General features: G+C 36.4%; 4 protein-coding genes, 1 long non-coding RNA gene and 1 other non-coding gene across 6 annotated transcripts in view; 5 read left to right on the top strand and 1 right to left on the bottom strand.

Annotated features, from left to right (window-relative positions):
- The first annotated feature begins 34,689 nt into the window (after positions 1-34,689).
- TRNAM-CAU (transfer RNA methionine (anticodon CAU)) lies at positions 34,690-34,774 on the top strand. The gene is given in 2 exon segments: positions 34,690-34,727; positions 34,739-34,774. It is a non-coding gene; the product is annotated as a tRNA-Met (tRNA).
- Positions 34,775-34,846: 72 nt separating this feature from the next.
- Positions 34,847-38,381, top strand: LOC107786208 (uncharacterized). Its single transcript, XM_016607658.2, has 5 exons — positions 34,847-35,034; positions 35,222-35,345; positions 36,417-36,657; positions 37,818-37,946; positions 38,051-38,381. Exons 1-5 carry the CDS (start codon positions 34,958-34,960, stop codon positions 38,170-38,172), a joined length of 693 nt encoding a protein of 230 aa, XP_016463144.1. The 5' UTR covers positions 34,847-34,957; the 3' UTR covers positions 38,173-38,381.
- A 628-nt stretch (positions 38,382-39,009) lies between these two features.
- On the bottom strand, positions 39,010-40,885 carry LOC107786207 (uncharacterized). Its single transcript, XR_001648086.2, has 2 exons — positions 40,169-40,885; positions 39,010-39,442 (listed from the first exon to the last, which is right to left on the bottom strand). It is a non-coding gene; the product is annotated as an uncharacterized LOC107786207 (long non-coding RNA).
- Positions 40,886-43,284: 2,399 nt separating this feature from the next.
- On the top strand, positions 43,285-47,673 carry LOC107786206 (F-box/kelch-repeat protein At3g23880). Its single transcript, XM_016607657.2, is given in 2 exon segments — positions 43,285-44,702; positions 47,389-47,673. A coding segment is annotated over 1 exon segment (1,296 nt). The 5' UTR covers positions 43,285-43,361; the 3' UTR covers positions 44,658-44,702; positions 47,389-47,673.
- Positions 47,674-51,050: 3,377 nt separating this feature from the next.
- Positions 51,051-64,813, top strand: LOC107786205 (pleiotropic drug resistance protein 1). The gene is given in 21 exon segments (XM_075240805.1): positions 51,051-51,475; positions 57,297-57,417; positions 57,518-57,691; positions 58,973-59,132; positions 59,228-59,304; positions 59,600-59,653; positions 59,750-60,142; positions 60,230-60,312; positions 60,314-60,440; positions 60,801-61,117; positions 61,213-61,373; positions 61,457-61,560; positions 61,785-61,941; positions 62,022-62,188; positions 62,283-62,615; positions 62,728-63,018; positions 63,110-63,193; positions 63,275-63,636; positions 63,731-63,902; positions 63,986-64,240; positions 64,347-64,813. Coding segments are annotated over 21 exon segments (4,188 nt in total). The 5' UTR covers positions 51,051-51,137; the 3' UTR covers positions 64,605-64,813.
- Positions 64,814-70,572: 5,759 nt separating this feature from the next.
- The window catches only part of LOC107814943 (F-box protein At2g02240), a 3,257-nt gene continuing 1,740 nt past the window's right edge, over positions 70,573-72,089 (top strand). The window contains exon 1 of the mRNA XM_016640445.2: positions 70,573-70,877. Within this exon, the coding sequence (XP_016495931.1) occupies positions 70,617-70,877 (261 nt within the window). The 5' untranslated portion in view covers positions 70,573-70,616. The remainder of the gene's footprint in view (positions 70,878-72,089) is intronic.

The raw sequence follows: 72,089 nt of genomic DNA, 5'->3' as shown, positions 1-72,089 counted from the left end.
GATATTAATTAATATGGTAATAGGGAACAAAAGGGAATGGGGAGATGAAATTAAGGAAAAGTTTTCCTTAGTGGATTTTAAGTGAAAAATTTAAGATTTAGTGGGAGAAAAGGGGTCGGGCAGTAGGTTTGAAAGTAAGGCAGACTTGTATAAGAGGGGGATGAGGTCTGTAGAGAAGAAGAGGACAAAGAGAGGACTGAAAAACATCTTCTGAAAAATACTAAAAAGGAAAAAGAAGGAAGGTTGGAGAGTTGGTTTTCTTTCACTTCTGAAAATCAGAATCAGTTTTGTTAGTGTTTAATAAAAAGTTCAAAGTGTTTCTTTCTTGGAGAGTTTAAAAAATAGAAATCAAAGTTTGTTATTCTATTGCACTTCTGGTTCTACTGTTCTGTTTGTGATTGCTGGTCTGTTTTCTGGAATTTCATTGAAGTTTCAAGTGGTTTTCTGAGTTTGTTATTTCTGGTCTGTACTGGTTATTTGTTGTTGTTTCTGGTATATCTGTGTTGATGCCTTGTATTTCTGAAATTGCAACTGGATTTCTGAATTTATTGCTGGGTTTTAATCTCCTGGTTGCTGGTTTTTGTTGTTGTTGTTGTTGCACTGTTACTGCCCTGCTGATTTCTCATCTCCCTCTTCTTTTATTTCAATACCAGGTACACTTTCGAATCAATACTGATATGGCTGTGAGATGTGAAAGTGAAATGAAATGGTAGGGTGTTTGATGAATTAGTGTTGTATCTATAGTTTAAAAAGATACGTGACAAGTATTTATATAGTTTAGTTTTATAACTCAACTGGAATGCATGACGTAGTCTTGTATTTAACTGGAACTGTTTGGTTTGCAAACTATAGTTTGTAGTTGTCAATTACAAATTCCATGTAGTTAAATATGTAATTTGTAGAATGAACAAATAAGTTAAGGGATTAGTTGCCATATTTCATCTCTAGCTTTCTTTTGTATTTGAGGCAAATTTTAAATAGGCAGTGTTTGATTCCGTTAGGCAGCATATAGGCCAATATTCGAATTCATGTTGATAACATTTCCTAGCCGATAATTCCAATAGTTTAAATCAATTTTAGGAATGTTAGTTTAAATTGATTTGGAGAATGGTTAGTTTGTTTTGAATATCTTGACAATCTTGTATGCATTTTGTAATTTCACCTTTAGTAGTTCACTTATAGAATAAAGGTATGAAACATTTCTCCATTTTTACGAGTTCGAGTGTAAATTACCATTATCATCTACTGTAATCCAATAACTACTTGTCAAGCATGTAATTAATTAAGACTTTTCTTGCTTCTTTTAGAGACAAAACTTAATAGAATTGTAGTCACTTTAGGATTGCCCTTTAAAAATAAATGAGACGAGCCTCGCCAAACAAAACGCAAGTTGCGGGGCCCTCAATAAATGGTTAATAATTAATTAGACTTCGGATGGACCGTTTTAGCAAGATTCACAGCCTTCTCAAAAATAATAATGCGTTAATCGCTTTAGGAGCGCCTTTAATAATTTACTTTCTTAAACGCGGGTGTACATTGATGTGACCCAAATCCAAATCTCAACGGAGTCAAAGTGTGTCGACGACCACGAGTACATTGATTGTGACGTGGTTCGAGATACATTTTTACAACGTTGCAATTCTCTGTAAAATAATAATAATAATAATAAAAGCGGTAAAGAGTTTAAATTTGCACATAAGTTCGTATTTGTATAAAATCAGATAATTAAGCCGAATATAACAGTTGAGCGACTGTGCTAGAACTACAGAACTTGGGAATGCCTAACACTTTCTCCCGGGTTAACAGAATTCCTTATCCGGATTTCTGGTTCGCAGACTGTTAAATAGAGTCATTCTTTTCCTCGATTCGGGATTAAACCGGTGACTTGGGACACCATAAATCTCCCAAGTGGCGACTCTGAAATAAATAAATAAATCTCGTTTCGATTGTCCTTTAATTGGAAAAACTCCCTTCTACGCCCCTTTGCGGGGCTCTAGGTAAAAAGGAGGTGTGACAGCTCTGGCGACTCCGCTGGGGATAAGAAACCAAAATCTCTGGTTCAGGGTTCAGAATTCGAGCTTAGATGAATTGTTATATTTGGCTTTATTTGTTATTTGATCTTATTACATGTTTTGGCCTAAATGTGCAAAATGATGCTTTTTACCGCTTTGATATTATTTGAACTGTACATATAAACTGTGCTGAAACCTTCTCTTCTCACCTCCAGGGATGTGCTTATTGGTTGAGACTCCCTATTCTGTTAGTGTCATACCCTGAAATAAAAGAGGCTCGGAAAGTTTCTGAGCCGGCTAGCCTTTTGGTTCCCGGAAAGGAGCTCCTTCCTCAAATTGAGTTGTCCGCTCGGGTACACTGTCTAGAACATATACCCAGGTTGAACCTAGAATAACTTGACTTCATGTCGGATCCCTAGTAGGAACGTTTATTTGCATCATGTTATATTTGACTTAGGGGACTCAACACAGGGGTTGGGTCCGTCTAGGACAAGTAACCTGAAATGAAAAAAAGACCATCCTGCTGCATCTTGTTTGTTTTGCACATTTATTTGCTTCAGATATGCATGCTGACCGGCTTCTGAAATCGAGAATTTTTGAAAAAAAAATTGTGAAAAAAGAGAAAAAAGAAAAATAGCAGTGTAGGGAGATAACTACTTATTTTTAGAAAAATAAAATCAATGTCCAAGTAGTGTCAAAACCCTGCCGAAATTTTGAAGAAAAAAATGGTCTTTGTTAGTTTGATTTATTTGAAAAAAAAAACAAAATAAAGGAGTCTTGTTTACAAGTTTAGTTTATGTTGGGCGAACTACGCCGGTTTGATTCTCACAGGGCGTGAGATACGTAGGCAACCCTCGTCGGGTCCAACTTCCCATTTTGCAAAAATAGACAAAAAAATGATTTTAATTTTTGTCACAGAGTCGGGCGATGCCGTTTTTGTCAGAAATAGCCGAATGTTCCCAAAAGGGACGCCGGAAGGCTGACTTTGCATAAACGGCCACTTCTGTCATTTTTTGGATTTTTGATCGGTTGACTCATACAACCTTAAAATCTTCGTCCCTGAAGTGCTGAAAGGTCGTGTTCGGAAAATCGGGTCTTTCTTTTATGAAAAATAATCAAATCGTTTTGAGTCAAATAAATTTTCTTTTGTTTAATCACACTAATAAATGTGCAAAATGAGCACGACTCAAAATGAACCTTTTTCAATCATGAATAAAATCCCCCTCCAGTTGCAGCTATGGTGGAATGATTTAGGCAAAGAAGGGCGAGACGAAGTCAAGAAACATCTGAAAGGTCTCACGGGTTTGTTGGGTATTAGGCCTCGAGGGGATATTATAAAGGCACTGGTCACTTACTGGGACTCGGCGCACAATGTCTTCCACTTCTCGGACTTGGAACTCACCCCGACTTTAGAGGAAATAGCCGGGTACATCGGTATTGCTGAGGTTCCATTGAGGCGTAAATACCTGGTTGCTCCAAGAGCCGTAGCGATGCACCAGTTTTTGGACTCGTTAAAGATAGTCAGAACGATCCATAACCCAGACTTGGCGAAAGGTTTTTTCACTCTGAGCTTCATATACCAAAGATACGGCTACGTAGGAGGATTCGACAAGTCAGAAAACAAGTTGTGCAGCAAAAGTAACCGTCGAAAGTGGGATGAACATAGACGGGTTGCTTTCATGATAACCTTCTTAGGGCTTTTAGTGTTCCCAAGAAAAGATGGGAATATTGACATAAAGGTAGCTGGGATCGTCAGTACTTTGCTCACTCAAGATGACAGCACACTTGCGCCTATGATTGTATCTGATATCTTCCGAGCTCTCACGACCTGCAAAGCCGGAGAGAACTTTTTCGAAGGGTGTAACTTGTTATTGCAAATGTGGATGACCGAACACCTATGTCACCGAGCCCAGTTCCTGAGCCATGGATCTTCTGAGAAAACCTACATAGAGGAGTTCTACACCAGAATTAATGAGGTCCTCTTACCTGAAGGAGTCTCGGCATGGACCTCATACCTTCGGACCCTCAACGCCAGTCAAATACAGTGGACACTGGGATGGTTACCGATCGACGAAGTCATATATATGCCAGCATCTAGGCCCCATTTCCTCTTGATAGGGCTTAAGAGAATTAAAAATTATGCGCTGTATCGGGTTTTGAGGCAACTTGGGAGGTGTCAGATAGTGCCGAAAGATGAGGACCTGAGCACCCAAGTGATTGAGATCAGTTCCGATGGATAGTTTCCTAAAGCAAGGATCCGCCAGATTTGGAACCAATGTCAATACTTGGAGGCAAATACTTGTGTACTAAATCGGGCAAGAGGGGAAGTTTCACCCGGATATCAGGCTTGGTACAAAGGGGAAGTGTCGTCTGGAAGGCCGGCTAAAAGACCTCACCTTCAAGAGTTTGCCAAGTCCTCAAAAGAGCATTGGGACTGGTTGGCGAAAGAAGAAGAATATAGGGCCACAATAGGCAAGTTGAAGCAGCAGGTCACAGATCTTCAGTTTGAAAGAGAAATTCAGACCGCAGCCAATGAAGGGGACAGAAAGAAATCAGCCCAAGAAAATGACTCCCTTAGAGCTCAAAACCGACAAGTCATAATGGATGTCGACAACCAACAGAGACGCCGGTCCGATAAAAGGTTGATAGCAGGGTTAAGGAATCAGGTCATTGAAAGCCGAAAGGACTTGGAAAGATCCGAGGCTAGCATAGCAAGAATGCGGGCTAGATGGGTAAAAGGTGCAGCAGCGCGGAAAAACACCTATGGCAAGTGAGAAGGGATTATGAAGGGAGCATTGAAATATTAAGAGAAACAAATTCCACTCTCAGAGATCGGGTCTTTAAACAAGCCTGAGACGCCAGAACGGACAGGGAGCGCTGCTATGATTCAATAGCCCGAATGGAAGAACAAATGGAGAGGTTCCAAGATCGGCTCATTGACAACACTCAAGTATTGGGATTAAAGAATCAACGAATAGAACAGCTGTGTATGGAAAGGGATAGAATCAGGGGTAGGATCAATGAGATTGGGCACTACATCACCACGAGGTGCCTAACTTGTGAGGAAATGCCCCGTGATACCCTTTTTGCCTCAATCATGGGTTATGTCCACCGGATCATGGAGGAATTAAAAAGCTTGCAAAGAGGCCTTGCACCAAAGCCCGCGGAAAAGCTGAACAATGCCTCGCGAGCACCAAAATTCAAGGCCTTAATGTATCCCTAGTTCAAATCTGCATTGTTGTTTTCAAAAGTCTATTGTCTACCCTTCTGTTCTCTTGTCATATCAAACAATGTTAATAGTCTGGAGTCTGTATTTTGTTTGTCCTTTTTCAAATAGGTAGCTTGTAATAGCATATTTTGGTAATAATAAAATAAAAAAAATTGTGTCTTTATTTGTGGCAGAACTACGCCCGGTCTGATTCATGTAGGGACATGATACGTAGGCAATCCACATAAGATTCGACCATCACTAAAAAAAGGGGGGAAAGGCAAAATGAATAAAAGAATGGACATAAGTCGGAATGACGCATGCGGTCGAAGCAAAGACATGTTAGAAATGGTTAAACTGCCTAGGAACATTGCATTCCCCAATGTGAAATTGCAATATATGTTAAACTCTAACGCTAACAAGTTTGTTGTTTATATAATAAAAAGATTTCAAAATAGTTAGCTCGTTAGAACGTTCTGGCAGATTACCATTACCACACAAGATCAAAAGGGCCCATTCCAGAAAGTATGTCTGGTTCGGACAAAAGTGTTGAGGAGGAAAAGACGGAGATGCAAATGATGAAGGAGGAAGTAGACAGGTTGAGACAAGAGATACCTGGGATGCACCTGGCCTGGGCTAAGGGACAAACATCACCAATACTTCCCCCTACTCCTACCCTTTCACCAGCTCGGACTCCGGAACACCCTTCCATTGGTCCATCAACGAGCTTCCCCATTGCCCAATACTATCAAGGGGAAACTTCCTATAATCCCCAAGCTTCACCACCCAAACAAAACCCTCTTCCACCAATTGTTCCTGTTTTTGTGGCACCTCCACCCGCCACATTGCAAAAATCACCCGAGGAACCAGTGTTTCAGGTTCATGACAACCAGTACTGAGTACTATCCTCCTGAACTCACCTTCAAAACACCCGAGCCATACACTTACACCCCTCACCTTCAGCTCCCGACAGAAACTGAGAGGCTAGCTAAGAATCCAGAGTAGGACGAAGTGCTCCGTAAAGTGAAAAGCCTGGAGCAATCCTTCAGGAATATGCATGGATTGGGCAGCCAAGTCAGTGTGTCCTATAAAGATCTGTGTCCCTTCCCCAATGTTCAATTGCCGGAAGGTTTTAAGATGCCAAAGTTTGATCTATATGAGGGATATGGGGATCCCATGGCGCATCTACGAGGTTTCTGTAGTAAGATGAGAGGGGCAGGTGGAAAGGATGAGCTGCTAATAGCTTATTTCGGTCAAAGTTTAAGCGGGTCCGCATTAGAATGGTATACGAGGCAGGATCCTAGCAGGTGGTATACCTGGGACGATCTAGCACAAGCATTTGCAGGTCATTTCCAGTATAACCTTGAGATCGTCCCCGACTGTCTCACGCTGTTAAAACTTGAGAAAAAGCCAGGATAGAGCTTCAGGGAATTCGGATTACGTTGGAGAGAACAAGCAGCAAGAGTCGATCCACCAATGAGGGAAGGTGAAATGGTGGACTACTTCTTACAAACATTGGAGCCAACTTACTTTGGTCACCTGGTGACATCAGTTGGTAAATATTTTAATGAAGTGGTAAAAATGGGCGGTATGGTTGAATAAGGACTCAGGTCCAACAAGATAATGAGTTATTCAGCAATCAAGGCTACAACTCAGGCTATCCAAAGAGGCACGAAATGTGCGCTCGGGAAAAAGAAGAGAGAGGAGGTCGCAACAGTCGAAGCAGGTACTTGGTCCAGATCAAGAGGTCCTTCCCCTCGCTACCAACCCAGACCCCATTACCCAAACTATCCACACACTCCATACGACCCTCCACAACCCTATTATCCACCACAAGAGCCACATTTCTCCATCCATCATGCCCAAACTTACACCCAGCCTCCGGCTCGCCCGCAATGGCGTGCGCCGGCTCCCCAACATACATATCCACCTCCACAAAACACATATCCACCACCAAGGGCCTACAGGAATCCTTCAGGGCCAAGCTTTCATGGGAATTAGACTTTTAGGAATGAAAGGGTGCAGAGGTCGAGAACATTCACTCCGTTGGGAGAAACCTATACTACTCTGTTCCACAAGTTGAGGCAGTTAGGCCTATTAAGTCCTGTTGAACCCAAATTGCCAAATCCCCTTCCCAAAAATCTGGACCACTCAGTAAGCTGTGAATATTGTTCAGGGGCTCCCGGGCATGATACTGAGAAGTGTTGGAAGTTGAAGACTGCCATACAAGATCTTATTGACACAAATAGGATCGAGGTTTAGGCACTAGAGGCGCCCAACATCAATGAGAACCCGTTACCGGTGCACCACGAGGATCACATGATCGAAATAATGCACGAAGGGGGAGAGCCCAAGAAACCCTCACAAACGGTAATGATGATTCGTGCCAGTTCAAACGAAAAGTCGACCAGTGGAAAGGCAGTGGTACAGTTGGGAAAGGTAGATGACAAGCCATTTGTGGTAGTGGGGAAAGGTTCGTCTATTGCTGCGAAGAATACAGAGTCAGTCAGGGTAGTGCTGTAGGGAGTATCAAGCACACCAGTGTTGGTAGTGAAGGGGGCCCGCGTAGAACCGGTTGTTATCAGGACAGTAATGTAGTTGCCGATAACAAGTGAGAAAGTTGTGCCATAGAGCTACAGTCAAGTGACAGTGATGCATAAGGGGAAGGAGGTTGTGGAAGAAGTATGCGAGGCCCAGGGGTTAACTCGTTCGGGAAGGTGTTTTGTTCCCGCAGAATTGAGAAGGGTCAATCCTATAACAATAAAGAAGCCAGTGATAGAGAAAGAAGCATAGGAGTTTTTGAAGAAGATGAAAGCACAGGACTATTCCATTATAGAGCAGTTGAGGAAGACCCCGACCCAGATTTCATTGCTATCCTTGTTGATCCATTCAAGCGATCATTGTCAAGCATTAATGAAGATTCTGAACGAAGCCCATGTCTTGGACAAGCTCTCAGTGAACCATTTGGAGAAAATAGTGCACAAGATCATCGAGGTAAACCGATTGACATTCTCTGACGATGAGTTACCGGTAGAGGGTACAGAACACAACAGAGCACTCTACCTGACGGTGAAATGCGAAGAATCGGTGGTCACTCGAGTACTGATTGATAATGGGTCAAGTGCCAATATCTGTCCTTTGGCCACTCTGAATAAACTGAAGGTTGCTGATAATAGGATCCACAAGAACAGCGTCTACGTCCGAGGTTTTGATGGGGGCGGTACTGACACAGTGGGTGATATCATACTGGAATTGACAATTGGTCCGGTCGAGTTCACCATGGAATTTCAAGTGATAGATGTGGTGGTGTCGTATAATCTTTTGTTGGGACGACCCTGGATCCACGCAGCCAAAGCAGTGCCTTCTACACTGCATCACATGGTCAAATTTGAATGGGATAGACAAGAGATTGTGGTACATGGGGATGACGGCACACATGCCGTCAGTGATGCCATTGTGCCCTTCATAGAAATCGACGATGACAAGGGCCCATGGGTTTATCAGGTTTTTGACGCAGTCTCAGTAGACAAAATTCCTGAGGGTGGGGGCCTTCCAGTTCCCAAAATTGCAGTTGCGACTTTCATGATAGCCTCGGAGATGTTGAACAACGGGTTTGTACCAGGAAAAGGTTTGGGGATTGATCTGCAGGGAATGGTCCAGCCAGTTTCTTTGCCCAAGAACCTGGATACTTTTGGGATAGGATTCAAGCCTACCGCAGCGGATGTAAAGCGGGCCCGCAAGTTGAAGAAAAGAGTCTGGGTCCTTCCTAAGCCAATCCTGCGCCTATCCAGATCATTTGTCGGAGCAGGTACCAGAGAGTTGTCGATACCGAAGGTTCTCGGACCACTGATTGGGCTAGATGGAGATTTGAATGAAGGCTTTGAAAGGCTATTCACTGATGTCAACATGATAGAAGATGGAGAAGGTTCCAGTAAGGCAGACATACAGTTTGTGGGGCCTAGGGCCAATGTCAACAATTGGACAGCTACTCCTCTTCCTACTCGGAGGGAGTCTTGGTAGTAGGCTTTGGATTTTCTTTCTGTGTTTTGGGATTATTCAGAGTTGTAATCCAGTTTTAGTTTTATTTTTGTGTCCGGCAAAAGTGTGAAACTCTGTTACCCGTAGTTTAATAAAGTAAAAATTTTCTCTCTTTATCTTTGTTTCTATTTTAATTCTGTTTCTTCTTTCTCTTTCTGAAAAGTTCTTTTCATACTGGTTCTAATGACATGGCATGCACAACGGATCTTCAACCTAGTCTAAAAGATTAATTTGATTCCGAACTAACTATACCAGAGGTCGATTATGATAATGAATCGGAATACGATGAGGATGAAGCCTTCGAAGAGATAAACAGAGAGTTAAGCCAGTTTGAAGAGAAATCCAAACCCAACTTAAATGACACAGAAGTCATCAATTTAGGGGATGCAGACGATATCAGGGAAACTAAAATAAGCATCCATATTGCACCAAATATCAGGGAAGAGATAATCAAAACACTTATTAAGTTCAAAGATGTTTTTGCATGGTCGTATAATGACATACCGGGGCTAAGCACGGATTTAGTGGTTTATAAATTGCCCACTGACCCGGCATGCCTTCCCGTCAAGAAAAAATTGAGGAAGTTCAAGATGGATATGAGTGTGAAGATTAAAGAGGAAGTAACCAAGCAGATGCAAGCAAAGGTTATTCGTGTCACTCGATATCCTGATTGGTTGGCTAATGTGGTGCCGGTGCCGAAGAAAGATGGGAAGATTAGGGTGTGTATCGATTACCGCAATCTGAACAGGGCAAGCCCAAAGGACAACTTTCCTTTACCCAACATCCATATCTTGATCGACAATTGTGCCGGACGTGAGATCGGATCTTTTGTAGATTGATATGCTGGGTATCATCAGATTCTGATGGATGAAGAAGATGCGGAAAAGACAGCATTTATTACGCCGTGGGGGACTTATTGCTACCGGGTAATGCCATTTGGTTTGAAGAATGCTGGAGCAACATACATGAGAGCAATAACTACTGTGTTCCATGACATGATACATAAAGAGACTGCGGTGTACGTGGACGATGTGATCATAAAGTCCAAGTATCAGGACGACCACGTAGCAGACCTAAGGAAGTTTTTCCAAAGACTTCGAAGGTACGATATTAAGCTCAACCCGGCCAAATGTGCATTTGGAGTTCCATCTGGAAAGTTGTTAGGATTTATCGTCAGTCGGCGAGGTATTGAACTAGACCTGTCGAAGATCAAATCTATCCAAGATTTGCCACCGTCGAAGAACAAGACAGAAGTAATGAGTCTGTTAGGAAGGTTGAATTACATCAGCAGATTTATTGTTCAACTCACAGCAAATTGTGAACCCATTTTTCGGCTACTGAAGAAAGATGCTGCGATAGAATGGATGGTAGAATGTCAGGAGGCATTTGACCAGATCAAAGGATATTTATCAAATCCACCTATGTTGGTTCCACCTGAGCCGGAGAGACCGTTAATTCTTTATCTAACGGTCCTGGAGAATTCGTTTGGCTACGTGTTGAGGCAACACGACATTACAGGAAGGAAGTAGAAAGCCATCTATTATCTCAGCAAGAAGTTTACAGTATATGAGGTTAAGTACACTCAACTCGAGAAGATATGTTGCGCCCTAACTTGGGTGGCCCAGAAATTGAAGCATTATCTGTCATCATTTACTACTTATCTCATTTCACGCTTGGATCCACTAAAGTATATTTTCTAGAAGCCTATGCCCACAGGGAGGTTAGCGAAATGGAAAGTATTACTCACGGAGTTTGACATCTTCTATGTGATGAGGACGGCCATGAAAGCCCAAGCACTAGCCGATCACTTGGCTGAGAATCCTGTTGATGAAGAATACGAGCCATTGAGGACGTATTTTCCTGACGAAGAAGTGATGCATATAGATGAGTTGGAATTACCTGAGGAACCAGGTTGGAAGCTCTTCTTTGATGGAGCCGCAAATGCAAAAGGAGTTGGAATAGGAGCGGTACTTATTTCTGAAACAGGACGTCATTATCCTGTTACGGCTCAGCTGTGTTTCTATTGTACCAACAACATGGCTGAGTATGAGGCATGCTTTTTGGGTCTGCGACTAGCTGCAGACATGGATGTCTAGGACGTCTTGGTCTTAGGAGACTCGGACCTCCTAGTGCATCAGATTCAGGATGAATGGGAAACACGGGATTTGAAGCTCATACCATATCGACAATGTTTGCACGATCTGAGCAAGCGATTCCGATCAGTGGAGTTCAGACACATCCCAAGAGTTCACAATGAGGTTGCTGATGCTTTGGCCACTTTATCATCGATGTTGCACCACCCAGACAAAATTCATGTTGACACGTTGCACATCTAGGTTCGTGATCAACATGCTTATTGCAACATGATAGAGGAAGAAATGGATGGCGAGCCATGGTTTTATGATGTCAAGGAGTACCTCAGGATGGGGATATACCCGGAGCAGGCCACCGGAGATCAAAAGAGAGCCATTCGGCGATTGGCCAATGGATTTTTCCCCAGTGGAGGAGTATTGTACAAAAGAACCCCAGATTTGGGATTGCTGAGATGTATAGATGCCAGTCAAGCCACGACAGTTATGACAGAGGTACATGCTGGAGTTTGTGGGCCACATATGAGCGGATATGTATTGGCAAAGAAGATTCTTCGAGCAGGGTACTATTGGATCCCTATGGAGCGTGATTGTATCAATTTCGTGCGGAAATGCCATCAATGTCAGATACACGGAGATTTGATTCATTCTCCGCCGAAAGAATTGCATACAATGTCAGCGCCATGGCCATTTGTTGCCTGGGGCATGGATGTCATTGGACCTATTGAGCCGGCAGCTACCAACGGTCATAGGTTCATTCTGGTGACCATCGACTATTTCACTAAGTGGGTTGAAGCTAAAACTTTCAAGTCGGTAACCAAGAAGGCAGTGGTGGATTTTGTTCACTCCCATATCATCTGTAGATTTGGGGTCCCAAAAGTGATCATCACGGATAATGGTGCTAATCTTAACAGCAATTTGATGAAAGAGGTATGTCAACAGTTTAAGATTGCACACCGCAATTCCACCCCATATCGTCCCAAGGCGAATGGAGCAGTTGAAGCGGCCAACAAAAACATAAAGAAGATACTTCGGAAAATGGTAGAAGGTTCTAGGCAATGGCATGAAAAATTACCAGTTGCATTGTTGGGTTATTGCACCACTATCCGTACTTCAGTAGGGGCAACTCCTTATTTGTTGGTATACGGAACTGAAGCAGTAATACCGGCGGAAGTTGAAATTTCGTCCCTTCGGATTGTCGCTGAGGCTGAGATTGATGATGACGAGTGGGTCAAAACCCGGTTGGAGCAGTTGAGCCTGATTGATGAAAAGAGATTGGCAGTTGTGTGTCATGGCCAGTTATATCAAAAGAGCATGGCAAGAGCATACAACAAAAAGGTGTGTCCCCGGAAGTTTGAAGTGGGCCAGCAAGTGCTAAAACGCATCCTCCCACATCAGGCTGAGGTAAAGGGCAAGTTCGCCCCGAATTGGCAAGGACCATTCATTATAACCAGAGTGTTGTCCAATGGCGATTTATGCTTAACAGATATCGAAGGGAAATACGTCGACATGGCTATCAATTCTGACGCAGTTAAGAGATATTATGTATGATTTCGTTTAGTTGTAATTGTTGTTTGTTTGTATTTGGCATTTATCGGAGAATGAAATGATGGAGGCAATTCTTTCTTCTATCCAAACACTTTAACCTTTGCTTCCCCTTTTGAGCCTTATTTGTTCTTTCATATCCCTCTTTTGGAATCAGTAATTAAAATGAAAGAAAAAGAAAAAGAGAAAAATAATGATAATAAAGGCAAAAGAAAGTCACAAGAAAATAAAGGAATTGGGAACTACGTTTGACCTGATTCCTCAAAGAAGGATACGTAGGCGCCTCACGACTCGGTCATAGTGTAACATAGTGTAACATAGTGTGCATAGTGTAACGTAGTGTGCATAATAAAAATTCCCATGCGGGAAAAACTGGGGCAGAAGTTTGCGTTTGTAATTTTGGTAAGAAAGTTTGATTCCAAAAGTTGTACTGTTTTACCCATCAAAATTATTTTGAACTTTTGATACCCCTTTTCCTTTTTAACCATACACAAAAACCTATATTGATGTCCAAAAAAGACCTCCCGATCAGTATCTGAGAAGTGTCAAGTCAATGCAAATGGCACTCTACTCCCCAGCAAAGAAGAAGATCATAAGCTGGAAATGAATTGATAGCCGAAAGAATCCCCAGCAAAGAGAGTCATATCGACCGCACTCCAATCCCCAGCTGAAAAATAAAATAAAATGAGAGAGTTTTATCGGTGAAAACCTTCACAGGCACCATAAGACGGCGGGAGTTGAGAGAAATGAGAGAGTCTTATTAGTGAAAATCCCTCGAAGGTCACTATGAGGCGACAAGGCAAGATTGGCGGAAAGGGTCCGCATTTGGCAAAAGTTGAGTATTTGTTTATCCCCAGCAAGATGAAGCTGTTCGAAAGATTGATTGATACAAATAGACTGGGTTGATTAATCCGGAATGCACGACATGATCGTTGAGGATTGGTTATATCATTCAGATAAGTTCTTTTCTTTCTTTTTCCCCAGCATTTGTTCAGAAAGACTTCTTCTTTTTCTATCTTTTGAAATCATCACTTTTTCATTTCTTGGTTTAAAGACTTTACCACCCCAGCAGTTTGTTTTTGAAAAGGATTTTCAGAGCTTACTACCAGTGGCCAAAATGGTGCAAAGAAAAATGCGAATAGGACAGGCCAAGGATAAGGCGACAAAGCGAAAAGAAGTTTGTCACAAGACCAAATGACGAATGGGTCTAGATCCCAAGAGGACCAAATTTCCCGGGGAATTCAGAGAAAAATAGAAAGAACAACAGTTGAAAAGTTATGGATTAAATTCCAAAAGGATCCCCAGCAGATTTGCGAGATACAGGAACAACTCCGATAGATTCTCGACCAAGTTCCATAATGGTCGGACAACACAGAGCGGGGAAGGAAGAGAAAAGAAAAATCATCCCCAGCAAGAATATCAGCCCCAGCAAATAATATCATCCCTAGCAAGTTTTATAGCAAAGCAGGGAAAAGAAAAAGGGAAAAACCATCCCCATCAGGAGTGGCACGACCATTCGCCACGTTTTAAACTAACAAATTTTTCTTTGATTTAAAGCAGGGAAAGGAAATATTATTGACAGCAGGAAGACAGGGTCACAAGGAAGATTATCAAACTGGGGCAGAAAATTTTCTCTCATTACGAAAATTTTCTTGAAATCGGATAGCCATTTAGGAAAGAGAGAAGATAACACAAGTTTTGAAGGAAGTAAAATCCCCAGCAGTATACGAGAAGGGAGATACAAGTTTTAAAAGAAAAGCAATCTTGGAAGAAGCAAGATAACCCAAAGTTTTAAAAGTAATGGCCTTTGAATCAATATCATCCCTACCATGGTTAAAAGGAGGAAGTTAATTCCCCAACAGTGTTATTCCCGGCAGGTTTCAGGGAAGTGAAAGCGCCAGCTTTAAAGGAAGTAGTATTTGAAGAAGGAAAATGACATATTTGTGAATAAAATATCGGTGTTATCCCCAGCAGTTTTTAGAGGAATAAAACACCAATTTTGAGGGAAGCAGTTGAAGAAGTCAGGAGCCCCCCTGTAGAACGGAGGTTGTTATATTTTTTGTTGAAGTCAGGAGCCCGCCTGGAGAATGGAGGCTGAATTATTTTTAAGAAGCTGTTGAAGTCAGGAGCCCGCCTGGAGAATGGAGGCTGAATTATTTTGAAAAAGTTGTTGAAGTCAGGAGCCCGCCTGGAGAATGGAGGCTGATTTATTTTCAAAGTTGTTGTGGAAGTCAGGAGCCCCCCTGGAGAATGAAGGCTGAAATTTTTAAGAAATTGTTGAAGTCAGGAGCCCTCCCGGAGAACGGAGACTGAAATTTTTAAGAAATTGTTGAAGTCAGGAGCCCGCCTGGAGAACAGAGGTGTTACATTTAATAAGTTGTTGAAGTTAGGAGCCCGCCTGGAGAATGGAGGCTGAATTATTTTGAAAAAGTTGTTGAAGTCAGGAGCCCGCCTGGAGAATGGAGGCTGATTTATTTTCAAAGTTGTTGTGGAAGTCAGGAGCCCGCCTGGAGAATGAAGGCTGAATTATTTTGAAAAAGTTGTTGAAGTCAGGAGCCCGCCTAAAGAATAGAGGCTGATTTATTTTCAAAGTTGTTGTGGAAGTCAGGAGCCCGCCTGGAGAACGGAGGCTGAAATTTTTAAGAAATTATTGAAGTCAGGAGCCCGCCTGGAGAACGTAGGAGTTACATTTAAGAAGTTGTTGAAGTCAGGAGCCCGCCTGGAGAATGGAGGCTGAATTATTTTTAAGAGGTTATTGAAGTCAGGAGCCCGCCTGTAGAACGGAGGTTGTTTATTTTAAGTTGGAGAAGTCAGGAGCCCGCCTGCAGAATGGAGGTTGTTAAATTTTAAGTTTGGAGTCAGGAGCCCGCCTGCAAAACAGAGGAATACATTTCAAGATCAAATCAGAAGTCAGTAATGCGGAGGGTTACAACAAAAATCCCCAGCATAACAAGCTTTAATGTAGGAAGCAGTGTCCCCAGCAGACAGAACGAAATGATAAAACTTGTGTTCAGAAAAGCAAAAGGCCAGTGTCAACCCTAGCAGTTTTCAGAAGAAAAAGCACCAGAGGAAACATAAGACGACAAGAAAGCAAGGCAACCATAGCGAGTGGAAGATAGATAAGATTTTGTAATTCCTAGTTTAGTCTAGCCTCTTGTTTTCTTTTGAGCACAATGTGACAAGGAGATCAGTAAGCAGTAGTAACAACATGCAGCAGCAGTAACAACAAAATTGCAGTCCCATGGTAGTCCCAGCTACCAAAATTTCCCGAACTACATTAATCTGATTCCCTTCTAGCCAGGGATATGTAGGAAACCTTTGAAGCAAAGGTTCGGTTAAACCTTTTCAAAAAATGCTTCACACGGAGTATTCCAACAAGCAAAAATCGCTCGAATCCACTCACTTTATCTTTGCACGAAAACTCTTTGTGTTTTCAGAGAAAGAGGGGCAGCTGTGAGCACGTGATTTTTGCTTCACGAAAAAACTACTCCAAAAGAAATCGAAAATTAAAACAAATTTCCTTGGTGTACAATTTTTAGAATTTTGCGTGGCATTTTTGGATAATTATTTGTGTGAATGTTTATCCTGTTTTAATTAATTAAAATACAAAAACAAAATATGTTGCATGCATATTTAGGATTTGATTGTGCATTTAGGAACTAATCGAACCATAATTTGGTTTTAAAAGAAGAAAATCACAAAAATATGCATTTAAAGTATGCCATCGTGTGATTTTATTTTAATTAAATGTTTTAACTTGTGTGATAATTGTTGTTAAGAGTTAATTAATATTTTGTAGTTTAATTTTGGTTTTACATTTTATTTTTAGAATTTTTGTTAAATTGTTAATTAAAAGAAGAAAATGAAAAGAGTTGAAAATATAAGGCAAATCGGACTTGGGCCAAAATTTTAGATCAAAAATAAGGCCCAAACATTCAAAAGACCCGGTCCATTTCAGCCAGTCCCTCAGAAGACTCGAACGACGTTGTTTTTGAGTCTCAAATCTGGGCCGTTGATTTATTTCAATCAAACGGTCCAGTTCAGCCCCTGCATAATTGAAACCACGCCATTTTAGGTGATCAGATCTGAGCCGTTCATCTATCTTGATCCAACGGCCTCAAGGCCTCCTCTATAGCCGACCCATTTGTTTCACCCAAGGTCGGCCCAACTTCGTATAGAGACCAAACGGCGTCGTGCCATCAAATGAAACAATCCAGGCCGTCGATCGTGCTTGATCAAACGACCAGGATCAAACAACCCTCGCCCCTATATAAACTCAACCTCCTACCCTAGCCCCTAACCAAACACCCCCCTCGTCTTCCTGTTCATCATCTCAACTTAGAGACTAAACCAAACACCCCTCACCGAAACCCGAGCCGCCATGACACCCCACCGCCTAAAACCCGGCGGCATCAACGCCGCCGGCCACCACCTTAACACCCTAAGACCATCTGACCACCCCCGTTCCAAATATGTTACTCGTGTGGTTCGAATCTTTCCCCATCTTCTCGAATCTTCATTTGAATATTCGAGCCAAACGGAAACCTACACCAACCAACCCCAAACTCACACCAAGGCACCCCCTAACCACCCTCGTTACGGATCTGTTGGTTTCTCACCTCGAATCAACTTCCAACTTCTCGAATCTTCAATCGAAGATTCGAGCAGGACTTAGATCTACCCCAACTAGTTCCTAACTCATACCAGACATATCATTGACCTCCCTTGTCACTAAACCACTATGGGTTTGGTTCAAATCTGACCAGAACCATTCGAACCCCAAATCAAACCCCCAAGAACCCTAACAAGCCAGAGGGTGCAATCTGTTCCAACTAAAAGAGGGTTTGGGGTCTAACCGACTTTAGTCGAAGTGTTCTCAGTTGAGAACACTCGATTAAGGTCAGTTCGACCTCAAAAAGTTCGAGTTTGAGTTCGATTCAGGGTTGTCCAGGTCCCGAATTTCTTGAGGTATTTTCCATTTCCTATTTGTCCTAGTTTGTGTTTGCTTATTCTGTTTATCTGTTTAGATTAGTTTTATTGATTTTTCCATTCTTTATCAATTCATATTCTCATCCCCAGTGACCTTTTTATTTGGTCGATGTTTTTGTTTGTTGATTAATTGTACCTGTTATAAATTACACATTTGATTTGATTAATGTCGTCGAATAATTAGTTTCATAAGTCCCCTATTTTGTACAAAGCCATGAATCACCCTGTTTGTATGTTTGATTCTGTTTGTTGTTACCAATTATGTATATATAATCAATTAATAAGTTGCGTCGATTAATTAGTTTCCTGTTAGTCCCTGTTTCTGTCAATACCACTGAAATTACCCGTGAATTGCCTGATTCTCTGTTTCTGATTGTTTAGTGTCAATTGTAATATGTAATCGATTAATTAAGCTTCGTTGATTAGGTTGTTCGTATAGTCTGAATCATTTGGTATTCTGTTGTTTATAGTTTTCAATTGTTAGTTGTCTGATTAATTAAGATTCTGTTTGATTATAAGCATTGTTCTGAATCATTGAAACTCTTGTATTTGATGTATTTTTCTATCTTAAAATTACTAGCTGGAATTGGTTTATAGCTGTAGTAATTTAGGTGATCATATGAGAATTAGTTTAGTCAATGCTTAACTTTCCTCCTTAGGTGAGTTGGTACAGCTGATGGGCAGTAATATTAAGGGGTTTCAGGGGTGATTTAGGAATGAAATAGTTAGGATAATATTTTAATGTTAGTGTTTTGTTAGTGGGATATTAATTAATATGGTAATGGGGAACAAAAGGGAATGGGGGGATGAAATTAAGGAAAAGTTTTCCTTAGTGGATTTTAAGTGGAAAAGTTCAGATTTAGTGGAAGAAAAGGGGTCGGGCAGTAGGTTTGAAAGTAATGCAGACTTGTATAAGAGGGGGATGAGGTCTGTAGAGAAGAAGAGGACAGAGAGAGGACTGAAAAACATCTTCTGAAAAATACTAAAAAGGAAAAAGAAGGAAGGTTGGAGAGTTGGTTTTCTTTCACTTCTGAAAATCAGAATCAGTTTTGTTAGTGTTTAATAAAAAGTTCAAAGTGTTTCTTTCTTGGAGAGTTTAAAAAATAGAAATCAAAGTTTGTTGTTCTATTGCACTTCTGGTTCTACTGTTCTGTTTGTGATTGCTGGTCTGTTTTCTAGAATTTCATTGAAGTTTCAAGTGGTTTTCTGAGTTTGTTATTTCTGGTCTGCACTGGTTATTTGTTGTTGTTTCTGGTATATCTGTGTTGCTGCCTTGTATTTCTGAAATTGCAACTGGATTTCTGAGTTTATTGCTGGGTTTTAATCTCCTGGTTGCTGGTTGTTGTTGTTGTTGTTGTTGCACTGTTACTGCCCTGCTGATTTCTCTTCTCCCTCTTCTTTTATTTCAATACGAGGTACACTTTCGAATCAATACTGATGTGGCTGTGAGATGTGTAAGTGAAATGAAATGCTAGGGTGTTTGATGAATTAGTGTTGTATCTATAGTTTAAAAAGATACGTGACAAGTATTTATATAGTTTAGTTTTATAACTCAACTGGAATGCATGACGTAGTCTTGTATTTAACTGGAACTGTTTGGTTTGCAAACTATAGTTTGTAGTTGTCAATTACAAATTCCATGTAGTTAAATATGTAATTTGTAGAATGAACAAATAAGTTAAGGGATTAGTTGTCATATTTCATCTCTAGCTTTCTTTTGTATTTGAGGCAGATTTTAAATAGGCAGTGTTTGATTCTATTAGGCAGCATATAGGCCAATATTCGAATTTGTGTTGATAACATTTCCTAGCCGATAATTCCAATAGTTTAAATCAATTTTAGGAATGTTAGTTTAAATTGATTTGGAGAATGGTTAGTTTGTTTTGAATATCTTGACAATCTTGTATGCATTTTGTAATTTCACCTTTAGTAGTTCACTTATAGAATAAAGGCATGAAACATTTCTCCATTTTTACGAGTTCGAGTGTAAATTACCGTTATCATCTGCTGTAATCCAATAACTACTTGTCAAGCATGTCATTAATTAAGACTTTTCTTGCTTCTTTTAGAGACAAAACTTAATAGAAATGTAGTCACTTTAGGATTGCCCTTTAAAAATAAATGAGACGAGCCTCGCCAAACAAAACGCAAGCTGCGGGGCCCTCAATAAATGGTTAATAATTAATTACACTTCGGATGGGCCGTTTTAGCAAGATTTCACGGCCTTCTCAAAAATAATAATGCGCTAATCGCTTTAGGCGCGCCTTTAATAATTTTCTTTCTTAAACGCGGGTGTACATTGATGTGACCCAAATCCAAATCTCAACGGAGTCAAAGTGTGTCGACGACCACGGGTACATTGATTGTGACGTGGTTCGAGATACATTTTTACAACGTTGCAATTCTCTGTAAAATAATAATAATAATAATAATAATAATAAAAGCGGTAAAGAGTTTAAATTTGCACATAAGTTCGTATTTGTATAAAATCAGATAATTAAGCCGAATACAACAGTTGAGCGACTGTGCTAGAACCACAGAACTTGGGAATGCCTAACACCTTCTCCCGGGTTAACAGAATTTCTTATCCGGATTTCTGGTTCGCAGACTGTTAAATAGAGTCATTCTTTTCCTCGATTCGGGAATAAACCGGTGACTTGGGACACCATAAATCTCCCAAAGTGGCGACTCTGAAATAAATAAATAAATCCCGTTTCGATTGTCCTTTAATTGGAAAAACTCCCTTCTACGCCCCTTTGCGGGGGCGTAGGTAAAAAGGAGGTGTGACAAGGAACACTTACCCCAATGTTTTCACGTGAAAATCGCCCAAAAATCGCCCAAGAACCGAGCTCCAGAAATTCCGAAATGAAATGGCAAAGTGCTGATTTTTGTGATTAAATGTTTCTGCCCATCCGTCACTAAAAGCTATTTTCGCCACTAAATATCCACCAGAAATAGCTTTACCAGCCTTTATTCAATCGGTCATAACTCACTGTACAAATATCCAAATAATGAATGGTTTAATTTTCGGAAAACTAGAATACAAGGTCTACAACTTTCATGTTTTGCAAATATTCAGATTCCTTATGGATTTCGAGATATAAGCTTCCAAAATAGAGTCCTCGCATCAGAAATTTCTGGGAAAATTACAAAACTGTATTACCAACCTTCATTAAATCGATCATAACTTTCTGTACAAATATCCAAATGATAAATGGTTTAACTTTCTGGAAACTAGAATTAAAGAGATACAATTTTCAAGTTTTGTAAATTTTCAGATTCTTTATAGAATTCGAGATATAAGCTTCCAAAGTAGCCTCCTCGATTGCACCATTGCTGTCCAAAACAGCAGCTGCAGCAGTTTCTTTTGTCCGAAATCCGTTCCGTTAACCTTCCGAAATCCACCCGAGACTCTCGAGACCTTAACCAATTATACCAACATGTTCCAAAATACAATACAAACTTAATTGAGGCTTCAAACAACGTCAAACAATGCTGATACTACGAATCGCGCATCGAATCGAATTATGAGTTTTCAAATCTTCCAACTTCTATATTTTTGCGCCGAAACATATCATATCAATCCAGAATGACTTCAAATTCTGCACACAAGTCATAAATGATATAATGGAGTTGTTCCAATTTTCAGAATTGGATTCCGACCTTGAAAACAAAAAGTCAACTCTCGGTCAAACTTTCCAAAAATCTTCTATTTTCCAACTTTCGCCAAAATGTGCCGAATTGCCCTATGGACTTCCAAATCCAAATCCGAACATGCTTCTAAGTACAAAATCACCATACAAAACTATTGAAATCATCAAAATTCCATTCTGGGGTCGTTTGCTCAAAAGTCAACTCTCTGGTCAACTCTTTCCATTTAAGCTTCAAAATGAGAACTATTCTTTAAATCTAACTCCGAATCTTCCAAAAACCAAACTCAACCTCACATACGGGTCATAATACATATTACGAAGCTGCTCGAGATCTTAAGTCGTTGAACGAGGCATTAATTCTTAAAATGACAAGTCGGGTCATTACAAACAAGCACCATAACGTATCTTTTTCCACCTCTGCTTAGAGTTCTCATTGTTCCACAAAGATCCATATGAACCAGTACCTTCATTCTGGTGGTACTAGTTGTGATACACTTATTAGGCTATATTTCAAGTCATCTATCAAATAGACATTCTCAATGGAGTATGACTCTATCTTACCTACCTTTCCAACCCCAATTATCTCATCTTTCTTACCATTTCCAAAGGAGACATTACCTCCTTTTAGGTACTCAAGTGAAAGGAACTGATTCTTTCTTCCAGTCATATGCTTTGAACAGCCGTTATCCATGTACCATATTTGGTTGCTCCCCTTCACTTGGACCTGTAAAAAGAAATTAGGGGTTAGTCTTAGCAACCCAAACTAGTGTGGGTCCCTTTCTATAGCCAAAAGGGTGAATCAAATTCTTTTTAGCCCATCCTGGAAGCCTATATTTCTCTTGAACAAAAGTTTTGTTCTTTTTAATGGCCTTTTCTTTTGCAGTACACTCACTTTTATAGTGACCAGTATTTCCACAGTATGTGCAAATTTTGTTCTTATGAAGAGTGATGTACTTGCTTTTGGGATCCCACATAGGTGCATGGGTCCCGTAGTCAAGTTCTCTCTTATTGCTACTATGGTGTTCTTGTAGCCATGAAAGTGCATCGGAGGCCCTATTCCATTTACAGGTTCTGTCTAGCTCATGCTTGACCTTGCTCAGATCCTCCTTTAGGACTCTTATTTGCTCATCTCTTTTGTACAACTCATCTTTCATTTTTCCTATATTTTCTTCTAAAGTGAGGTGTGTGTGATCAGCTTTCTTTTTACCTGTTCCTAATTTCAGTTTTAGATTTTCATATCTTAGTTCTAGGACAGTGGTGTCAAGTTCATGAACCTGGTTCTTTAACTCAGCATTTTTACTATCTCTTTCACTAGCCCTAAGTTCTAGATTTTTACACTTAGCTTTCAAAATGACACATTCCTTAGACAACTGCTCTTTTTCATTGTTTAGGTCCTCAGATTCATCAATGAAATATAGGAGTAACTCAGACAGCCTTTCTCACTACTAGAAATTCGGTAAAAAGCTACCACAAAAAAGCGACCAAAGTTGGTCGCTTATAGGCCTAAAAGCGACCAAACATGTCTGGTCGCAATATTGCTGGTCCCTTTATTTTAGGGACCAAAGTTGGTCGCTAATTAGCGACCAACTTTGGTCTCTAAGGTAAAAGGACTAAATATTCTGATTTTGACTTTAGTGACCAACTTTGGTCGCTATATTAATTTAATAATATAAATTTGGCGACCAAAGTTGGTCTCTACATATGAAATATGTTATTTTTAATTTATCATTAATCATTAGAAAGCGACCAACTTTGGTCTCTAATCCAAATATTATATTTTAAAATATGGACAATAGAGACCAAAGTTGGTCGCTAAATTCAAGAATTTAATTTTTTTTTTAAAGATAAGCGACCAATATTGGTCGCTATATTTCCAGAAATTGTATTTTTTTTAATAGAAATCTGGGCAGGTAGCGACCATGGTTGGTCGCTATTTCCCAGAAAATTATTTTTTTATAGTGAAATGCGACCAAATAGAGACCAAAGTTGGTCACTTTTCTTGGTATATTTTTGGCAGAAACTGCCTGTTTTGGCAGCTACACTACCTGCCAGCTTACCAAACATCCTAAACAGGCATTTTATGCCAACAACAACAATTAAAAGCAACAATCAATAGAACTAACACATTAAGCTAACAAAACTAAGTTAACGCTTATTACAAGCCCATTCGAACTAAAAAGAACTAACACAATAGAACTAAATTTTTTTGTCTAGTTCAAAGTATATAAAGAACTCAAGGAGTGTTCTTTCAGCATCCTCGTCCGAAAGTTGGATTGCCTCGCCCGATTCAGGTGGTTGACTGCGTATGAATTCCCCCACGTCAGCTGCATGTGAAGCGAACCTATATGAAAAATTATATATATTGAATTAGTATTTCAAAATTTATATAAAAGTAAATCAAAATACTTAATGAAAAGTAAAAAACTTACATGTATATAGTCGAGGCTCGACCCTCCTTTCTGAATCAGTCTCTTTCTTCTTCTTTACAATACGAGTTTCATTGAATAGCTCATCTTGCTTCATTGGCATCATAAAGCTGTCTGGTGGCTTTGGTGATTATCTTCGTGGTACTATTACTCGGGATGAACTTGGATATAGAGAATAACTTGGATACAGTACCTGACAGGATGTGTCTTTGATCAATTGTTGATCTCTATAGCTACAATGATAATGAGAAGGCAACGACATGTGTTTCAAAATAGTGATGGTATAGGTAGGATTTAACATTTCCTAAGTAGATAAAAGAGGTTATAGAGGAATTCTCTACTTCACATTTCAAGAGGAAAAAAAGTTTGATTGATAGTGACAACGTTGATGAAGACAGAATGTTTTTCGTTGGTCATGGCAGTTCCCATAAAGCGGGGATCATAAGACTCTATGATGACAAAGGTTATAGGAAGTTTTGTTCTAAACTTTCTTCCAAGTATGATCCGTACAAGCTTAATATGATATTGGTGATATTTCTTCGGATTCAGACAATGATTTGACCGACAAAAGTAAGGAAATGCTCTTAAAAAGAATTAAAGGTAAAATGTTTTTCTTGGTAGAGAAGGATGCTGAAAAGTTTTTACCTTTAATTCTTTTTAAGAGCATTTTCATACTTTTGTCGGTCAAATCATTGTCTGAATCCGAAGAAATATCACCAATATCACATTAAGCTTGTACGGATCAGACTTGAAAGAAAATTTAGAACAAAACTTCCTATAATCTCTGTCATCATAGAGTCTTATGATCCCCATTCTATGGGAACTGCCATGACCAACGGAACACATTCCGTCTTCATCAACCTTGTCACTCTCAATTAAACTTCTTTTCCTCATGGAAAATGAAGTACATAATTACTCTATAAGCTCTTCTTTTATCTACTTAGAAAATACTAAATTCCTACCTACACCATCACTATTTGAAATACATGTCATTGTCTTCTCATCATCATTGTCGCTAATGAGAAGAACAATTAAATGCACACTTTGCCAGGTACTGTGTCTTAGTTATTCTTGGTGGAAGTTCTATTGCATGTCTAATAACGTCATCAACCTCTTCTAATAATCCTCCGGCAATCTAAAATTCCAAAACATAAACTAAAAGTTCAATTCATATCCTAAACCTTCAATTCATATCCACAAAAGTTCAAGTCATATCCTAAAGGTTCAACTCATATCGTAAAAAGTTCAAGTCATATCGTAAAATTTCAATTTATATCGTACAAGTTCAATTCACAAGAACAAAACCTAAAAACTAAAAGTTATATTCATATCTTACGAGTTTAAGCATAAACTAAAATTTCAAGTCATATCCTAAAGGTTCAATTTATTTCCCAAAAGTTCAACTCATATCCTAAAAGTTTCAACTCATATCCTAAAAAGTTCAAGTCATACATAAAAGCTTCAATTTATATCGTACAAGTTCAATTCACAAGAACAAAACCTAAAAACTAAAAGTTATATTCATATCCTACGAGTTTAAACATAAACTAAAAGTTCAAGTCATATCCTAAAGGTTCAATACATATGCTAAAGGTTCAATTTATTTCCTAAAAGTTCAACTCATATCCTAAAAGTTTCAATTCATATCCTAAAAATTCAACTCATATCCTAAAAGCTTCAATTTATATCCTACAAGTTCAATTCACAAGAACAAAACCTAAAAACTAAAAGTTATATTCATATCTTACGAGTTTAAACATAAACTAAAACTTCAAGTCATATCCTAAAGGTTCAATACATATCCTAAAGGTTCAATTTATTTCCTAAAGGTTCAATTTATTTCCTAAAAGTTCAACTCATATCCTAAAAGTTTTAACTATATCGTAAAAAGTTCAAGTCATACATAAAAGCTTCAATTTATATCGTACAAGTTCAATTCACAAGAACAAAACCTAAAAACTAAAAGTTTATCAATTCTTATACTACGAGTTTAAACATAAAATAAAAGTTCAATTTATATCCTAAAGGTTCAATTCATATCCACAAAAGTTCAAGTCATATCCTAAATTTTTTATTTATATCCCAAAAATTCAACTCATATCCTAAAAGTTTCAATTCATATCCTAAAAATTCAAATCATATCCTAAAAGTTTCAATTTATATCCTAGATTTCTATAAACCCTAGATTTTTATAAAATGTTAAATAATGATAAATACAACCCAAACCCTAGGTTTCTATAAAATACAATTTTAAATAATCAATTGATACACTAGTCATTTGAAACTAATTCATAGCTAATAAACAAAACATTATAAGCTTATACAAAATATATAAATTGTAATTATAACCTAGAATTTTTAGGAGGTGGAGAAGGAGCGGCAGAGGCGACGGCGACGGGGTGGCGACAACTGGGCGGTGATCGTTGGTGGTGTGGGTGGGGCATCTGGTGCTGGGAGTTGGAAGGGGGCGGGTTTGAGTGTGAGAGAGAAAAGAGAGATTTTGGGAAATTTTTAGAAAGAATGGGAGGAGATCCCGGTTTTGACACTCTGGAATTAAAAATAGCGACCACAGTTGGTCGCTATTTTGGTAGGTAAATCAGTTTTGAATTTTTAGAAATAGCGACCAAAGTTGGTCGCTATTTCTAAAAAAATTATATTACTCTTAATTCAATTTAAAATTATATATATATGTAGTATAAATTTAGGATTTTAATTCAATTTAAGCTCTATATATATATATATATATATGTGTGTGTGTGTGTGTGTGTGTGTGTATGTATATATATAATACAATTTAAAATTATGTACATATGTAGTATAAATTTAAGATTTTAATTATATGTATGTATATATATATATATATATATATATATATATATATATATATATATATATATATATATATATATATATATATATATATATATATATATATATATATATATATATATATATATATATATATATATATATATATATATATATATATATATATATATATATATATATATATATATATATATATATATATATATATATATATATATATATATATATATATATATATATATATATATATATATATATATATATATATATATATATATATATATATATATATATATATATATATATATATATATATATATATATATATATATATATATATATATATATATATATATATATATATATATATATATATATATATATATATATATATATATATATATATATATATATATATATATATATATATATATATATATATATATATATATATATATATATATATATATATATATATATATATATATATATATATATATATATATATATATATATATATATATATATATATATATATATATAAGCTATATTCGATACAGTATGACCTAATACACTTATACGCAGTGCATAGTATAGCGTAAGTATATATATATTATATATATATAAGCTATATTCGATACAGTATGACCTAATACACTTATACTCAGTGCATAGTATAGCGTAAGTATATATATATATATTATATATATAAGCTATATTCGATATAATACTACCTAATACACTTATACTTAGTGCATAGTATAGCGTAAGTATATTATATATATATATATATAAGCTATATTCGATACAGTATTACCTAATACACTTATACTTAGTGCATAGTATAGCGTAAGTATATATATTATATATATATATAAGCTATATTCGATACAGTATTACCTAATACACTTATACTTAGTGCATAGTATAGCGTAAGTATATATATTATATATATATATAAGCTATATTCGATACAGTATTACCTAATACACTTATACTTAGTGCATAGTATAGCGTAAGTATATATATAAGCTATATTCGATACAGTATTACCTAATACACTTATACTTAGTGCATAGTATAGCGTAAGTATATATATTATATATGTAAGCTATATTCGATATAATATTACCTAATAGACTTATACTCAGTGCATAATATAGCGTAAGTATATACTTTATATATATATATATATATATATATATATATATATATATAGAGAGAGAGAGAGAGAGAGAGACACGCACGATTCATAGTACTATTCATCCCTTGTATTACAAAAGTATTAACGGCTTATATTTATATTATTTAGATAGTAAATACAAAAGTAATTTTTAATTTTGACCATTGTTGACCTGAATAGAAGACCAACTTTGGTTGCTATTTATTCAAGAATTTAGTTTAGCGACCAAAGTTGGTCGCTATATTTAAATCAGATTTAATTATATTTCATATAATATTTAAATTAATAATATAATTATTAAAATTGTATAACTGGGCCCCATTTAAGCGACCAAAGTTGGTCGGTATCTGCCTACCCTTTAAGTAGCGACCAACGTTGGTCGCTATTTTTATATTATATATATTTATATTTTATAATTTTTTTAAAATAATAATATAATTATTAAAATTTTGTAGGTGAGTCCCACTTTAGCGACCAACATTGGTCACTAATCTCAGTAAATGTTTGACCAAGAAAGTCTGACCAGTCCAGTCAACATTTTGACTAATATAGCAACCAAGTAGAGACCAACCTTGGTCGCTATTTTTTTTCTTTTATTTATTTTATTATTTTCGCTAGTTTAGCGACCAACTTTGGTCGCTTTTTCCCACAGACCAATTTTGGTCGCTAAATTTTGGTCGTTTTTTTCCGGATTTCTAGTAGTGTCTTTAGACAAAAATTTAATCTTGTCTTTGAGATGAATTATACTTACCTCAGATTTCTTATCGGATTCTCCAATTGCCATAAGTGCTTGTTCATCTCCATCTTTATCTTCTGAATCCTCATCTGAGCTCTCTCCCCAAGTAGCAATCATAGCCTTTGTTGATCCTTTGTTCTTCTTGGGATGAACCTGTTTCTTCGTTCAGCCCTTTCCTTCTTCCATTCAATTTCCCATTGAGGACAATTTTTGATCATGTGGTCAGTCTTACCGCATTTGAAATAGCCATCGTTAGTCTGTTTTTCAGGGACCCTTGGTTTGTTGTAAGTTGCACCTCTTGAAGAACCTTTTCCTCTCATTAGATACTTCTTGAAATCCCTCGTGATCATAGCCATTCCATCCTCCTCTAGATCTGCACCTTCAGCGATTCTGAGAGTCAGACTTCTTTCCTTATTGGGTGCTTCCATCTTCATGGTTTGTCTTCTAAGTTCATAGGCAGTAAGATTTTCAATTAACTCGTCCAACTTGAGAATGGTAATGTTATTCGATTCGTGAATAGCAGTGATTTTGCTTTCCCAAGTAACTGTCAAAACCACTGTCAGAATTTTCTCAACCTTATCTTCTTCAAGGATAATCCTTCCAAGAGACTTAAGTTCATTTGTTAGTGTTGTGAACCTTGTATACATCTCTTGGATGGTTTCTCCTTCCTTCATGGTGAAATTCTAATATTGAGAGTACAACAGTGTTCCTCTTGATCTCTTCACTTGAGGAGTTCCTTCGTAAGTCACTTGCAAAGTGTCCCAAATTTTCTTAGCAATAGTACAACTTTGAATTCTGTTATACTCGTCTGGACCAAGTCCACACACAAGCCATTTCTTGGCCTTAACATTCTTTTCTCATTTTTTAAGTCCTCAGCCGTGCAATTAGCTCTTGTTTTTGGCACTTCTACTCCCTCAGTAGTCTTCTTCGTGGTAGCCAGGGGACTATCAATGACAATGTCTCATAGCTCATAGTCTTCACCTATGATGTGATCTCTCATCATGTTTTTCCACCAGGAGTAGTACTGGCCATTGAAGAGTGGAGGCCTAGCAGTGGATTGTCCTTCCCCGTTTCCAGGTGGTACACTCTTCTTGATTTATTCCTAAGGTGTTAGCCTCTTCAAGGATAACCCGCTCTGATACCAATTGATGTTTTATACTTCAATATCACACAAGAGGGAGGGGGGAGGTGATTTGTGTGGTGACCAATTTTTCGCTTAAACTGATTATAGAAGGACCTGATTCTTCTATGTGTTCCAACTACTACTGTTGCGGAATAATAAGTACAGAAATTAAAGAACACAGAGATTTTACGTGGAAAACACCTGGCTCAAAAGGTGAAAAAATCATGACCTACTTTCCAGTAGGATTTTCCCAAACTCTCCACTAAAATTACTGAGCCAAAAACTGCATTTACAAAAACTCTTTTGTAAACCTATGACTAACTCTAATCTCATTGTAGCACACAACCACTTGAAAGACTCTGAGTATCTAATACAATTGCTTCTAGATAAAGCTGAAAGGTACAATATAAAATCACCTACTACAATTGAACTTGAATAAAAGACAAACACTTGGAACTGGTTCTTCTATCTAGTTCAAGTAGCTTTAGGTTTGCACGCTTGAATCACACATAAATTGCTTGCAAAATTGCCTTGCTATTTTGCTCTCAATTCATGTTTAACTTCTGCTTATGTGCGCTCCCTGTAGTAGAGAACAACACTGATATTTATGGAGTTAGTAAATAGAGATTGACTAGAATACTGATGCTACTCTTCCTTGGTGGAAGAGTTCTAGTTGATCTCATCCTCTAACTCTATCCATCTCTTAAGTCGTGTTCTCTTTGAGTAATGAGTCTTTCTCCTTATCCAATATGCAACCTTTTCGATCAGGATCAGGAGATATCATTTCTGGTAAGTTATTTATCTCCTTCACGTGCATATTACATGCTTGAGTTGACCATATTTGTGCTTCACTAGGATGGACCTGGTCCATGTCTGAGTTCCTTTGTCAATCTTCAAAACTCTCCTTTACTTGGGCCAACATCAGGACAAAATTAATTATATTTTTCTTTTTTTGCCCTTAATAATCAATAGCATTTACATTTAGTAAAAATTTGGATAATGTCGTCATTGATAGAGACGACACATAAATTGAGAAAATATTTAATAATGGTAAAGTAGTCAAAAACTATTCTTTCTTAAGGGACGTGCACAAGAGAATTACGACAAATATTATGAGACGGAGGGAGTATTTTTAAAGTAAAGATAAAGTAGGTAACGATGAGAAAGAAGAACGATGACTGGTTTTTTCAGATTGTACTCTTGCATAAGAAATCTCTCAAATTTGATTTCTACAAATGCTACTTAGAAAATTACAGCTAATGTAGAGACTGACTATCCTTTACCATTTAAATATTTTTTATATATAATCAAGGGTATAGCTAAGTAACAAAAGCAAAGTTTCAATTGCTTTCTGCTAGTGAAAATTTTCTAAAATTCGTCACCTTGATTTGATGTATGAGGTCTACATTATCTTACCTTTAAAAAACAACCAAACAGAAACACATGCAATAACTTGTACGTGAAGAGTAATTTTGTACTTCTATATTCAGCTATGACTTTGTGACTTTTAATTATACACAATTTTGGGGCTCAAGAAGATAAATAAAAAAAGGAAGTATGGTAATTGCATATGAGCATGTGTATGTGCGTGAGTATTACTTGTCAATTTTTTAATGTAATTTGTCAAAAAAAGAAAAGAAAAAAAAAAGACACACGTGTCTGAAGTTGGACAGTACCGATAAGCTTAACTTCAGACCTAAATGTATGAAGTTTGAACTGCACAAGTAATATACCTAACTTCAGATCTCATATTCGGTATATCTAACTTTAGATCTCATATGCGTAAACATGTGAGTCTGAAGTTGATTTTGAAGCGATTAAACTTTAAACAATTATAAACTTTAACTATTCAATAAACAGAAATTTTCATAAAGCACTATCTTTTATTAGTAATTAGTCATCTATAAATATCATTGCTATATTACGGATTATAGATATCTTTTATGTGGTTATAAGATATATTTTATGTATTTAAGCTATTGTATTCATGAATACAATAGCAAAAATAGGCGTGAATCAGGGAAGTCCAGCTAATCAGTTGTTGTATTCGAGTGTATTCGACTGTATTCATGGAGTAAAACATGGGATTACAGCTGGACAGATTATTGTATTCGACTGTACTCACGGTGTGAAATAAGGAATTACACTGTTTTTAAAATGGAAAGTGAATCAATTAACATAATAGACTCCTAATATAATCAACAAACTCAATTATAACACACAAATTTTGTATTTTCAGTTATAAAAAATATTCGCAACCAAAAAATACCCCAAAAACATAGCAATCTTCAGAGAAATTATATAATGCATCTATATACATAAATTATATTAATTAAAAAAAACTTATGAATACATTCATGGCATATAGCGAGACAGAGAATACAATGAAATACATAGAATACAACGGGATACATTCAAATACAATGAGAAAAAAGATAGTGAATACAATGAAATACATGGAATACAACGAGATACATTGAATTGCAATGAAAAAAAAGACAATGAATACAATGAAATACTTGAAAATACATTGAAATATATTAACAAAACATCAAGTTGCTCAGCCCCAAATTCCATCGTCTTTGTTCAAGAACAAACCCTAATTTCCGGCTAATCCGCCGTTCACTGGAAGCCGGTAGTGAGAAACCAACCGGATTAAAAGAACTAAGGATTTTGAAAGAATCAAAATAGGGCCATCAGGATTTTGAAAGAATCAATATGTCATGGTAATTCTGCTGCTAACACAAACACACCAACTTTATTTCTAGAACAAAGTGATTGGTTTGGTGATTTTAGTGACTCGTTCCCCACGGAGAACGAGCATTGCTTTGGGTTAGATGAAGTTTGCTGCCTTTCCAAGAATGAGAATACCAATTCTACAATTGAACCCCACAACCCATAAAACAAAACTGAAACTATTCCAGACACTTCACTTGTTGTAGAACACGAGGAGAAGAAGAACAAGAAGGCAAGATGTTCAATGCAATTATCAAGAATTGAAGAAGGCAAGGCTTTTCTTATCGTGGAAAGAGTATGGAAAGATATGAAATATTGACCGAGAAATTGAGTGAGGTGGACCAATGGAGATGGAGAAAGTGAACCTGCTCTGAAGTGGGCTTTGCACAAATCCGGTGGAAGGAGGAGGAGATCGAAAATTTTAATGAGATGGGGGAAGAGAATAGGATGTATCAAAGTAGAGAGAGAAAGAAAGAAGTGTAACTGATTAGCGTATTTAGTTGCTTAGGGCTAGGAGGTAACCAAAATTAAATATTTTGCTATAAACCTTAAAAGGTATCTATAGAATATAATTTTTTTTAAATGGTATTTATTTAAAATAAATAAGGTGTTAACCTTTGCTATAGGAGGTAAAAATTCCTTCACTAAATAAAGGTCCTCAAAGTACTTATCGATGCACTTGCCCCCACAATTTTTTTGGATCTGGTATCTTAGTCCCCTGCCTTCTTGGGTGGGATAGTTATTTTTTGGACGACTTATTAATACTAGCCATTATTTAAAATGCAATTGAGAAATAACCACTTGTTAATGAAATAAAATTTGAACAAAAATATCCCATACTTATTGCTCCATCCGTTTCTGTTTGTGTAAACCTATTTCTTTTTAGTCTATTTAAAATAGAATAAGCACTTTCTAAAAGAATTATAACCATACAAATCTATAACTTATTTAGAATCACAAGTTTCAACAGTCTTTATTTCAATCTTAAATTTGTTTCCCATCAGACGGAATGAGGAATATTTTTGAAAAAATTTCATATTAGAATAACTAGGCTCCATACTTTTCAATTTTATAGCCCATATTTCAATTTACAATCAACTAGCCTAAAAATTATAGGCTAAGATTCAACATCCAACTTCAATAGGTTCTCAAAATTACTATTTAAATTTAAAAAAAGATTCCTTAAGCTTTTAAGTTAATATTCGAATCAGTAACTATGACTCAAATATTAATTCAACAAACCAAATCCATTTGGGTGGTGAAAATTAGATTTTTTAACAAGCTTAAATATGTGGGTTTAAATTCCGAATTTGATTTTGTGAGAAATTTGGAGTGAGTGTTATTTAGACTTGTTAGAAATAGTATAAGGAGGTTGTATATAAAATTTGAAGTCATTTAATGGAGATTTGGACTGATTTTGAACAGGAATTGCAACTGAAAATCGTGGAAGACGTTCGTCTACAGATGCTTGTATAAATGTGTATAAAAGTATATAATCGTGTATAAGGTATGTTTCTTCACTCATATACACTATTATACAAGATTATACATAATTATACAAAAAATTGACTTCGTCTTCTTCCTTACGTCTTTTCTGAAATTTAACTCAAATCTTGCTCAAATCTACTCCAAATCACTTTAAATTTAAATTTTGATCTCCTTTTGATATTTTCAATCGAGTAGAACAACACCCAATCCAAACAACTAACAAATTTAAAAAAACTCATTTTCTATAGCAAAGCTTTGAATGATCTTCAATGGTGGACTTCTACTCTTCAATTTTCTTTCTTTGTAACCAGGTGACATAAGAGGAGAACCAAAAAATATACGGCCCCTTGAAGCATATGTAGATGATATGAGAAGAAGAGTGAGTGAAAGCAATGGTTGTAAGAACACAAATTTTGAATTTGTTAGTGCTTTCAAAATATGTACAATATGGGCTAGGTTGAGTAAAACTTAAAAACATGGATCATTTTTTGTTATGATGTGAAGTCATGTGTATTTTCTTGTAATTCTTTCAATATTTTTCTGCATTTTGTTCAAAAGTTCCCCATAATTATGTATAAAATACACTGATTTCAATGTGTTATAGATAGTATGATTGAACGATTTAACAGCAATGGGGTGGTGGCGCAGTTGGCTAGCGCGTAGGTCTCATAGCTTCTGAGTAATCCTGAGGTCGAGAGTTCGAGCCTCTCTCACCCCAATTAATCTCTTTTGTTTTGCAACACTTAAATATTTTTTTCTTTTTTGGTTCCTTTTATTTTGCATAAATTAGGTGTCCGACAGTTCATTGTCGTTTTTGGCGAAATTTTCAAATATTTTGCGCCAAAACTCCCAAACAAACTGGCCCCAAAATCGCAAAACCAAAAGCAAATCGGCGAAGAAGATGAAAAATCAACCTTCAATACGACCATTAGGGCAGCGTTCAATTGCTTCAACTTTCCTCTTTCGTTCTTCAAATCAGTAAGAAAAGAATATAACTTTTCTCTTTAATTATGCTCTCACTTTTTTCGCTCACTTTTGGGGTTTTCCCTTTGCTGATTAATTTTAAATTCTAAGAAGAAATTTAATTTTCTTGTTAAATCTCTCTCTTTTTAGCTTTCTGAGTGTACTTCTGAATCTGGGGTTTACTTTTTGTGATTTATTTGAGGTCTACTGGTTGCGAGAAGAAAGTGGAAAGCAAAATTACCAATCAAAAGGGTTCAAGCATCTCTTTATCTGACTTCCTCAGCAAAAAATTGCACAAAAGTCCTGTTTTGCCCGGAGTAGTTCCAGTAAGAAACCTAAATTATTTTAGTTTCTGTGTTCATGAAATGCTAGCAAAATAAGTAATGTAGGATTTTGAACTGCATTTTTGTTAACTACTTGTAGTTTTTTTTAATTTATTAGTAGCCAACATTGGGAACTCAAGAAAATTTCAAAAAAAATGAAGGCAGAAACTTGTGTTCTCTGTTTTTTGCCATTACTTAAAGATTTCACATTGTAGCTGAAGTGTAGAACTTGTAGGCCAACACAACATATAAGCGGTTATCTATGTGTGTGTATCTAATACATCCTTTGTTCGTGAACGCTTGTTGATTGTGAACGCTTGTTGATTGTGAACCCTTGTTGATTCTGAACTTCGTTTACGAAGGTGCACTCGATGCCTTTAAATGATGGACTAAGGTTGGTGGTTGGTCTGAGGCTCTGAGCTAAATTTCTCTTTTGGAACACCTCAAGACTTGAGAATACGAACAGCTTGTGGATGCTACCGGCTTCAACTAATGCCAATATCGGAAAAGATTTGTTTAAAGTTTGTTTGGTTTTAACTTGTCATTTACATTATATGTGTTCTTATTTAAAATAAGGAGAGTGTTAAGATTAGAGTTGCATTGTAATTATTTAACTAGTAGCCATATTTGTTACGATTGGCTATGGCTATTATTGCAATTAGTTAGTTAGGATGTTTGTTGATGTCAGTATGTTAGTTAGTGGTAGTTTAGGCAGTTAGTGGTAGATGACAGCTGTACAAATACAATATCTTGTATATAGGCGCACTTAGTTCTAATTTTCTAACTAATGAGAAATGTTTCTCCCAGTCTGAAATTCTCTCGAAGCTTCTTCATCTTCTCTGAGCTTCATGGCTTTCAGCCATGGCAGTTGAGCTTCAGCTCAAACATTTCTCCAATAGTTCTCAGTTTTGACAGAGTTCTATTCTTTGCATTAGTATTTGGAACATGCAACTGTTTCCTGAGCAGCCTGTAGAAATCATTATAGGTTCTCCATATCATGATGTGTAATTTCTCTACTTGTACAATAACTTACCTTATTAGATTTAAGTGTAAACGGGAACTAAACTTTTGCAGGGAAATAAGAAAATCTCAGTGCCAGTAAGTAGTAAAGACACAAGTAAGTCTGTTAATGGACAGATCAACCGTGAGAAAGATGGAGAGACAGGAATTCCGTGTGCTCTTGATGCTATTTTTGAACAATATAAGAACACCATGAAAGGGAACCAAGATGTTTCTACTCCTAATAATTGTGGTGAGGTTTTAGTTTGTAGCGCAGATGATGTCAGAACATCAAGAAAAAGAGGTCTTATTGAAGGTTAGTCATTCTTCCAGATATGAATCAGTTCAGCTGTTCACATGCATGTTTGTTGTGCTAATCATATTTTCTTGATGAATTAGGCTTTCATGAGATTGCCTTGATATATATTTTTATTTGGTTAGCTTCGTTGCTGAGTATCTAATCTTTGTTTCTGTAACTAACATACAACAAAAACAACAACAACAAACCCAATATATTCCCACATATGGGGTTTAGGGAGGGTAGTGTGTACGCAGGCCTTACCTCTACCTAGTGAGGTATGTTGTTTCTGTAACTAATATACCTAGTACCTAAGCTTTGTGTCTGTAACTAACATACATGCGCTGTAAAACAAGAACTAATCAGTATCAGATGGCTTCTTGTGTCACTTGACCTCGCTTCCCAAATCGCAAGCTATAAAACTTCAAATTCTAAATAACAACGCAATAGTTTGTTAGTTGATATTGCTTCTCTATTTATATAGCTGCTATTACTTATACGATACTTATTATTTATAAGATTTCCAAATACTTTGTGGTACTTGGAGAAGTATTGAGCTCTAGAAGGGCCGAAAGGATTCTTCTTCTTGAGTTATGTTGACAGCTTTGCTTGAAATTGAGAGTTTTAGCTTAATCTCAGCTACATAGAGAAAAAGGCCTATTACTTTTCTTCTGGCATTTTCCTGAAAGATGATACCTTAAATAAGATCATTGTCCATTTCTTAAGCCCCTTAAAAAAGTGTTAGTTCAGCACTTCCCAAAAACAGATGGAAATTCACTAGATTCTAAAAATTTGAGGACCCTTTTAGTGTTGTTACTCACTGAGTGGATAAGGATTGGGGATGGAGGTATTCAAAATTCGAGCACCTAGTTTTAACTCCTTCAAGCTAGGCTGCTGGCTGGAACTGACACAACTTTTATCTGGTTACTAGCGCATGGTGTATTGGCTTTCTTGAGAAATAAATACCATCTAATTTAGTTCCTATGCTTAGTGGAACTATTATCTGGTTAATCCAATTTCATTTGCATTTGAGTTCTGCCATAGTAATATCTTACATGTTCTTGGATTAATGGAGCATAAAGAATGTGGTATATAACGCAGACGGTTATCTCGCATTCTCTGGAAGTCATCGACGAGTTCTTGTGGTTTAGCCCTGACAGTTTAAAATGGTTTACTAGGTAGCAGCGGAAACCAATCTGCTCGAAAAGTTTTGGCAGTTCTTGGAGAAGGTTCAGCAGAAAAGCGTAGTAGACGAAAAGTGAGGATGCCCGACAACATTGAGAAACCTAGTACCCTCTTCAATCATTGTAAGTCCTCTTAATAAAAGTGGTTCATCTGCTAGAACATATTACTGTATTTTGAAGTGCAAGTTCTCATCATAAAAAGATAATATTGTTTTTTCTGCTTTCAGATGCAAATGGAGGTGGCTGGTGGGACTGCAACATGGAAGGTGTTGATAATGAAGAAGTGGGGTGTAATGAAGTATGGGAAGGAATGGGTTCTACAACTTTAGGGGGATTGGAATGGCACTGATTTATATTACTATTATTGCTTAGAGAAGAATGATTATTTAAAATATCTGTGTAATACATTGGCAGTTGACACCAAAAATGGCATGTTGTTTAATGTAATGATGCAAAAGAAAAGGATGTGAACTTCAAATTATATGCTTGAAGTAGAGCAGTGTATGCTTTAGTGAATGTACTTTATTTCGTAAAAAGATGTCTTTAATATTTTTAACATTAGGGTAGGCTCTCTACATCACATCTCTCGGGGTGTGTCCCTTCCCTGAACCCTGCATGAACGCGGATTGTCTTATGTAAGGGGTGCCCTTTTTTTCTTTTTTTCTTTGTAGATATGTAAAAACAAGCGGATATTAGTTCTACTTCAGAAAAGAACAGGGGTGATAGGTTGCCCATAAAGTCAAGGGAGGTAAATGGCTTTTCCGACAAGTTTATGGGGCAATTTATGTTTTCCCTTACGGCTTATTTGGATGGTTGTTACATATCGTTTCATAATGAATCGTATCATATTGTATCGTATTGTATTGTATCGTGTGATGAATACAATGTTTGAATGAATTGTGTCATTTTACCGTCGTTTCATGGTATCATGCACCATTAATATGATGAATAAACTTGCAATATTATAAAGAAAAATAATGATACGCTGTATAAAAAGGTAGGATAAATGATAAAATAAAATTATTTAATAATAATGAAGGGTGAGATTGAGAGAAAAACACAAGGAAACGACGCGACCACACCAAATTGGTCGCTACATAAAGTGGCACATTTCATCGTTACGTAACGACGGATTTAACGATACGATACAATAAAATTTAAGTAACAATCAAAACAAACATTGTATTTAAAGTAACAATGCGATATGATACAATAGGTGACAACGATCCAAACAAGTTGTTAATAAAACATGGCAGAATGGCCTATATGACACCTATACTTGTACCATTTTGTCATGCCGGTCCCCAAACTCAACAATTTGCCAACCAAACCCTTAATACTCCTTTAAACCATGTATAATAAATGCTTATGACAGGAGGCTGTCAGTGCGTATAACACTATCTCTTCCACGTTGGCTGCCACGTCAAAAAGTAACAATGTGCATGTCCTGCGCCGTCCTGACTCGTGCCATGACCATGTCCCGCGACGTCCTGACTTGTCCTGACTCGTGCCATGGCCATGTACTGCGACGTCCTGGCACGTCCTGACTCGTTCCATGGCCATGTCCTGCGACGTCCTGACACGTCCTGACACATGCCATGGCCGTGTCCTGCGACGACCTAACACGTGCCATAGACGTCAGATGGTAGATTAAAAATAATTAAAATAAAAAATAAATAAAAATAAAGTTCAAACACTAATCCCCTTCCTCAAATGGTGCGATTGCTGTGAACATCAACGACAGAATTTTGTCATAATTTGTAGGTTAGGATGCTTCAGGTATATAAAAGTTACTCTTTTCGGTTTCTGAATCTTTCTTAGTGTTGAAAAATACTATTGCTGATCTGGGTGTTTGAGGGAAAGAAGAAGAGGCTGTTGGTTAAGGATTCGTATTTTTAAGCCAAAGGGTGGAATTTTGGAACAATTGAATAAGATGAGGCATCTATGCCCCCCAAAAGGATGAAGAAACAATTAACGGGGAAACGTGAGGACACTGTCTTGCTTTCATTGGCTAGAGCAGGAAATCTTGTTTAAATAAGAGAGATTATCGATAACACGGGCATATTGGGAGCACATCCTGAGCTTTGACTGTTGATAATGAAAATACAACAGCTTTGCATAGTGCAGCAAACCAAAGGCATATTGAGGTGGTGAATTATATCTATTAGAAGCAGAGAAAAGTTTGGCCACTATTGTTAAAAGTAATGGGAAAACAACACTTCATTCTGCTGCCAGAAATGGACATTTGTCGAAGCAAAACTGATATTTATCATATCGGTTCTGGTTCAAATTGAGTGATTCCAAGCAGCGGAGATTGTTCTCCACTTCAAATACCATCGACTCACCAAGTTTCAGACAATTTCAATGCCGGAATAGTCTCCTCCAACCAACTGAATATGGCCGGCGAACACCAGTTGGTCGAGCATGGAGCTACAGGTGTCCAAATTGAACAAGATCAATGCCAATTGACTCCAACTGAGCAACTGATTGATGCCAAACGATCAAACAACAACTACAATGAATCAATCGTCACAACAATTCAAAAAACAAAATCTACAAAATTACAGACACCAGGTGTTCGATGAAATACTAAACTCAGGGGAGGGGAGAAAGAATTGGACAAAAAATATTGAAGAGAGAGAAAAAAAGAATTGGACAGAAAATGTTGGAGAGAGGGAGAAAAGCAAAGAAGAAAAGCTCACTTTTGTTCAACAATGGAGGATGAACAACCGGGAAGATGATGACAGCCAAAAAATGGCTCTTGGTACCTTTTTAATAGGCCTCATGCTCCTTAAACGAGTGCAGCACACGCACTTTAGTAAAAATTGCCACATAGGATGAGCGGGGTTTAAAATGTTTAATTTTTAAGGGTAAAAGAGTTTGGTTGACAAATTGTTAAGTTTGGGGATCGACATAACAAAGTGGCACAAATATAAGTGTCATTTATCAGCAGTTTGAGTATTGGGAAATATAAAGACACTTTAATGACAGTATAGATCCACCAACTTAAATCAACTGATTCCTTCAATTTGTCCTTGTTTTATGCAGTTTTTCTTTGTTTACGTGGGAAGAAATCATAAATTAATAGTAAGTGCAAAAGCGAAATAGTAGTGATTTATTCCAAAAGAAAGTTTTACTTCACAGAAAGTACAACAGGGGTAAATTGTAGCTTTTTTATATTTTTAGTCGACTACTTTTCAGGTCTAGTCGACTTATGCAGAGATAGCTTGTACAGAACTATTAGTTCTTTCGATTTAAACAAGTGTTAATCACAATAACCAGTAAAGGAACAGAATATAATACGAAAGTGATAAAGTAAATAAAACCAGAAAATTTATACTGGTTCGGAACCAATGTGGTAATCTAATCCAGTCCTCTTGGGTTGCAAGAGTATTGTCTTTTAGAGATCTTTGTAAATTGAATTGAGTACAGCCTTTGTGATTTTCAACGATCACCACCAACGCTGACAGGATTGGTTTTCACTCGCTCACCAAAGAAACGAACAATGACACAACCTCTAGGACACACTGCCTCTCAAATATTTTTCTGTCTCTCTTCTCTCTTTTGGGTACACAGTATATCTACTAAAGTGTATTACAATGCTTGTTAAGAGTAGCATAAAGAACTTGTAGTTGGATAGACAATTGTATAGAAGGTTGCATGCTTTCTTCCTTCATAGAGCTCTTATATTTATACCCCTTTCAACTTGTTCCGGCAATTGCTTAATCCAAGAGAATTTGATTGTTGCTCTTTTATTTGTTTTCATAATATGCTACTCCAATAATTTCTTGTTTGGTCAATCTTCTCATAACATATTAGATCTGGGCAGAGATATTGCTGCTTTCCTTTGGATAAGGTAAATTGATGAGTATCCTTCCAATTATGCATTGAATGATTTTCTTTCCTTTCCGACACCTTGATTGAATAGTGTAAGAATCTTGATTACAACTCCTTCCTTATTTCTTTTTATAACTTTGGACATTATGCCTTCCAAGTCTCCCGTGCATAATCACGTTGCTTTGCTTAAAGTTTCTTCCACAAAATATTCCTCATTTTCTTCCAATAAGTCATTGTAAAAGTTCTTCCTTTTTATATGGGAAATATTCCTTTCTTGATCTTGGAAAATAATCTCTTTCCATAATATATATTTTACTATATCATAATATATTTTCTTTCCATAGAAAATATATTCTTCCTTGGCCTTGTAATATTTTTTTTTCTATAAATAATAGATCTTCTCCATAATTTTAGCAACTCCCCTTTCAAGATATTGAAAAACTTTCCTTCCATAATTTTCATAAATTCTTCTTCCAATATTGCCACTTAATATATTTTGGTTCACACGAACTCATGCTAAGACCCAAAATTATGTATTATGGTGTACAAACTTTTCATAAATTAGACAAATGCTATCCTTGTGCACCCAATAAAATATAAGCATCTGGTGCACCGCACCAAACAAAGGAATGGTGCACTGATCGAGGATCTAGTTATGTGCATACGTGTAAAGGAGTTAAAACCTTTTAACATGACTTCTCTTTTTAAAGCTTTTCAAGTAAATTTACAGTATTTTATTCTTGGGGCATTCATTCGATAATATTAAAATGTTGTAATGAACCATTTAATTAAATAGTGATATAATATTTCTGATCTTTCTTTTAGACGATCTTCTTTCTCTCTTTTAATTTGTTTTCCTATTCTATTATTCTTTTTTGTAATCTTTTAATTCATTCTTTTATCACAGGTTCACTTGAGATCTTTTCAATATTACTAATGAATTATCTATAAATAATATTTAAATAAGTTGATAACATATTTTTACACTTTTGCGTATAAAGTTAATTCTTCTGGATTTTTTAAAATAAATTGTGTTTCCTCTCTTTCAACTCCATCTTAGCGGTATTCAAACCTTAGCTTCCATCCCCGAAATTACAAGTCACATACGTGATTTTCATGACTCGTTTCCAGATGCGAAATCATGACTTAACCATTTTCGTCTTTAATAATGTTAGTATTGAAAGCATTATATTTGAAAATTTTGGTTTAGACATAAGTCATTGAAAGTTTAGTGAAGTTTACATATAACTTTGTGCTATGCGTCAAAACTATTGGGTTCAGATGAACCCGATGTCAAAAAATACATCTGGCACTACTCGTCCATCTCTTATCTTCGACAACGGTGCACCCATTCTCTTGAAATCCTAGATCCGCCTCTGAGTAAGCCATCCAATATTTGAAACTTGACTTTCAAATATTATTTCTTCTACGATGCTTGGAGATTAACTCTAATCTTCTTTAATAAATTCTTCACATGATATTCTTTTTCCGGTATTTGTCTAGATCTTTGACAGCATCTTCTTTTATGAATAAACTTGTGGAGAAATAAGTAATTTTTTATTAATAATTGTGTTGGTTTGTTATAGTCAAAATTAATAGCTGAAACCTTATAAAGCTAAGACACATTACCTTTTCTTTATACTACTGAAGGACTAAACTGAAGGACTAAAACCCTAATGTGAACTAAAATCTGCAGCTACAATGGAAACTAGAGCTTCGAGGACGAGAAAACGCACAAGAAATGCCCAATTTCGAAAACAAGATTCAAGCTCAATAATCCCTTCCCTTCCCCTGGAGATCGGCGTGGAAATACTGTCGAAGCTGCCCGTGAAATCATTGTTGCAATTCAGGTCTGTTTCAAAATCATGGCTTTCTCTAATTTCGAGCTCTGAATTCATAAACACCCATCTCCGTTCCTGTTCTAATAACAAAGAATACAACTACCATAGGATTATCTTAAACTTCACATGCAATCTCAAGGATTTTCCCCTACATTCCTTAATTTACAACCCAATTACTGAGGCATCTGAAATGGATTATCCCATGAAAAATTCCCTTACTAGGTGGTGTGATACGGCCAATGGATTGATTTGTCTGGCCAATAAGGAAAACTCGGATAAACCAATGAGGATGACGAATAAATTGCCTAGTTCTGGAGTTAATTTATATATATGGAACCCATCAATTAGGAAGTCGAGGAAATTGCCTGACTCGGGAGTTAAATCCAAGTGGTTTTGCTCTACATATTTTAGGTATGGTTTTGGATACGATGAGTTACACGGCGATTATAAACTAGTGGTAATTTTCAATATCTTTGATGATCATCGAGATGATTATGCTCCATTTGAGACCAAGGTCAAAATTTACAGCTTGAAGAGTGATTCTTGGAGAACGGTCGAGGATTTTGAGGGAAGCTCTTTGATAGATTGTTCAGCTAAGTTTGTCAAGGGGAAGCTTTATTGGACTAAATCTGCAACTGCTTGTGAGTACAATAGCGAATATGGCTGCTGCATAATTCATTTTTATGAGTACGATCACGGCAATAGCTGCGACATCATTTCTTTTGATTTAGCACATGAGACATGGGGTAAGGTGGAGCAACCCAATTACGGAAAAGGTAGATTTGCTTTGAGGCTGGGAGTTTTGGGAAGTGATCTTGTTGTGCTTTGTAACTATGAGGGAAGTCATTCTGATGTGTGGGTTATGAAGGATTATGGAGTTAAAGCATCTTGGACAAAGATGTTCACCATTGACTGTTATGATGATCCTGGGAAGTATGAGTATTATCCACGTTGTTACATGCCATTTTCCCCGCCGTTTTACGAGTTATATAAGGGTGAAATTTTACTTTTGTATTGATCAGTTTTCAGGGTATACAATCCAAAAGATGATTCAATAAGACAAATCAGACAACCAGAGCTTACTAAACCTAAGACCTGTTTTCAGGCAGAAATCTATGTGGAAAGCCTTGTTAATCCCATGTTGACAGCTGATTAGGGACTTGTTAACCATGAAGACGGACAATCATGTAATCGATAACTGGTAAGAGTTCTTGCTTTACCCATTTTCCCCAAGTATATTTTACTAGTTGATATTCTCTATTTGCAATTCTTTTTTGTCGTATATAGAACAAAACACTGAATATATATGAATCTATACATCATATTTTTCTTATATCGCTTGGAGTTCTTGTAAGCATTCCTCCTTTTTATTGTTTCAGTATATACTTGAATACAAGTGATTAGCTTGTAGTATATTGTTTTCAAAGTTCAAGCTAGAGGACATAGATGCTTGTTGTCTTGAAAGGCATGATTTTCCTCTAGGCAGGGCAGGACAACAGCTAGGTTAGTCTCTAGCACGGTTAAGTCTTAGTGTTTCTTTTTTAAATGAAGTAAGATGTTTCATTGATAGGCATCAAGAAGATTGAAAAGGTGCAAAAGAGAAATTGCTCCAATACATCAAAAGAAACTATACTAGATTCAGGGAGCTAAGAAAGTCCAAAGAGGATCAATGCTGTTTATAGAGGTTGGGTTGCTGCAGCCTAAGTTGCTTGGACTCTTTACTTTGGGTGCCGCACCCGTGTCGACACGACGTGGGTGTGGGTGTGGGATTCATACCAGATATGATCAACCGATTTTGGGTACTTTGACTAAAGTCAATGGAGAAATTCGAGACAAATACAATGATTTTTGAAAACAAACAAACGCTAGGGTAAAATTGAAGAAAATGAAATACTTTGTATATGGAAATTTTTATGTCAGTCATTTTCCTTGTCTCCTTCTCGGATTTTCTTTTGATCAATATTTTCTCCTATATCTTATAAGTTTTCCACATAATGTTTCATAATTTAGACATATTTTATAACTCTATTTATAGATATATATTTTTAGCTGAATCCCGTACCCGTATCCATACCTCGATCCGTACCCCCGAATCTTAAAATTAGATCATGAAGGATCCGACTTGTAGATCCTCACCCGTATCGGCCACCCGCACCCGAGTCCGAGCAACCTAGGCTCCAGCTAAATAAATGAAGTCTTCGTCTAGCTTTTAAAGAGTGGTTCAGAGTTGAGATTCCATCAAAATATCTGTAGTTCCTTTTTGTCCAAACACACACACAAAAAAAAAATACTTGCAGGGACCAAAATCCAGATCTTTTTTTTTTTTTTTGAGATGATAACAGTTTGCTATATTCAAAAGCACAAAGGCTGTGCATGCCATAATTACATAGGGAATAACCAAAAATATACATCAATTTATCTATCTTCTTACAAAGACCCAAGGACATCTATTATAGCTTCTGAGTCCTCTATGTATTCAAGTTTACTCCAAAAATAAAAAAGCAGTAGGCAATTCATTTTAATCTTCTGAATTGAGTTAGCATTGTCTTCAAAACATCTTGAATTCCTCTCATTCCAAAGCGTCCACCATATGCATGCAGGAATCATACCCCATCTCTTCTTCTCACTTACAGATCTTCTCCCCTTGTTCCAACATGACAACATTTCCATGTGCTGTTGGGCATGACCAAAATCCAGATCTTCTTGATGTCTTTATCAACTCTTCATAAGCTCAACCTTTATAGGCTTTTTAACTCTATGTGGCATGACCCAATTGAGTCCAAAAATAGAGTACAACATATTCCATAGGGTTATTTAATAGCATTTCCAATACCCTGTTGTACTTGGAGAAGTGTTGAGCTCTATAAGGGGCTTATTCCTCTTGACATTTTGCTGACAGGTTTACTTGAAAGTGAGAGGCTGAGCTTAATGTAGGTTACAGAAAAAAGGTCTGTGCCTTTCTCATCGCCTTTTCCTGAAAGATTATACCTTGAATAAAATCATTGTCCAGAATCTTAAGCTCCTTAGCGTCACCATAAATCCAGTACTTTCCAGTAGCAGATGGAAATCTCCTAGATTATAAAAGTTTGAGGATCCTTTTTGCTGTTGTTACTCACTGATTGGATGAGGATCGGGAATGTGAGGTATTCCAAATCAACTACCTGGTTTGACTCCATCTGGCCAGATTGCTGGCAGGAATAGACACAAAACATTTACGTATTTGGTTACTAGTGCTTGGTGTATTCACTTTCTTCAGAAATAAATTCCATCTAATCGTGTTCCTATGCTTAGTGGAACGTATTTGGTTACTCCAATTACATTTGCGCTGGAGTTTTTCTATTGAAAATAGTACTAGCAAATATCCCAATATGTTACATGTTCTTGGACTTCATGGAACAATAGATGTGGTATCAATGCAAATGATCATCTCCCATTCTTTGGACGTCATCAACGAATTCTTGTGGTTTGTGCTGGAAGTTTTTATTGTTCTCTAGGTAGCAGCGGAAACCAAACTGCTTGAAATGTTTTGGCAGTTCTTGGAGAAGGTTCTGCTGAAACTCCTAGAAGAAAAGTGAGAATGCTCGATACCATTGAGAACATGGGCGAAGCCACATGGTCACAAGGGTGGCCACTTGACCACTCTTCATCGAAAAATTACGCTACGTATATAAGTACAATATTACGTTTAGAGGTATATAACACATATTGTACACCCTTTATGGGAAATTTTTTTCACTTCTTTTAAATTTGAACCTAGTACCGTTTTCAATCATTCCAAGTCGTCTTAACAATCTTTCATGAAAGTGTTTCTTCTTCTAGAACATATTACTGCATTTCAAGTGCAAGTTCTCATCCTAAAAAGAAAATAATGTCTTTTCTCCTTTCAGATGCAAATGGAGGTGCTGGACATGGAAGGAGTAATGAAGTACGGGAAGGAATGGGTTCTACCACTCTAGCAGGATTGGAATGGCACTGGTTTAGATTAGTATTATTGCTTAGAAAAGAATGATTATTGCAAATATCAGTGTATACATTGGCAGTTGACACCACAAATGGTATTTCTTTTGAAGGAATGATGCAAAAATCTCTTCCTCTTTCTTCTGCCTATTTGTTTGCTTAACCTTTTGTTGGACAAACTTAATCCTTGTAATTAGCATTGACTATTTTATTGACTTAGCTCCCTGATTTTTGCCTGTCACGATGTAAAAGGACTAACAAACTAGTACCTTTTTTTTTTTTTTTCCTTTTGTAACTTTGCAATTTTTTTTGAAATGAAACGCCTTTACTTCATCCTAAAAAAAAAAAGAGTATGTTTTCTCATACTTTATAGATGGTGCTTCTACAGGGATGCCAACTCTTAGGGTTGGTTTGGCTTCAAATATTAGTTATGCTATGGTTAGTGTAACAGCCCAGCCCACTAGTGATATTGTCCGCTCTGGACCTAGGCCCTCACGGTTTTAAAACACGTCACTAGGGTCTAAGGCTTGTTAACTTATATACCCAGCATCCCTCTTGTGTTTTGCCGATGTGGGACTCTGTCTAAAGCCTGGGGTGTTACATACGCCCCTCTAATGGACTCAGCGTCCTCGCTGAGGTTTGCCCTACCGCATTCGCCTAGACTCAGCATTGAACTCTGATCTGACCCACCATCGGCAAAGCTGACACAAGAGTGGCTCTGATACCATCTGTAACAGTTCAGTCCGCTAGTGATATTGTCCACTCTGGGCCTAGGCCCTCACGGTTTTAAAACGCGTCACTAGGGTCTAAAGCTTGTTAATTTATATACCCAACATCCCTCTTGTGTTTTGCCGATGTGGGACTCTGTCTAAAGCCTGGGGTGTTACAGTTAGGAGTGGCAAACGAGCGGGTTGGATTGGGTATGGTTCGGGTCGAAAACGGGTTATGAAAAACGGATAAATTATCTGGCCCGATTCATATTTAATACAGATAAAAAAAGGGTTAACCGGCAGATAATATGGGTAACCGTGTTTTCCATGACTTATTGAATATGATCACTTTTGGGAAAATTTCAAGTCTCCCAAACTTGAGGAACCCCAATTTGAGGCTCTACAAATGTAAAAATTAAACTCATTGGTTATCCATTTTCTAAATGGATAATATGGTTCTTATCCATATTTGACCCGTTTTTAAAAAGTTCATTATCCAACCCATTTTTAGTGGATAATATGGATGGTTAACTATTTTCTTTTAACCATTTTGCCATCACTAGCTATGATTATAATACATAAATTTTTATTTGTTCAATAGTATATAGGGATTATTACACAGTGAATAATAATGCAAGGAATAATATGTTGGAATTATTTTTTTAAGGGTAATTTTACCTTTATATTTTTATACGCATACTATATATGGATTTTCCATTACTTAATGCAGAGTATCTCTAATAAGTCATAGCCAAATGTTGCATTAGTTATGCAGTGATTGTTTTTCTTATATAGCGAGCCAATCCCTACATTAGCTATGCGAGGATTATTTTTTTCTTATACGATAGCCGAGGGTCATTTTGAAACACCTTCTCTACCTTTGATATAGAATAATTTGTCAATGGAGTAAGTTTCACTTGTGTCCTTAATCTTTGGTGAGGGGATACAATATTTCCCCCTTTTGAATAGGAAAAGAAATCCTTTGATCCAAAAGTTAACCAGCAAAAAGAAAAAATCATTTCAGACTTCCCATAGGAAAAGAAGTAAAAATCAAAAGAAATCTACTTGAAGAAATATGGGTATTCAATCCAAAACATTTAAGCAGCGAATGAAATATCTCCAAAACATTTTATAAGTTCGTAAGTCAACCCAAAATATGTATCGGAGTATCAAATGAGCGAGTTGAATTGCATTTGGCTAAGTTAAAATTGATCAAATCAATAATTGAGTTGGATAATAACTAGTTCATTTTTTATTTGGTCAAGATGGACAAGTCAATTCGGACTAAACAATTAATCATAACTCAACCCTTCCAATAAAATTATTTTTCATTTGTTTATTTTTCTTTAATAATTAGTCTAATTGCAAAATCAAGCTAATAAATGTTTTTTCTTTAATAGTGGCTTTATCAAACAAGTTAAACACACACAAAAAAAAATTGTTTTGCTACATTTCAATAAGCTTATCTGTTTATTTGGGCTATATATGTAGCCCAAGTTGGCCCAAATTTTAGAGGGTCAACTTGATCTATGCTCGAAATGACCTGCCTATAAATATTAAGGTAAAAATATAAAATGGGTCGGTCGGCTAAAACTAATTGTATTTGCTAGCCAAAAAAATATGTATGTGTGTGTCCATTCAAATCTAGAAGGATGAACGGATTGTGTTTTCATTGGTTAAATTTGACACCTCTAGATACGTACACAATCTAAATTTGTTCACGTAGGACTTGACGCCCATTTTTGCTAACTAAAGAAGCTCCACATTTTTGGAAATTGTCTAGTTATAGAAAGTTTTCTCAAATACCAAATCTGCAAAATCTTATACTTTGCGTGCTTTTTAATTTTTATGTATGGATTTTGGTTGATAGATAAATAAGGTCAATGAAATTTGGCGAAGCAACTCAAATAAGACTACCTTAAGTAGAAAAAAAAATAGAGAAAATAAATGTTAGACAAACTTAGGTCGTATGAGATTACAAAAAGAAGGAAAAGAAATTAGCAGTTTGGTTCTTAAATTGTCTAGTGCTATTAGTGCTAGTCTTTCAAGGTAGAGCAAAATAGGTGTGGATTCAATTCTCGCTACTTCTGCTAGTTGGTTTTCATTTTGATAGGAGGTGGGTGTTTGTAGTTCTCTCGCTGTCTACTAAATGAGCTTTCTGTTAAGACCCAAGCTCATAACACGTATTGGGCTATGTCGCATCAAGTCACAAAAATGCGCACCATGTGAACTTGTGTCATGACTTATAAAGCTCTTCACTTGATTTGCCTAAGGCGACATGTGCATCCCTTGTTCAGATGCTTGCCAACCTAGGACTGTCAGTTCTGCTTGACTTGTCCTCCGTCGTGGGCATCACACTTTCATTGCCCACACTCCTATAAGTAAAGTGAAGTCAAATCGATAACGCAAACAGCCCAACCTCTTTGTTTAAGCTTTGCTAAGGAAGTTTATTTTCCTTATTTTCGAAACACAAAAATAAATTTGCCATTATTGATTTTCCATTCCCTTTCCTTGGACGTATAATTAGTGCAAATCATTTTAAGTTGCATTTCTCTAAAATACGACTAAAGAGAAAAAAAACGTGGAAAAGTACATAGTAGCATAATATAAGATGACATAAATCACGAGGAAATTAAAGAATAAATATATGAACTACTATTTAGGTTAATTCTTCTAAAAAAAATGTGGTCCACATTTAAAATGGTCAAAATATATTTCTATTTGGCTTCCACCGAAAAATATGACCAATATTTTCATGGTGAAAATCTGTTAGTGGAAGAGGCATATTTGATACAAAAAATAAAAAGTGAGAACTCGAGGCATATATAAGACAAATCACAAATATTAGTGGCAAATTTGGACCTTTTCACTTCTATATATAGCCCGCATTTTTTTTGTACTTACTTCTACATAATCCCTTAGACCTTAAAAGAAAGTTTCTTGCATTTTGATATAGTGATTGGTTCAAAATGGAGCCAACAAATTCAAGTAATTTTCGACCTAGTAGTATGAGGGGAAGTTTAAGGTTGAAAAACAATTCTAAATGGAGAAATAATTGTACTGTTTTTAATCGTTCAACAAGAGATGAAGATGATGAAGAAGCTCTTAAATGGGCAGCACTTGAAAAACTCCCAACATTTGATCGTTTAAGAAAAGGTCTCTTGTTTGGATTACAAGGTGCATCTGCTGAAGTTGATATAAATAATCTTGTATTTCAAGAAAGAAAGAATTTACTTGAAAGGCTTGTGGAAGTTGCAGATGAAGATAATGACAAGTTTTTGTTGAAACTCAAGGAAAGAACTGACAGGTATATATGTAAAAGGTTCTTTTTGTATCTTTGTGTGTCCGAACGAGTTTTCCTGTTGGATTTTATTGAGTTGTTGTTGTTGTTGCCTGTTGAGACGAGTTTTGTGTTCGGTTAAACCTATTGCTTTTGACTCGAACTATATATCATATGTAAAAGACTTTTCTGTCGTTTACATATTATAAGATCATACTCAAACTGTGCTCAAACTTTACATGTTTTTTTTTTTTTGGTTAAAGTTGTTGTTTATGTATCTTGGACAATCCTCCCAAGCTAACTTTTGCGGTTCAGTTAGGTTATAAGGTCATTTTAAACATATTATCAATGTTAGGCCCTTGAAGGAGAGCCTTGGCGTAACTAGTAAGGTTGCTGCCATGCGACCAGGAGGTCACGGGTTCAAGCTGTGGAAACAGCCTCTTGTAGAAATGTAGGGTTAGACTGTTGAAGTTTGACAAATTTGTCCCACATCGGTGGGCTCTTGAATTTTGGGGGGATTTTCCCCCTATAAAAGAAGGTCTAATGTTTAGGATTTATATACACCTCTCCTTTGCCTTCTCATCTGTTTAAGACATTTGTATCTTCTCTCTTTAGTATTATTTCACTTGTATTTTTGGAGTGAAATAAAATATTGGTTGTGTCCGAGGAGTAGGCAAAATTAGCCGAACCTCGTAAATTCTGGTGTTCCCTTTATTGTTGTTTTATTGTCTTATTTATTATTTGGTGGCTGTCATAATTTTTGGTATAGTAGTTGTGACTTATTCACACTATATACATTTGGCTTCCGCAACAATTGGTATCAGAGCCAAGGTACTGTCTAAGTATGCTCTGTGGTTGCAGCATAGTCTGATCTTCCACATCAGAAAAGATTTATCTTGGTAACTGAGTCAAGGTTCTGTCTGAGTATGCTCTGTAGTTGCAGCTTAGTCTGATCTTCTACATCAGAAAGGAAATAATCTTGATTTGTGTCGTCAGCTATTAAATAATATTTGTGTCAAATATGGGAGACAATAAACAAGAAGAATCTACATCAAGTGTCAACAATACGTCATCATTGGCATCTTCGCTTATGACAAGAATTGTGTCAAATGCGAAATTTGCGGTCGAAATATTTGACGGGTCCGGACATTTTGGGATGTGGCAATGCGAGGTTCTAGATGTCCTTTTTCAACAAGGGCTAGATCTGGCCATTGAAGAAAAGAAACCAGATGTTATTGGAGAAGAAGATTGGAGAATTATCAACCGTGTTGCTTGCGGTACCATTCGATCCTACCTTGCTAGAGAGCAGAAATATCCATACACAAAGGAAACTTCTGCAAGTAAATTATGGAAAGCACTGGAGGATAAATTTTTGAAGAAAAACAGTCAAAATAAATTGTACATGAAGAAGAGACTGTTTCACTTCACCTATGTTCCTGGTACCACGATAAATGAACATATCACCAGTTTCAATAAGTTGGTCACAGATTTGCAAAATATGGATACAATTTATGATGATGGTGACTTGGCCTTAATGTTGTTGGCGTCACTTCCTGATGAGTACGAGCACCTTGAAACTACTCTACTCCATGGAAATGACGAAATTTCTCTCAGAGAAGTTTGTTCGGCTTTGTACAGCTATGAACAAAGAAAGCGAGAAAAACAGAAGGGCGGAGAAGGAGAAACACTGTTTGTGAGGGGTCGTCCTCAAAATCAAACGAGGACAAAGAATGGAAGATCCAAGTCAAGATCCAGACCCAGCAAAGATGAATGTGCCTTTTATCGAGAAAAAGGGCACTGGAAGAAAGACTGTCCGAAGTTGAAGAATAAGGCCAAACATAACAATGGAAAGGCTATTATGGATTCAAATGTAGCTGATTGTGATGATTCAGACTTCTCATTAGTTACAACAGAGTCATCAACATCATCAGACATATGGTTGATGGACTCGGCTTGTAGCTATCATATGTGTCCCAACAGGGACTGGTTCGTGGAATTTCAAGAAGGAGAATATGGAGTCGTCCACACAGCGGATAACAACCCTCTTACCTCATATGACATTGGTTCAATACGATTAAGGAACCATGATGGAATGATCAGAACATTAACAGATGTTCGATATGTACCGGATTTGAAGAAGAATCTCATCTCTGTGGGAGCCCTGGAATCAAAAGGGTTTAAAATCATTGCAGAAAATGGAGTGATGAGAGTATGTTCCGGTGCACTAGTGGTAATGAAGGCTAATCGGAAGAATAATAATATGTACCGCTATTGTGGCAGTACAGTTATTGGGACAGCGACAGTGACATCCAGTGACGACAAAGAGGCAGAAGCAACCAAGCTATGGCACATGCGCTTGGGACATGCTGGAGGAAAATCCTTGAAAACTCTATCAGATCAAGGATTGTTAAAAGGAGTCAAGACTTGCAACTTGGAGTTTTGTGAGCATTGTGTTAAAGGGAAACAGACAAGGGTTAAATTTGGTACAGCGATCCATAATACTAAAGGCATTTTGGATTATGTACACTCTGATGTTTGGGGTCCTTCCAAAACACCTTCATTGGGTGGGAAGCACTATTTTGTAACCTTTGTTGATGATTTTTCCCGAAGAGTATGGGTGTATACAATGAAGAGCAAAGATGAAGTGTTGGGAATTTTTCTCAAATGGAAGACGATGGTGGAGAATCAGACAGGCAGGAGGATCAAGTGTATTCGCACAGACAATGGAGGTGAATACAAAAATGATCATTTCAATAAGGTCTGTGAAAATGATGGCATCATCCGACACTTCACTGTTAGACATACACCACAACAGAATGGAGTGGCAGAACGTATGAACTGGACCTTGCTGGAGAAGGTACGGTGTATGTTGTCCAATGCTGGCTTGGGCAAAGAATTTTGGGCTGAGACAATTACATATGCATGCCACCTCATTAATCGTCTACCATCTGCTGCTATTGATGGCAAGACACCATTTGAAAAATGGTACGGAAAACCTGCTGTAGATTATAACTCTTTGCACGTGTTTGGCTCAACTGCATATTATCATGTGACGGAGTCAAAATTGGATCCAAGGGCAAAGAAGGCTATTTTTATGGGAATTACTTCTGGAGTCAAAAGATATCGCTTATGGTGTCCTATGACAAAGAAAGTAATATTCAGCAGAGATGTTACCTTTGATGAATCTGCTATGGTAAATAAGGTAACAGAAGACACCAAACAAAATAAAGGTGCTTCTAAGCAGCTGGAGTTTGAGGGAAAATTTATTTTTCCTACACAAGAAGCAGAGGAGGAAACAAATGAAGATTACCCTCTGGAAGGAGAGCCAGTAGAGGAGATTCCAACTCAGGAACCTCAACAACAACTTGAATCAATAGCAACCAGCAGGCCAAAAAGAACAATAACAAAACCTGTTCGTCTCATAGAGACGGTTGCTTGTGCAACCTCAATTGTAGCTGATGATGTTCCTACTACTTATAAAGACGCTGTCCAAAGTTCAGAAGAAGATAAGTGGAGGATTGCCATGAATGATGAAATACAGTCCCTTCATCAGAATCATACATGGAAATTGGTCAATCTCCCGAAGGGAAAGAAAGCAATTGGGTGCAAATGGGTATTTGCAAAGAAAGAAGGATTTCTTAACCAATTAGATGTTCGCTACAAAGCAAGATTGGTGGCCAAAGGATATGCTCAAAAGGAGGGAATTGATTACAATGAAGTATTTTCTCCAGTTGTAAAACATTCCTCCATTAGAATTATGTTGGCTTTGGTAGCACAATTGGATTTGGAACTAGTTCAGATGGATGTAAAAACTGCGTTTTTACATGGAAACTTGGAGGAGGAAATCTACATGACTCAGCCAGAAGGATTCAAAGTTGCTGGAAAAGAAAATATGGTGTGCAAACTTGAAAAATCATTGTATGGATTGAAACAATCTTCTAGACAATGGTACAAGCGATTTGACGAGTTTATGTTGCGGCAAGGGTACAAGAGAAGCAAATACGATCATTGTGTGTATTTGTGCAAGCTTAAAGATGGTTCTTTTGTATATCTTCTCCTATACGTTGATGATATGTTGATAGCTTCCAAGAATTCGGAAGAAATTGATAAATTGAAGAATCAACTGAAGAAGGAGTTCGAGATGAAGGATCTGGGTGAGGCAAAGAAAATTCTTGGCATGGAGATAATTAGAGATAGACGTTCAAAGAAACTCTGTTTATCTCAAAAGGAATATTTGGAGAGAGTACTTCAACGTTTTGGCATAGATGACAAGACTAAGTCAGTTAGTACTCCACTTGCTCCCCATTTTAAGCTAAGTACTACTATGTCGCCAATGGATGAAGCTGAACGAGAGTATATGTCAAAGGTACCATACGCAAATGTTGTTGGTAGCTTGATGTATGCAATGGTTTGCACAAGACCTGACATTTCACAAGCTGTTGGAGTTATTAGCAGATATATGCACAATCCAGGGAAGGAGCATTGACAAGCTGTGAAGTGGATTCTACGGTATATTCATAATACTGTAGATGTCGGGTTAGTTTTTGAGCAGGAAGACAATCAGTCTGTAGTTGGATATTGTGACTCAGATTTTGCGGGTGATCTGGACAAACGAAGATCAACTACTGGTTATGTGTTTACTTTTGCAAAGGCACCAGTTAGTTGGAAGTCTACTTTGCAGTCAACAGTTGCTTTGTCTACAACAGAGGCAAAGTACATGGCTATTACAGAGGCTGTGAAAGAGGCAATTTGGCTTCAAGGATTGCTAAAGGAGCTTGGTGTTGAACAAAAAGGTATCACAATTTTTTGTGATAGTCAAAGTGCTATTCAATTAGCGAAGAACCAAGTGTATCATGCAAGGACGAAGCACATTGATGTTCGGTATCATTTCGTACGAGAAATCATAGAAGAAGGTGGAGTCATGGTGAAGAAAATTCATACTACAGAGAATCCTGCTGATATGCTGACAAAGGTGGTGACTGCGGTCAAGTTTCAACATTGTTTGGATTTGATCAACATTGTTGAAAACTGAAGATTAAAGATGAAGACACAATCAAAATTTGTTATTGAGAGAAAATTGAAGATGTGGAATTTTGCCAAGGTGGAGATTTGTTGAAGTTTGACAAATTTGTCCCACATCGGTGGGCTCTTGAATTTTGGGGGGATTTTCCCCCTATAAAAGAAGGCCTAATGTTTAGGATTGAAACACACCTCTCATTTGCCTTCTCATCTGTTTAAGGCATTTGTATCTTCTCTCTTTAGTATTATTTCACTTGTATTTTTGGAGCGAAATAAAATATTGGTTGTGTCCGAGGAGTACGCAAAATTAGCCGAACCTCGTAAATTCTGGTGTTCCCTTTATTGTTGTTTTATTGTCTTATTTATTATTTGGTGGCTGTCATAATTTTTGGTATAGTAGTTGTGACTTATTCACACTATATACATTTGGCTTCCGCAATATAGACTACGTACAATAGACTCTTGTGGTGTCCTTCTCCGGACCCCGCGCATAGCTAGAGCTTAGTACACTGGGCCGCCCTTTCTGTCAATGTTAGGTCCATCGATCACTATTATTGTATTTCTCAATGTTGAGCACCCGTGTTATGTTATCCATGCTCTGGTTGTTCAGCCTTGGGAGTGTGGGGGAGTGTAATTAAGTCTCACATTGGTTGAAGGAATGAGTTGTGGTCTCCCTATATTGTTTTGAGCAATCCTCCTCTCATGAGCTCGATTTTGGGGTTGAGTGAGGCTCAATGTCCGTAACCATTTATTCACAATCCATGAATAGTAGTTAATTATTTATATTTTTAACAGTTTAAGGGTTTGACTTTTTTTTTTCTTCTTACAGAGTTGGGATTGATTTGCCATCAACAGAAGTAAGATATGAGCATCTAAATATTGTAGCAGATGCATATGTAGGAAGTAGAGCTTTGCCTACATTTACCAACTTCATCACTGATTTTATTGAGGTAAAAATCCAAAGAATATCTTGATTTTTCAATTTTGAATCTCTTTTTAGTTAAAAGGGTATTTGATTTTTTTTTTTTTTTTGGCTTTTTTTGTCCATAGGCAATGTGGAACTCTCTTCATATTCTACCAAATCGAAAGAGGCAACTCACTATTCTAAATGATGTGAGTGGTATCATTAAGCCTTGTAGATTGACTTTGCTTTTAGGACCTCCAGGTTCTGGTAAAACTACACTTTTATTAGCTTTGGCCGGAAAGCTTGACCCTTCCCTTAAGGTAAGACCATTAGTTGTACATATCAAATAGATTTAAGTTATATATAGTGACAATGTAAAGATTTGTTACTTTTTCTTCGATTTTCAGTATTATCTGTTGTTTCCCTTGCTTTGGTTATGTTACTGCTTTATTATTTTCTTGTTATTATTCTTGTCTTTAGTATTTTCAACATGATCTCTTCATTATTGTTCTCTTGTTGAAACCTGCTGAAAATGTTTTTCTTGAGCTGAGAGTCTTTCAGAAACAACATCTCTACCTCCACAAGGTACTTTCTTCCTTCCCTTCCACACGGAAAGATCATGGAGTTTTCCCAGCATACATATCCGGGGGTGCAACAGTTTAGTAGGCAAGGATCGGAACGGGCATATCCCAGGTCGAATTCCTTATCTATTCGTTTCAGCCTTAGAGGATTGAGCTTTTTGAGAGCACCACACTGCGATAGAATGGCGGATTTCAATAATGAAGAGAAAAGTCTAGTTCTCTTTTTATTTGAAAGGGGAATGGATGTCTTATTGAGAGTGATTACGGAAGAACCTTTTCATAGAGGAGAGCGATAGGCCGGTTTGAAGAGCAAGCTTGAAAATAAATGGAGAGGTCATTCATTCATAACAGAAAAAGCGCTCACTCACTCATATCTGAAAAGTTCATTCTTTGATTGCTCTGCTCCCCCCCTCAAAAAAAGAGAAACTTCATTTCTTCCTCCTTCCCTGTACGAGTAGTGAAGAAGTATAGAGCACTTTAGTTGGTTGTTTACCAACGGAAAGCATGGGAGAAAAAAAGGAAGAATTTACGCAATTTCTTTTCTAAGAAAGAGATCATAGTGATTGATGGCTCTTTCAATCCGCTGAAATGGAACGCTCTGGCGTGTACCAAAATGGAGAATTTGGGTCAGATTTATAAGCTTACGATCACGGAACAAACTTGGTTGACGAACATAGTTTATGCGGAGTAAGGTCTGCATATACTTTACCCTCCCCAGACCCCATAATATGATATCACAATGGGGTATGTTTTTGTTGTAATGATTTGTTACACTACCTATGTAGTTCAATTTGTGATAGTAGATTAGTTACCAGTTTTATCAAGTTCTCAATTAATACTTATTAAAGAGATTTATGTATAATTACCTTATAAATAACATAATTGTTTAAGTAATTTTTTAACCGTCAATATGTAGAACTTAAACTCCAAAATAAACATATGTAAATTAAACAATGAAATGGTTCTAAAAGTTAGAAGCAGCTAAAGTTTTCTGTTCTTTTTATTTGGTGTGGAAATCAGGTTACTGGGAAAGTAACCTACAATGGACATGAAATGAATGAATTTGTGCCACAAAGAACTGCTGCTTATATTAGTCAGTTTGATTTGCACATTGGAGAAATGACTGTGAGAGAAACCTTAGAATTCTCTGCCAGATGCCAGGGAGTTGGCTCTCGTTATGGTTAGCATTTGTTCAGATTTTTTCTTCAATAAAAAAATCATCTTATGTTGAAATTAACTAACATAGATTTATTGGTTCTTGAAATTTTTTTGCAGAGATGTTGGATGAACTGGCAAGAAGAGAGAAAGCAGCTAATATCAACCCAGATCCTGATATTGATATCTTCATGAAGGTAAGAGTAGTAGTGAACCATGTTTACATGTTAATAAGGGCATCCCAGTGCACTAAGCTCCCGCTATGCTCCGGGGAAGGGCTGCATTACTGCAAAAGGTTGTTTCCACGGATCGAACCCGTGACCTCCTGGTCACATGGCAGCAACTTTACTAGTTATACCAAGGTTCCCCTTCATGTTTACATGTTAATATATAAGTTATTTCTCAATAACAGCAAGTAAATTGAACCAAGTAAGAAAATTTGCTTTGCTCAAGGGAATTGTTTTATGACCTTCATTGTTTGGTATAATGTAGGTAGCAGCAACAGAGGGACAAGAAGCCAATTTTGTTACAGATTATGTTCTTAAGGTAGCATTACATATGTCAAAAAAGTTCTACAAATTTTCGAGAATGAAAAGCCAGAGGAAATTTGATAACTAAGTGTTTTTTGTATTTTGTCACCAGCTATTGGGGCTGGACATTTGTGCAGATAGTATGGTAGGAGATGAAATGATAAGGGGTATCTCAGGAGGACAAAAGAAGTGTGTGACGACAGGTGAAATGTTTGTTGGACCGTCAAAGGCACTTTTCATGGATGAAATCTCAACTGGATTGGATAGTTCCACGACTTATTCCATTGTGAATTCTCTAAGACATTCTGTGCAAATCTTGAATGGAACTACTTTGGTATCTCTCCTGCAGCCAGCACCCGAGACCTACGACTTGTTTGATGATATTATTCTGTTATCAGATGGGCAAATTGTCTATCAGGGTCCTCGTGAAGACGTCCTTGGCTTCTTTGAGTCCATGGGTTTCAAATGCCCTGATAGAAAAGGCGTGGCCGACTTCTTGCAAGAAGTATATATGTCTTATAATAAGTTCCAACTGTTAAATTGACAAGCATTGATGTACTTCTATTTTGTAATGGTTTTGAATTTCTTGGAGGTGACATCAAAGAAGGATCAACAACAATATTGGGTGAGGACGGATGAGCCTTACAGGTTTATCACTTCAAAAGAATTTGCTGAGCCATCCTGCTGCTTTGGCAACTCAAAAGTACGGTATAGGGAAGAAACAACTCTTAAAGGTCTGCACTGAAAGAGAACTCTTGTTAATGAAGAGGAACTCATTTGTTTACGTCTTCAGGTTCACAAAGGTGACTAATGAGTCTTTTAAAAAATTTAAATTTTCAAGTCTCTGTCATATCAGAAGGAGAGCCTTGGCGTAACTGGTAAAGTTACTGCCATGTGACCAGGGGGTCACGGGTTCGAGGCGTGGAAACAACCTCTTGCAAAAATGCAGTGTAAGGCTGCATACGATAGACCTTGTGGTCCGGCCCTTCCCGACCCCGCACACAGCGGTAGCTTAGAGCACCGTGCTGTCCTTTTTTTCTCTGTCACATCATATTTGCTTAGAAGTACTAATGCCCTTTCATTTGATATGTTTTCAGCTTTTATTAATTTGACATCATATTTGCTTACAAGTACTAATGCCCTTTCGTTTGATATGTTTTCAGCTTTTATTAATTGCACTCACGATGATGACTCTATTTTTCCGAACTGAGATGCCCCGTGATACTATAGATGATGGAGGAATATACACTGGCGTCCTCTTTTTCATTGTCATTATAATTTTATTTAATGGAATGTCTGAGATCGCCCAGACAATTCTAAAACTTCCTGTCTTCTACAAGCAAAGAGACCTTCTCTTTTTCCCTTCATGGGCTTATGCAATTCCCTCTTGGATACTCAAAATCCCTATAACATTTATTGAAGTTAGTCTTTGGGTGTTCCTCACTTACTATGTCATTGGATTTGATCCGAACCCGGGAAGGTATGGCGAGAAAGAGATGATGCAGAATGATGGTCTGGTTACCTTCAGCAATTTCCTTATTCCCGTGATTATTTATCAGGATTCTGTTTTTACAGATTGTTCAAACATTTCTTGCTACTCATAGTAGTAAACCAGATGGCATCAGGATTGTTCCGCTTTATTGGGGCAGTAGGAAGGACCATGGGAGTTGCTAATACATTTGGAACATTTGCTCTGATTTTACTATTTACAATGAGTGGATTCGTCCTTTCACGAGGTATATTTGGTCATTTATATGTTTTGCAGAAGCTAGTCTTGCTTAAACCGACGAGTGTTAATTGTCGACTTCTAATGTTGTAGATGATGTGAAGAAATGGTGGATATGGGGTTACTGGTCTTCACCAATGATGTATTCTCTGAATTCAATTTTTGTGAATGAATTTGATGGGAAGCAGTGGAGACATGTATGTTTCTTTATCTAATGCAACCTACAAATATAGTCAAACCTCTCTATAATAACCTCGCTTGATCCAATAATTTTTAGCTGTTATAGTGAAATGTTGTTATAGAAGACATATATTATAACATAATATAAAAGATCGGATCCAAGAAAAACTTGACTTTTATAGTGAATGGTTGTTATATAGGGATGGTATTATAACGGTCAAGCTCACTCTAATTTAAACAGATTGCACCAAATGGAACTGAGCCACTTGGAGCTGCAGTTGTAAGATCTCGAGGCTACTTCCCAGATGCATCGTGGTACTGGATAGGTATTGGGGCACTTATTGGGTTCACAATCATATTTAACTTGTGCTACAGTATTGCACTCGCTTATCTCAACCGTGAGTATCTGTCGAATTTCTCCATTTATTTTTCCCTAAAGGAAAATAAAAAATTAAATGTTTAGTATGAATATCTACAGCATTTGGTAAGCCACAAGCTATGATACCAGAAGACAATGAAGATGCCAATGAGAAAGAGGATTCCAGTAATGAGGGTCTTCAGAAAAAGAAAAAGGGAATGGTTCTTCCATTTGAACCGCATTCCATCGCCTTTGATGAAGTTATATACTCTGTTGACATGCCTCAGGTAACTAGCCAAGAATTATTATTAATCAGCAACTGGTGATGCTATTCCCCGATTTCAACGAATATGTTACTGAACTTTCCAATGATACGCGTAGGAAATGAAAGATCAGGGTGCCACTGAAGATAAATTGGTACTTCTGAAGGGTGTAAGTGGAGCTTTTAGGCCCGGTGTTTTGACAGCTTTGATGGGAGTTAGTGGGGCCGGGAAAACGACGTTGATGGATGTATTAGCGGGAAGAAAAACAGGAGGATATATTGAGGGTAGCATCAAGATTTCTGGCTATCCCAAGAAGCAAGAAACGTTTACTCGTATATCTGGATATTGTGAGCAGAATGACATCCATTCACCTTATGTTACAGTTTATGAGTCGTTAGTATACTCAGCTTGGCTGCGTTTACCTCATGATGTTGACAAAAAGACAAGAAAGGTTGGTTCTTCTGAAAATTTTGTCCATAATATGAATCTCGGCCAAAGATCAGTTAAATACAATAAAGAAGGTGGCACTCATACGATACTTCCTCCTTATTATCGTTTAACAGATGTTTGTTGAGGAAGTTATGGAACTTGTGGAGCTTACACCATTAAGATCAGCCTTAGTTGGTTTGCCAGGAGTCGATGGTCTCTCAACTGAGCAACAGAAAAGGTTGACCATTGCAGTGGAACTAGTGGCAAACCCCTCTATCATTTTCATGGATGAACCAACTTCAGGGCTAGATGCAAGGGCTGCTGCAATTGTTATGAGAACTGTTAGGAACACCGTTGACACAGGAAGAACCGTTGTTTGTACCATCCATCAGCTTAGTATCGACATTTTTGAAGCCTTTGATGAGGTGAATTTAATACCCTTTGAACTCGATCAAGCAAATAAATGTCTTTCTTTCTCTTTTGACATTGAATACTAACATAAACACCACTTTGCAGCTATTCCTAATGAAACGAGGAGGACAAGAGATATATGTTGGTCCGTTGGGTCGCCATTCTTCCCATTTGATCAAATACTTTGAGGTAAGTTGTCTAAGTGAACAAGAGCTTTCCCTTTTTGAGCTTTATATGATCAAATACTAAACTAAGTTTCCTTTTATTCAGTCAATGCCGGGGGTAAGTAAAATAAAAGATGGCTATACTCCAGCAACTTGGATGTTAGAAGTCACAGCCTCGGCTCAGGAAATGACGTTAGAGGTTGATTTTGCTGATTTATACAAGAAATCGGACCTTTACAGAAGGAACAAAGCATTAATTAACGAACTAAGTGTGCCTCGCCCTGGTACAAAAGACCTGCATTTCGATAGTCAATACTCACAACCATTCTGGACCCAATGTATGGCTTGCCTTTGGAAGCAACACTGGTCATATTGGCGTAATCCTACTTATACTGCAGTCAGATTTCTCTTTACAACCTTCATTGCCCTGGTCTTCGGGTCAATGTTCTGGGATCTTGGTACTAAAGTGTAAGTCCAAACATATGCCAGAAAACAAGTATATAATCTGGAAAATACTTTTATTTCTTAACGCTAAAAGCCTACTCATATTTTCTGGTTACAGGAGTAAGAGCCAAGACCTATTTAATGCTATGGGATCCATGTATGCTGCTGTTATCTTCCTTGGTGTACTAAATGCATCATCAGTGCAGCCTATTGTAGCGGTTGAGCGTACAGTATTTTACAGGGAAAGAGCTGCTGGGATGTATTCTGCCATACCCTATGCCTTTGGACAGGTCAGCGTAAAGTTCAACTTTGTATAAACCAATTTCATGTTAAAGAAGTCTACATTACCTATAAAAGTTTTTCTATCATGTAGGTTTTCATTGAAATCCCTTATGTCTCTGTGCAAGCTGTTTCCTATAGTGTCATTGTGTATGCTATGGTTGGATTTGAATGGACAGCGGCCAAGTTCTTTTGGTACTTGTTCGCCATGTATTTCACCCTATTGTACTTCACCTTCTATGGTATGATGACCATTGCTGTTACCCCAAATCAAAATGTTGGTCAAATCGCTGGCTTTTTCTTCCATGCCATATGGAATCTTTTCTCAGGATTCATCATTCCACGACCTGTAAGTTCTTGAAAAACCTTCATTTTTGCTCTCAAGAACACTGAAAATTTTGATTTAGAGCTTTGAAAATGAAATGCTTCCCTTGTTTTTCTTCATAAAAAAACAGCGTATGCCCATATGGTGGAGATGGTACTATTGGGCTAATCCTACCGCCTGGACTTTGTATGGTTTGGTTGTATCACAATTCGGGGACCTCCAAAATAAACTTAGTGATGATCAAACAGTGGAACAATTCTTGAGAAGTTACTTCGGGTTCAAGCATGATTTTCTTGGAGTAGTTGCAGCTATGACTGTTGCATATGCTGTTGTTTTTGCCTTCACATTTGCTTTTGGTATTAAGGCATTCAATTTCCAGAAAAGATAGAAAGAGTTTACCTGCTGAAGATTTAAGAGTAAGATTGGAGAAGAGTTGATTGTGAAATTACTAGCTTAGTATATATGGGCCACAACATGAAGAAGTATATGTTCTGTTATTTATTTTTTCTTGAATTCCAAGTTTTAAGTTGCAAGTGTTGAATGAAAATATAGTGGCAAATTTGTTCCATATATAGTTGGCTCGACTCTTTACCTTGCCATCTTCTTACCATATCTTATTTAAGTGCTGAATTCTGAGCACTTTGCCCCTTTTAATTTCCACACTAAATTCATCACAATTTGGAGATCTACTGGTGTGGCTAGGCAGGTATTCTGTGGAATTAGTCGAGGTGTGCGCAAGCTGGCCCAGACACCACTATTATAAAAAAAAAGGGGGCTAGGTTTGAAGAGTTGTCACTACTGCTCGTGAAATGGAGAAGAAATGGTCAGTATAACTGTATAAGGAATTTTTTTTTCGAGCTCAAGTACTGGCGAGAATTGTTGTAAAACTAATGTATATAGGTTGTAACCTGAACAACTGTTTACTTTCTCCATTCAAATAACATTTGGTGTTTCATTTTATCAACTTTTACTAAAACATTGAATAAAAATAGTAATTTGCAGATCATAACAAGGCTGATACAACAATTAGAAAAACCATGGTATGATATAGTTTATCTCCATAGTATAGACCATGTAATATTTTCTGACATAGGCCACTAGCTTCACTAAATCTATTTACACCTTTACCCTCTATTCCATTCTTAGGCTCAGGGACTGAGTTAGGTGTCCACAACGGAGTTCAATTGAATCCTTTTCGCCGAGAATTATAATGCACAATATAGAAAAAATATTTTTTTTATTAGCTCAGTGGTAGAGCGCGCCCCTGATAATTGTGTCGTTGTGTCTGGGCTGTAAGGGCTCAGCGACATGGATAGTTCAATGTGCCCATTGGCACCTGACCCTGGGATGTGGATCATCCAAGGCACATTAGCATCGTACTCCTCCTATTTGAACCGAGGTTTGAAACCAAACTTCTCCTCAGGAGAATAGATGGGGTGATTCGGGCGAGATCCAATGGATAAAATAGTTGAATTCCTTTGAAATAAGGAAGATTGTAGTGTAGTGGCAAATGTTGATTGAGGTCAGAGTTTCAAGTCATAGACGTGACATTCTCGCATTTTTTAATAGTAAAAAAATCTCCTATTAAGTATTACGAGCTCTACTTAGGCTCTCTCATTTTTCTAGTGGTACACCTATGTTGTAGAAATCTTAGGTCCGCCTCTGATTTAGGCTAAACTATAATACAAAAAAGAAAGCAATCAATCAACTCATTTAATTCCACTTATTTATTCCTTTTCTTTTATTTCCCTTTTTTTAATAAGAGGCAAATATAAAAAAGAAATAATGTTAAGCCGAGGGTCTATTGGAAACCGCCTTTCTATTCCATCCCCATCGGGTAGAGGTAAGATCAGCGTACACACTATCCTCCCCAGACCCCACTTGTAAGACCATACTGGGTCGTTGTTGTTGTTGATGGTGAGAAACCCCAATACTTATCAATCTTCTTGACATTTCATGTTTCACTTCACTAAAAAGGAATGACAAAAAATTTCAAACTCAAACACAGTAAAGTCCAATGTTTAGGCATTTCCTAGGCACCACCTAATATTTTTAGTGTTTTTGGAATGGAGTATTCCATTGGACATACTTTCCTCCACATGAGTTGTTTTTCTGGTATATCTAAGCCCATCCTTAAATGATAAGTATATGAGAGTGGAAAAAATATTTTTTGTGTTAATTAAAACTTGTAAAAATAAAATCTCGTATTTGAGAACTAGTCAAATTACGATAAATCATATTTTCTCCTATTCAATTTATGTTACCCTATTTTCCTTTTAAGCTATTTCAAAAACAATAACACCTTATTAAATTTGGACACAATTTAATTTAAATTTAACCATTAATAACTAGTTTCCCCATTGTACTCAACACCCGCATACCGCATTCAAAGATCACATAAACGGTAGAAGCCAAAACTCTAGTCACAAAATGTTATGACATATTAATATTACAAATTTTAAAATTTTTATAGTTACATAAATATTACTAATATATTTAAGTCCATATAGTTTCAAAAATCTTTCTTTCTTTAACTTCGTATCTAGTTAAATAGTAGTATCACATAAAATAAAACGACGGAATAATATTTTACGGCCCTAGTACGAAAACAATTGCTTCACTTCTCAAATAATAAAATAATTACATAAAATGAAATAAAATTAGTATATTTTTTGCCTGGTATACTAATAAGTTTGGATAACTGTCAATCACATAAACAGGGCAAGTTGAGGTGTTTAGATGATCATTTGGTAAGTTAGCGTGTTTAGCTGATATTTGGGATCAACTTTTCTTTGTTTATGTATTTTGCCATGAAATAATATATGAATTTCCTCTTTCTCTTACTCTTTTATTTATTACTCCCTTTGTCCATCTAATGCAACTTTTTAGTTTGTCCAAAGAAGAATAACATGTTTTTATATTAAAAAATAATTTAATTTTAATATTAATAAAATAATTTTAACTACATAATATCTATAGTTTCTTTCTTAGAGCCCGTTTGGCCATGAATTTTTATTTTTTTCGAAAAAATTTAACCTTTTTTTTAAAAATCAGTGTTTAGCCATAAAATTTTTAAATTTCACCGGAAGATGAATTTTGAAATTTTTCGAAAATTTGAAAAACTCCAAAAAACTATTTTTCAAAATTTTCACTCAGATAACTCACAAAAATTGAAAAACAACACAAAATTATATACATGTCCAAACACAACTTTAATTTTTAAATATAATTTAAATTAAAAAAAATTACTTTTTTGAAATTTTACGATTCTTATGTCCAAACGCCCCCTTAATCCTATTTTCAATCAAACATCATCACAATTTTTCTATTTTTTTTGTCTTTCGAGAAAAATATTAATAAGTTAGGTGCGTCCAATAATAAAGTAGTATATTGGAATATACTACCAAATTAGTATTTATACCCGCGCGTTGCGCGGAGAATATTAAATATATTTTTTTATAAGAATATTACTTGAGTAATACGGTAGACACAAAAGAGCATGCAAATGCTATTATTTTATGAGCATGTAAATTCATTGGATATTCATACATTCAAGTCATAAGGAAACATATGTATCCATTACAAAATAGTTAGTGAGGAAAGCATTAGTTAAAAAATGCAATCTTGGATATTAGCCATATTTCGATTCTTAAACAAATGTATTAGTGCATTTGATAAAGGCCATTTCTACTACACAATATGTTGGTTCAAATTAACAAAGTTCCTCTTAAAGGCATAAAACAAAATCTTTCTTTGATCCGTTCAAACCCGTCAAGCATTGATGGAATAGACCTTTGAATATTAGCCATTGAAAATAGAATAAGCTCTTAGTTAACAAATTCAGTGTATGAAATGTACTTTTCTTGTTGGTCTAGATGAGTATGAGGCTGCAAGGTATAAACAATAAAAATGATGAGTCAAAATAGAAAGTTTTTGATGTATGCTAATCAAACTAAAATAAAAATATTAATTCTGACTGAAAGCAAGTTCTATGACTTTCCTATCTTAGTTACCCGCCCAGACAATCTTTCTTGTGTTTCTAAAGATCTTGAAAGTACTCATTTTCTTATTTTCAAGTACTTATTCCCAACCCCTATCAAAGCAGTAAAGAGAATAATAATTAGTAGAAAGCCAAGTTTGATGGTTTTATAAAATGTTTGGTGTAAAACCTTGTAGCACTTAATGGACCAACCACTTTAATTGGCATCCAAATTCTATTTTCATGACTCATACCCAAACATGGTATAAAATTGATAGTATTTTCACACTCATGTAATTAGCATTAAAATGCCTTATAGTAACTGGTCAAGCCATGAAATAAGTATTTAACTATAGAAGATACAGATTAAATATAAGGATTTGAATTTAAAGATAAAAAACATGTTGGATGAATTAGAATTGATAAGTTTTGTTATACCTAATAGAAATGATAAAATCAAATATAGATTAGAAGAAGACTTTAGTCTAATCCAATCTGTTAGAAGTAGTTATTTAAAATTAAAACTAAACACTTTCACATAAATTATTTATGATAACCAAATAGTAATTCATCTTTAACCCCCACTTTATTTTTTAATAGATAATAGAAATTGCTGATTCGCACTATACGTAATATCTTAATTTTTACCCTCCACTTTACCTTGAGCTAATTCATACCCTTGCCGCTAGCAATTTTTTTTTTTTTGTATTTTTCCTTGACTTTAATAGAGATTCAATAAGAGTACTTTCAAATCATAGGCAGAAGCAGAAGGATAAATTTGAATTGAAGTATTGCTGCTGAAACCGATATTTAAAACATGTATACAGAAAATAAAATATCCTGCTTAGATGGGTAACTTAATCTATAAAGCGAACATATAGTTTTTAAGCCTTCCATCAGCTTCCTTCCCTCCCATGAAAAACAAACGCCATCATTTCACAGAAAATTTGGAAAGAAGATCTTTAAGAACCTATATAACAGAATCCTTAAATATGAAAAAAATAAAACATCTACCACCACTGCTCAATAATCATCTACCATATTGTTAAGTTGAAACTTTACCATTTATAGACATAATTGTAATACTGTAAAATTCAATTTACCTTTCAACATATTTTATGAGTATAAAATTAAAATAGTTTTCTCCAGTATGTTGTACAGAAAGAAACAAAGAAGAAGAAATAGAGGAATGATAAGAAGAAAGTGAAAAGAGAAGGAACATATCCAACAAAAAAAAGAGACATAAAAACGATTATTACTTCAACAACAAAATATTATTTATAATTCCATATTTGATACTTGATCTCCTTCTTATAACCATGACCAAACAAAAGAAGAAGATAAGTAAGGGAAAAAAAGGATTAGACAAATGAAAACCATAAGAAATGTACTGAATTAGCGAAGATTCTTACTGGCACAAATCAACAATTTTACTTGTTTTTTTGCTCCAAGCTCTTTTCTAACCACGACCTGCTATACAAACCACTCCCTATTCTAAACACAATTCAGATTTTGGATTAAGCGACTAATCATTAATCAAGTTGCAATATAATATATTTTGTGTGTTCCCTTAGTAGTCTCCAAGTAACTTAGCCACTGGAACAAAACTAACATTTATACTTTCCAAAGCAATTGTTACAGTTACTATAAAGATAAAATAAAAGCACAAATTATAAGCAATATGGAATAAGAAGTTTATGTGAAAGAACAATTATGATGCAAATTTGAAAAATTAATATAATTATAGAAGCCTCAAGATGAAAAAGTGGGAAAAGAAAAGCTTTTTATCTTTGGATCATCTTCACTGGTAAACCACTTTTCCTTTGTTGATTTTTCCTCTGTCTTGAGTACCATTGTAGTTGAAACTTGAGGAATTGAAAACATATGCGTTTGGCTGAAACAGCCGGTGAAAACGGTACTTAAAGAAGATTGTAACTGTTACCTTGTATATCTCCTTATTATTAGGAGCTGCAATTGTACTTAAAGTGAAACGCGAAGGTTTTGGCTAGAAACAATATTTAAAGAAGATTGTAACTATTGCATTGTCTATCTCCTTATTATTAGGAATTGTAACTGTAATTAAATGTGAACTTTTAAGATTTATTAATAATTGATTAATTATTCTTAAATAAAAAAATCTTAATTTCCAATTCTAATGATAAATAGAATAATTGCCCAACATGGCGGCAGTATCTTTTGGTTGTGAATATGTAGGTTGATTTTTTTTTTTTTTTGCCTATTTTCTAGTTTTAATTCATTTTAAACTTCAATTTTATTGGAGATGTGTCCAAAAAAATAACACTTGTTGAACTGTGATTATGCCACTTATCTTAGCGGTTAAGTATTTATACCGCTAAGACAAAGAAAACAAATGTGTTATATAAAGAGTTCTCAAGTTTAGGAACTTTATACAATTTTTCAATGGACTATTTTGGTTTGCTACCAGAAGGTTGTGTATCTGATATTATCTCTTTCTCTTCGCCAAAAGATGCAGCTATTTCTTCTGCTATTTCAAGAGGATTCAAATCTGCTTCTGAATCAGACACAATTTGGGAAAAGTTTTTGCCGTCTGATTTTCAACATATTATCTCTAAATCTGACTCTCAACTCCTTTTCTCCTCTAAAAAGGTCCTTTATTTCTGTCTCTGTGATTCCCCTCTTCTTATTGATGGAGGCAAATTGGTATGTCCTCTTTACTGTATAACCTTTTCTTTTAAACGAAGTCAGTCGGTTGCCACGTGTAGGGTTGTTCATTCGGATCGGATATTTGAAATCCGAACCGATCCATTCAGTTTCGGATTCGGATTGGATCGGATTCGGATTGGAATACTTTAATCCGATCCGAAATTCGAAATTATTAGGGCATGTATAAATACTACACTTTAATTTTGGATAATCTGTACTTACTTTGCATCAACCTCTAAGTTATTACCTTTACAATTGCTAGATTTAGCTATATTGACGTGAACAGGTTCAATTGAACCCATAACTTTCGACGTGATGTAAAAATTTATATGTAAAAATTCACTAAAATTGCAAAAATAGTGGATATGAACCCATAACTTTAAAAGTATAATGAGTTCAATGCTAAAAACCTTAAGAGTTAAACCCATATAATTTAAATCCTGAATCCGCCTCGGTATATAATACTATATGCATAAAATATTATTAAAAAAAACACTAAATTGTGACTAGAAGACTCGAGTTCAAATCGGGAACAAAATTGTCTTTTGGTATAGAGCGTTAAATTTCACATAGTGAATTTTCTATAGTTGGAATATGAATTAATCAGGCTAGTGGGTCTTTTGGGACCAAGTCCCAAAACGAATAACTACAACTAGTCTAACTGAAATGCAAAGTTAAATAGTCAATATTCTTTTTGAATAGACAAAAATATTCTTTTTGAATAGACAAAAAAGTAGGAGAGTGCAAATATAAAATGGGATATTGCTTTTATGAATACTTAGAATTTTCAGCTAATTGTCAATGTAGAAAGGTGTTATAGGTGATTGGCTAGGCGTAGTTATGAGCTACTATAGAACCTAGAACGGGCCACACCAACCCAGCCCATGAATTGATAGGGTTAGGCTAGGAGTTTTAGAGCCCATATAAAAATGAGGCCTTTTAGCCCAACCCACGTGAGCATGTGAGCCGCAAGGCTTGAACAAGGCTGGCCAGTATGTGGGCCAAATAAAAAAAAAGAGTACATAAATATAGTTAGATCTTAAAATTTAGTTATTTTTTAATGTTTAACTAATTAATATTGTATATAAATTGAATGTGTTTGATGAAGATGATGTGTTGGTATTGGATATATCACTATTATTATGATCTTTTTTTGCTTAGTTTGTTTTGAGTTGACGTTTAATGAATGAAATATTTTCTTTTTTTTAA

This window comes from Nicotiana tabacum, chromosome 20 (genome assembly GCF_000715075.1).
Source record: "Nicotiana tabacum cultivar K326 chromosome 20, ASM71507v2, whole genome shotgun sequence".
NCBI lineage: Eukaryota > Viridiplantae > Streptophyta > Magnoliopsida > Solanales > Solanaceae > Nicotiana > Nicotiana tabacum.
This window is presented reverse-complemented; position numbering and strand designations above follow the sequence as displayed.

Coding starts and splice junctions, on each gene's coding strand:
- LOC107786208 (XM_016607658.2), top strand. CDS start 34,958: ATGAAAAATCAACCTTCAATACGACCATTAGGGCAGCGTTCAATTGCT. Junction 35,035..35,221: donor CTCTTTCGTTCTTCAAATCA/GTAAGAAAAGAA, acceptor GATTTATTTGAG/GTCTACTGGTTGCGAGAAGA. Junction 35,346..36,416: donor TTTTGCCCGGAGTAGTTCCA/GTAAGAAACCTA, acceptor AAACTTTTGCAG/GGAAATAAGAAAATCTCAGT.